This window comes from Triticum urartu, chromosome 3 (assembly GCF_003073215.2).
Source record: "Triticum urartu cultivar G1812 chromosome 3, Tu2.1, whole genome shotgun sequence".
Taxonomy (NCBI): domain Eukaryota; kingdom Viridiplantae; phylum Streptophyta; class Magnoliopsida; order Poales; family Poaceae; genus Triticum; species Triticum urartu.
In genome coordinates this window covers 713,415,858-713,487,946 of record NC_053024.1, presented here as the reverse complement: position 1 = coordinate 713,487,946, position 72,089 = coordinate 713,415,858, and positions in this window count along the sequence as shown.

The window sequence follows — 72,089 nt, the reverse complement described above, 5'->3', positions numbered from 1 at the left end:
CTTGGTCTACAAATGTAAACATGTATTATGATTAGCGGTTATAGTTTTTTTTTTTGCAACAAAGTGGTCATAGTTTTACTACTACTATACAAGTTTGGTGTCCCACAAAAAGGAAAATTAGTAGAGTACAAGTTTGCTACCATTGCAAAGTGAGTTTTAATAGAATTCCAACGACATCAATTTTGCATCACCTAGTCATGTATTGCTTGCTGAACAATTTTTTGTTGTCAAAAACAAACTAATTTTGCTCAAACTAATTTTTTGTATCACCTAGTGCACTTATATTTCTGGACGATGGGAGTGTTAGTTAGATAGGGAGCATAACGAAGGGGTTAAAGAATGGTAAGAGTTGGAGCAAACATAATTTTTTTTTTTTGGAAAAGGTCGAGCAAACATATATAGGGAGTACCAAGTTACAATGCATGTTTATCTGAGCTGGGGGGTTACGATGCATGTGATGACATAAAAGTTAGCTGAGCTGGGTTTCTCCAGCCAGCTAGGTGCATTGAACGCTTCTGCAGTCATCATGCACGGTACGTATACGCAGGCAGGTTGGATAATTCATCAATACTGAGGGCGACGCGTGCACTATAGCATCCTAGGATGTCATAGGTAGTGAGCAAGGAGAACACCGAAGAAGCTTTGTGCGTGTGCGCGACTCAAACTCCATCTCAGGACACGCGCGGACCGAGAAGCAGCCAGCTACGCGCCGCTCTAGCTAGCTCGAGATATGGAAGGGAGCGTGGCGACGACGACGCTCCTGGTGGCGGGGGCTGCGGCGGCGCTCCTCCTGCTCCCGCTGCTGCTGCCCCCACTGCCGCCGCCGCCGTCGCTGCTTCTACTCGTCCCCGTGGCGCTCATGCTCGCGCTGCTCGCCCTCGCCTTCCTCGTCCCCAACCGCGACGTCGCGGCCGCCCGCGGAGCGCCGTGGTCTGACCACTTCCCGCGCTGAATTGACGGTAGCGCGTTGTGGTCGTCGTTCGCGGTTGCAGCAAGGGAAGGGGCCGGCGCCATTGAGGAGATCGATCGACGCGCAGTGCGCACGCGCCCTTCACCGTGCAAGCTGCAGTAAGTAAGTTTGTGCATCAGATCCATTTACTGGAGGGCATGCAGAAATACTGAGGGGTCGATGTGCATCTGCAAGGTAGGAGAATTGACCGTGTATTATTTTGAGCGAGATGAAGATCCATTTAGTGGGGGGCATGCAGATATTCTTCTTCTTGCATGCATAAATGCCTTCGTCGATAGTATTGCTATATACTCCATTTACTGGAGTATTTGCATATGCTGTAAGAATACGATCAATGATCGTTGAAACCTCGATGAACCAGGTCAGAGTGCCCCTTTTTTTCATTCTATTTTCCTTTTCAGAGGAGCCTTGTGCCCTCTTCTTGGTTGTGAAGGCAAGTGACTAGTGACATTGCGAACTATACAATGCAATGTTACTAGCAATTTACGACCCATTTTCGCTCATTATAATCAAGTTACTATTCAGGCATTGCACAATTCGTAGCTGCTGGACTTGATGGTTCGCTTTATATATAAAGCCAGGTGAAAGCCTTTTAAATATATAAAAAACTTATATTTTATAGTAAGCTGTTTGGTCGATCATTTCAATTTCACTGGATACAGTTTCACTAACTCACTATGCATTGGGGGAGGCCATAGAGAGGTCCGTTCGGCTGCAAGCACCAAGCAGTCATGCACTTCTGTCCAATTCAGCATCTCCAGCGCCCCTCCCCACCCCCCAGAATGCCCCTGGGACCACTTTTTGGGCGCCGACGGTTAAAATTCTTCCCAATCATCATCCCAAAGCCTCAGTTTTCGTTGAATCCGGCCAAAATTAAAGCCGGCGTTCTCAGGCCAAACCCAGCACACCGGGGGACACTTGGGGGGAGGAGAGAGAGAAGATTTGCATGTTGTTTGGCCCACAGTCAGCCTCCCACTCCCTCTCTTCACTGTTTTTCTCCGGGCTCCACCCACATGCATGCTCTTACTTTTCCTTCCCTACCAAATCCTACGCCGCACAGGAACGCCTCGCCTGGCACGCCACCGCCCTCGCCGCGCGCCATCCGACCCAGCCGCTCCTCTTCTCGCCCCTCTTGTCCTCCGCCGCCGCTCCTCTTCTCACCTGGCACACCGCCGCCCTCGCCGCCCGGACCGGCTGGTCCTCCTTGCTATCCTTCCACCATCGCCGCGCCATGGGCAACTCCCTCACCTGCTTGCGCCGGCGGGGCGGTCGGTGTGGGCGGCACCACCACGTCGCGTCGCGCCGGCCATGCTGCCCTCTGACCCGGCCTGGGCTCGGCCACTCCTTCTGCTACGTGCGCCCCGAGCTACCCCCAGCCCCCTCGACGCAGCACTCCTCACCGGCTCCCTCGATGCCGCGCTCCTCTCCGGCCCGCTCCCCGGCACCATTGCCTCCGGGCGGATGGTCGGCGGTGGCGCTGCTCGCCTGCACCGACCGCTTCCAGGGCCACCCGGATCTGGGCTCGCCCGGCACCGTGATGGGTTGCAGTGAGCACAGGGGAAGGCCGGCGAGGACCGCGCCCACTTCGTCGTGTCAGAGGACCACGGCTGGGTGTTCGTCGACATCTACGACGGCTTCAACGGTCCCGACACCATCGACTTCCTCGTCTTCAACCTCTATGCCGCCATGCACTGCGAACTCCACGGCCTGCTCTGGGGGGTCGGTTGGAAATTTTTTTCATCCCCAATGCAAATATTCCTCCGGGGCAACCCAGAAGGCCGAAAAAACGCCTCCTGAGAGGCACAACGGCTGGAGATGCTCTTATAGGTACAGTGGCCAAGTTCAGGCTCATCAAACCGCGGACTTCAGGCCAAAACGGGGATACCGTCCTAGGTTAGTTGAGACTTTTGAATCCTAGACCCAAATTCTGGACTGGTGCTTTGTTGTTTCTTGCCTAGTGGCTACTACGTACTCTGAATCAAAGCTACGAAAACCAAGGCCCCTTTGCCGATTGCCTTAATCTATCCAACATGTTGGCACTAAATTAGCTGGTGCACCCTATACAGATGCATGCATCGAGCCTGGCAACGACAAGATTGGCCCAGCAACTAGCCCCCCATGCACACAAAGACCTCAATAAATATAGCCGGGGTCTTTTCTTTTTGCCAAAAAAAGCCTAGTAAGCAAGACACCTCAGCTCTTGGTCCTACCTTGTGACCTGTTTGTTTGCAAAATGAAGCTATGTCACCGACTTTAAAGCATTTTAAGAAATCTGTGACTGAATTATTCATCTTTGGTGAGTTTTGTGACTGATGGTGTGTTTATCTTGTTATGCACAAAAGCTAGGTGAATCCTATTTGCAAAAAGAAAATGTTCATACACTAATATCAGAAAAATTAACAGGCAAAAACTAAAAAAGAAAGAAAAAGAAAACGGCTAAAAACAAATATAAGAACTGGACATTCTTGTTTTTTAGAATCACTAGACATTATTGTGGAATGGTTGTTCCAAAACCAGCATTGAAACATCCCAAAATCGCTGAAGAAAAAACGATGGCTATCCGCTACTGGGCTACAGCCTGCTTCCCATCGCCAGAGGCAAGCGCTATATCTTCCTCGCAATCGGTGAGATATAGCACTAACAATCAAATAGGCCATCTTCCTTTGGATCGAAAGCCCACGTGTTATCCAACGTCGGACCTGTATGGGAAAGAAGAGTGAACGGATAAAATTAAATGCGCCCGAGACGCAATAACTATTGGCGGGCAAATGCAGAGGGGGCAACCGGCTCGCGAACCCACTTCGGCAATGCTGCACGCCATCACCACAATGATTTTCCTTGCCCCTCTACCGTTGGTTATGATGTTCAATATTCAAATAGCGGAGATTCACGAAGAAGTATTGCGCTATTTACCAGTGAGTGGTATTATTGAACTGATCTTTTGGTGGGAAATGTTCTTCATTTTAGATAATGAAACCATTCCATTACTACCAACCCAAAAAAATACGACCTCTCTGAGATATATAGTTTATGCCGGAAAGGTACGAAGTTGGACTTATTTGGAAACATTGGGCAATTTACATTATACCTACTATTCCGTCTGGTTTTTGGTTTCTAGTCTGATTTTATTAGTTGCTATGATTGGGTCTTTGTCCCAACGAACTAATTAGATTTTATTACAGACTAAAAAAATGTAATTTCAAGTTTAAAAATTTCAAAAATCTAAATATTTACGTGAATTTATTTTTCATATTTGTTTTTGAAAATGTCAAGAATTTTACTAAACTTAAAAAATTGAAAAAATATTTACAATTTTCATATACTATTGGTATATTTTTGAAAATGCTCACAAATTAAAAAAATTAATTTACTTCAAAAAGTGGCCTTGAAATAAAAAAACTCTCATGAATTTTCAAAACAGATCCTCAATTAAATAACAATTCTGGAATTATAAAAATGTATAAACATTTTGAAAAATGTTCATCTGTTTTAGAAAAAGTTCAAGAATTTTTGACAAATGAAATAAATATATTTTTCCAACTTTTAAAAAGTCCATGTATGAACAAAGTTCTGGAATTTAGAATGTTTGTGAAATTTAAAAAGTCTAAAAATCCACATAGGAAAATGGAAAAATAATAAAAGGAGAATAAATTAGAAGAAGATAATAGAAACAAAAACACGTACGGAAAAGAAGGAAACCTACGGATGAATGGGGAAACAAGAAAGGCATCATCGGGATAAGACATGTGCTAGAGTCTAGGAATTACCTAAAAAGCAGACCTAAGCGTATCTCCAATCACAAACATCAAATTTTGCTCTGTTCGTGGACTCCAGATATGTACGCTCTTCTCGCCCATTTGTTTTCTTCATCGGAGGTTTCTCCCAATTTATCCCTACATTATCCTGACACATGCTTATGATTATTGTGGATGGAGGGAGAAGAAAGTGAAAAAAATAAAAGAGACAAAGTGGTATGGTTTGACTTTTTTTTTTGAGACAAACTCGCCCGCTTTATTCATTGTTCATAATGTTTACAGGAAGAAAATCCAGGTCTCCTGGTTGGCCCAACCACACATGACGGCCATATCCTAATGACAAAGCATATTTAGCGAGATTGTGAGCCTCGAAATTCGAGCTCCTATACTCATGAACTACTTTACATGAAATAAAAGAATCCACACGATGTAAGATTTCATGCACGATAGCTCCATATCCAGCTCCTGAGTTTCTCTGGACATCACCAACCACCATCTTGCAATCCGATGCAATCTGAACCGTTTGAGCATAAAGATCCTCAGGCAAAGCTTGGGCCTCACGTATGGCAATCGCTTCCATAGTGCTCACATCTGTAATGAACTTGAGTTTTAGGGCTGAGGCCCCCAAAAAGCTACCATCATGATCACGGCATACCACCCCCACAGCACCACAGTCCTCTTCCCTGGACACTGCTGCATCCGCATTCAGTTTCACATGTCCTTCAGGCGGAGCCACCCACACAGTTGGTCTGACAATGCATCGTTGCTTCGAAGCTCCTCCGTCTCTCGTTTCAACCATCTCCAACTCCCTCAAGTAGCGGTTTATAAACGAGCTAGTTGAGAAAGGACTGTCAAATATATCTTCATGTATTGCTCTTCTTCTTGATCGCCAGACCGCCCACAGGGTCACCACCAACCGTGTGAATTCCGTGTGTGACAACGAATCATGCATAGTGAAGATCCAGTTCTTTGCATCAAAGGACAAGTTGTCAAGCATTACCTCCACTATTTCCTCTGAGCAAAGTGACCATACACTTCTAGCCATTACACAATCTATTAATGCATGCTTGCAATCATCTTGCGCCGAACAGAACGCACACACACTTGAAGTTGCCATATTCCGGTGGTGTAAAACACCAGCTGTTGGGATCGACTCATGGCATAACCTCCATAAGAACACTTTAAGTTTTGAGGGGACCTTGATGTGCCACAAGGCAGTCCAAGCTGCCTCTTCTATTGCCTCATTTGAGTGTCCTCCCACCGGCTGCAGCAACGCCTCCCCTTGTAATTTTAGTTTCAACAGTAATTTATACACTGACCTTACTGAAAAAACTCCTCGTTCATCTTCTCCCCAAGCCCAATAATCATCAACTTTTGTAGTGCAGAGTGGTATTTTTAGTATTATGTTGGCGTCCACCGGCAGAAAAACAGTACGCACCTTCTCTTCTATCCACCTTGCCTCAGTTGCATCAATTAGCTCTGCCACATGTAGCGGTTTGTCAACAACCAAGCTCGCCATAGGTCTCATTAGGCCCGAACGTGGTAGCCAATTATGATCCCATATGTTGGTTTCTTCCCCAGTTCCAATCCTCCGTATCAGACCTTGTTCAAGTGCTCCTCTCCCCTCAATGATAGCTCTCCATATCTGAGATGGTTTGCCCCCCAATTCTGCCTCAAGAAAAGACGTAGTTGCAAAATACTTTGCTTGTAGGATTCTGGCACTTAAGGTGTTGGGTGACTGAATTAAGCGCCATGCTTGCCTTGCTAAAAGTGAGAGGTTAAAGAGATCAATATCTCTAAAACCAAGTCCTCCCAAAAACTTAGGTTTTGTGCATATGTCCCACGAAATCCAGCAAGGTTTCCTCTTCCCTCTCTTACTTCCCCACCAAAATTGTCTGATCATTGATGTAATGCTTCCACAAATGCCTCGCGGTAACCTAAAGCAAGACATTGAATAGACAGGTATCGCCTGAGCCACCGCCTTGATAAGCACCTCCTTACCGGCATATGATAGTAGCTTTTCCATCCATCCTTTGATTTTCTCCCATACCCTGTACCTTAGATATTTGAAAGTACCATTCTTTGCATGGCCCACATCCATTGGCATCCCAAGATACCGATCGCTTAACTGCTCATCATGAACTTGTAAGGTGTTTTTAACCCCCATCCCTCGTTGCCTGTGGACAGCCTTTACTAAAAAAGATCAAAGATTTCTCATTATTCACTCTTTGCCCAGATGCCCTGCAATATGTTTCCAACAGATTTGACACCACCTCTGCCCCTTCTATACTCGCCTTGAACAACAGCAGGCTATCATCAGCGAAGAGTAAGTGGTTGACAACCGAAGCTGTCGGGGCCACCTGGACTCCGGAAAAAGCTGACGACTGAGGAACTGATTTCAGTAGGCACGAAAGGCCCTCCCCTGTTATCAAGAAAAGATAAGGGGAGATAGGGTCTCCCTGTCGAATCCCTTTGCTGGGTTTAAACTCCTCCAACTTTTCTCCATTGAAGAGAACAGAAAAGGATACTGATTTGATCATACTCATTACCACCTTGATCCATTGCTGAGCAAAACCGAGCCTCTCCATCATTGCCTGGAGATAATCCCACTCGAGCCTATCATAGGCTTTCATCATATCCAACTTGAGAGCACAGTGACTATTTTTCTTTGACTTACTCCCCTTTATAAAATGCAAGCACTCATATGCCGTGATAATATTGTCTGTTATGAGCCTTCCAGGAACAAATGCAGACTGTTCCTCTGAGATTATCTCCGGCAAAATTTGCTTTAATCTGTTTGCAATCACCTTCGAAGCAATTTTATACAAAACATTGCACAAACTGATAGGTCTGAACTGACTAAGTAAAGATGGGCTCAATACCTTTGGGATAAGTACCAAAAAGGTGTCATTGATACATTCCGCATCTTCCTCCCCTCGGACTATCCTAAGAACTGCCTTTGTCACCTCATTCCCACACACATCCCAATGGCGCTGATAGAAGTGAGCTGGGAATCCATCCGGGCCCGGAGATTTTGTTGGGAACATCTGAAAAAGAGCCTCCTTGACTTCATCTTCCGAATATTCTGCACATAGAATGCCATTCATCTCTGAAGTGACATTCCGCGGCACATGCATGAGAACCGCCTCCATGTCCGACACCCCCTCGGATGTGTATAAATTAGTGCAGAAGGTTGTGACCATCTCTTTTAGTTCCTCCGGGTCATCCACCTGAACCCCCAAAGAATTCGTCAGAGCTTTAATCATATTTTTCTGCCTCCTCATACTAGCCCTCATGTGGAAAAAAATTGTGTTCTTGTCTCCCGCCGCCAGCCACTCAATCCTTGACCGCTGCCTCCACAACAGTTCTTCTCTGTGGTATCATTCCACCAGTTTATCATTCACCTTTTTCTCTGCATGACCCGATCTAGATCATCCAGGGGCATTCCGCAGCTCTTCGAGTTTCTTCTTCAACTCTTTTATTTCACGGCGCACAGACCCAAAAGTCCTCATGTCCCATTTTCTCAAATTACTTGACAAGTTAGCCAACTTGTTCTTCAGATCTGCCACTCTTCCTTCCTCCGTCGGTGCCGCCCACGAGGCACTAATTGTGCCCTTTAGATCTTCATGTGTATCCCATGCCACCTCATAGTGGAAGATCTTCTCTTTAACTTGGTGATGGTCCTGCTCCAAGTTTAACACAAGCTGTATCGGGCCATGATCTGAAGTAGCTGACGTAAGATGGTTAACACCCGTGAGTGGAAAAAGAGAACACCACTCGGTTGAACCAAGAGCCCGATCCAATCTAACTCTAGTATAAGAACCCCCCCGAAACCTTCTTCTCAAAAGTCCAGAACCTCCCCTTATACCCCAAATCCAAAAGCATGCAAGTATCAACCATATCTCTGAATCCTTGGATCTGAGCATTGCTTCTCTCTCCAACCCCCTCATGTTCTTCTGGACGTAAGATTTCATTAAAGTCCCCTAAACATAGCCATGGGAGGGGGCTTAAACTTGCTATATTTTTCAAAGTCTCCCAGGTCTGGTGTCTCAAGTTTGTTTGAGCTTCACCGTATACCACTGTAAGTCTCCACGGGTCACAGCCCGAGTTCATCACCTCACAATCCACGTGATAATCCGAGTAACCTGAAATACCAATGTTTATTGAATTATTCCAAAACAACCCAATTCCTCCACTTCCGCCTACACTGCTGATAGCAAAACCATTATCAAAACCAACTGAAGAAGCTAAATTTTCTACCCTAACTTTATCAATTTGAGTCTCCACAATACATAGAACGATAGGGGCAAAATTCTTCACGATCTCGCGAAGCTCGCGAACTGTCGAGGCTTTGCCCGCACCCCGACAATTCCAACATATGATACTCATTGCTCCCGGCGGTACTCCTCACGGGAGCCCGCCGATAGATCTTGGTATGCCTCGTTGCCCTCTACCGTGTTGTTCTCTTTTGTTTCATGATCCCCTTGCAGAGTACCATCCAACTTCCTCCCCTGCACATCTCCTTTCTTCGGCCTTTTCACCTCTTTTCTAGGAGACACATACACCGGAGGCAAAGGAGGCACTCTAGACGGTTTCTCCCTCACCACCACCGCCGTGGCCATGCCCGACAAAACACCTTCTCCTGCTACCGTGCCCATGTCAAGGAGGTTAGCTGCTGTGTTATCAGACGACTGCCTCTTGAGCGAGGCCCCCCGATCCATCCTCTTCCATTGACATCTTGCTGACCCTACCCCCCGAAGCACTGATTTCAGAGCCAGTGTTCCCTGGCATGGTGGTTTTGTTTCTGCCAACATCCTGGTTCTGGGCCTGCGGCTGATTATAAACATGTTGCTGCTGGTTTGGCGTGTTCATTCCATTCCCATCTTGCGCCTTCTCCACCAAATCATCTGCGGTTTCATGGGTCTGCGGTGGTCTTGCATTAAACCTCCAGCTTTGGCTCGGATTATACTGTTCTCTTCCTCTGCCTCGACCTCCCATCGCATAACCTCCTCTTCCCCTCTGAGATTGAGCATACCCTCTTCCTGCTGATCGGACTCTCACATTATCTGCAAATAAGAAAGCACCCCATTCAAAGGCAGATTCGTCATGAACCCCGTTTCCACACTCATCATGCCAGTGACCAAATTCTCCACAATTATAACAGAATATAGGAAGCTTCTCGTACTTGACTTGATATTTCACCCTCTCATCGCCTTTCTTTCCCGTGACAAACCTCTTAATCTTGGCGTTCACATCTATCTTCACCCTGACTCTCACAAATTCGCCGAAGAATCCAGCCGACAACTTTAGTTGCACCTCCATCACCTCACCGATCCTCGAAGCCAAGCCTCTCACCGTCGGCTCAATAAGAAACTTGTCGGGTAAGTAATGGATCTGAGCCCACACCTCGATCTTGTCCAGCTTAAACGAATCAGGGTTTCTGAAACCATCGTATTCCTCCAAAATCACAGCCTGATCCCTAAACATCCATGGACCATCTAGCATAGCTTTCTTCCAATCTGCAAGGCACCCAAACTACGCTGTGAATAGGTTCTCCCTGATCTTCCTCCAGACTACCGCCTTGGCCGGGTTCCAGGCCGCCCTCATGTCGCCATAGAGTGCATTAGGGCTAAAAGTTCTTGATGTGTGCACCCTAGCGATCACCAGCCATTGCGCCGGTTCCATTAGGTCCGGGAGTTCCTCTTCCCACACAAAGTCATCCTCTTCCTCCTCCTGTAGGGTAAGACGAGCAAGCATATCCTCCGCTGTCTCCTTCCCCTTCTCCCCCTGAGATCCACTGCCCTCCTCCATAGCCGCGATCCAATCCTGCAAAACCCTAATTCTCCTCGCAAAGCTATCAGAACTCCTCGTCCAACGGCTGGGTAAGGTCGCGGGGATCCCCCTTCGTCAGCCCGAGTCGAAGAGATTCAATCGCGCCCGCGAGCAGCTCCGAAGATAGTATTCCGGCGAGGAAATCGCCGGAAGACTGCGAAACCCTAGTTTTTTTGCTAGGGGAAGACACTTCGGCAAATTCTACGTGAACTGCCTGGATTGGATTGGATTGGATTTGGTTGGTATGGTTTGACTGGACCTGATGGGGCGGACACATGTTGAGCCTCCACACATATGGGCTGAGTTTGAAAAAGTGTCTGGACATATGGAACATGTTTTGAAGTCCATCTTGGACAGTTTTTTTGTCTAAACAGTGCGTTCGAACATACGGGAAAGGTTTGGAGGCCTCTTAGGGCATTTTCATTGCGGACCCCTATATGTTCGGATCAGATGGTCTGGACATGTTTAGGCCACCAATGATATCCTTCCTTTTTTGCAAACAGGTCCAGGTGTGGGAAATCTTCTAGTCCGCCACCAAATCGGGGGAGCTCTAAGGGAGTCTCGATTGTCCAGAGATACCGCCAAATTATCATGGGACCAATCTAACCCCATCATAAACTCACTTTTTCCTCTCTGTCTCTATTGGACAAGGAGGCGGCTAACCAAGGGAGATTGTTGGATGGCTGACGCTCAACAAGCTTTTCATGGACATATCGAGAAGTGTGCGCAGACATTTAAGAGTGTCCATTTTAGGGTTACCATTGGAGATGCCTTTAGAGCTCATCTCTACACGAGGAGGGGGGGGGGGTAAGTGAGGCGTGGTACAACCTATTTTTAGAAATGGTAGGCATGGTACGCCTAAGCTGTTCTCTCACATTTTTGTTGTGGCCTAATAATAATGTGCAAAATAGTGGAGTGATCGCCCGGAAAATGCCAACGAAGGCCGAACTCCGGTGAGCTCGTTTTCAAATTTTATTTTTTCAGAGCGCGAAAAATTCCAAATTTATTTTTGTGAACACACATGCACATGTATACTACGTATATGAAAAATTTCACAGCATTATACGTTTACATGTGGCATACAGAAAAAAGACAAATACACATTTTTAAATGGGCCTTTTATTTTTGTTATTGGGCCGGAAATTTGTTATTTTTGTACAGTCTACAAATCACAACATTTTTCGATGAAATTTTACACGTTCTTGCGGAATACATATATGTTTCCATGGAATTTTTTTCAGAATTTTTTGAAACTTTAAAATACGCTTTTTGATTTTTTGAAAATACCGAGCTCACTAGAGCTCGGCCTCCAAAAATCCGCACTCAGTGATCGCCCAACAATCTAGGCTCTTTTTTGTATATAGGACGTCACTTTGGGACACCTACACGTGTATGTTACGTAACTTCAGTAGTAGGTATACACATACCCACCACATAGTTGGGTATACACATACACATACCCGTACATCTACTTTTTTTGAAAGGCACGCGCATATATACATAATTTCCTTAGTTGGTATATGCATACCCACGTATGTACATAATTTTGTTAGGGGTATATGCATACCCGCATATGTACATAATTTCTTCGGTAGGTATATGCATACCTGCGTATGTATATAATTTTTTTGCAGGGGTATGCATATACTTTCGTTAGTAGGTATATACATACCCACGTATGTACATAATTTCATTAGTAGGTATATACATATCAACTATGTATATAATTTCTTTATTACCTAAAACCTAGAATAAATCATTGGATATATGCGTACCCGTGTATGTACAAAATTTCATTGGTGGGTATATATACCATGGGTATGTTTATATTATTTGGAGTCAGCGCACAATTTGTTGATATAAATTATAAAAATATTTTGTCATGGATACCTCACGAAGGTATCAACTTTTATGTATACTCCCTCCGTCCGTTGAAGAGTGTACATCTAGAAATTTTAGGACAAATTATGGAGTTGAGTAAAAAATGCATTGGAAAGGTGCAAGCCATCATCTCTCCCCTATTTAATTACCCAACCCCAATGAGCTAAGAGCAACTCTAGCAGACCCCGCATCCCACCCCGACCCGCAAAATAACCGCCAAAATGCGGGCCAGGGCGGAATAACCTACCCGATCAGACCCCGCATCCCGCCCCGACCCGCAACACTTTTAAGGGGTGCGGTAAAATATCGGCCTCAACCCGCTTACTCGCGGGTTTCCCCCTTGCCACTGCGGTGCCCTACATATAAGTGGAAGCGGTTGGTGGGGGCGGGTGCATTTCAGCCCGCGCTTTCCCCACCAAGCACGTCTCCTCTCCCCCCTCACGCCGCCGCCCAAGATTCCGGCGAAAGCAGCCGACAGGAGCACGCCGAAACGCCGCCACGCGCACGAGGCCTCCCCTCCCTCCCCCTTGCGTCGGCGGGCTGCCGGATTTGCGGATCTGCGGCACTTCATCGCGGGCCGCCGGATTTGGCTTTTCCGGCCGCTGGTTGCTGCGCCAAGCGATGGAGTGGTCGGGGAGCCTCTCCTGCTGCACTGGCAAGGGCGCATCACCGCATGCAGGTACGGGTTCGTCCGCCCGCCGCCGTCGATGGTTTGCGGGCATGGATTCGTCCGACCGTCCACCAGGCTCGACGCTCGCGCAACGTCTCTTTGGGTTGCTGATGCCGCTCATACAGTGCGATGACTGCACGCGGACTGTGTTGCTGCTAACTTTGGGCACGCCGAAGCACTCTGGATGGGTGTTCTTCAAATTTGAAAACGACGGGGTAAGTGCACTTGCGGTAGCTCATTTGATAGCTCATTCTTTAGTTCAATTGCGGTAGCTCATTTTGAACTTGCTCATTCTTTTGTGTAGGACGATGGATGCTCATTTGGTTTTGGGAAGGCCAATACATTGATTTATTGATAGAAAGAAAATTAATAGATGTTGGTGCACTCCTTAGTACAATCGAAGGCACTTGCGGTAGCTCATTTGATAGCTCATTCTTTAGTTCAATTGCGGTAGCTCATTTCGAACTTGCTCATTCTTTTGTGTAGGACGATGGATGCTCATTTTGGTTTTGGGAAGGCCAATACATTGATTTATTGATAGAAAGAAAATTAATAGACGTTGGTGCACTCCTTAGTACAATCGAAGGCAATGATGTGGCTGCATGTGCAACTAGAGGGGAAGCAACGTCTACTTCTTTCGAACCAAAGATGGAGAAAGAAGAATGCAAAATCAAGAATCCGCAGATAAACAATGAATGCATGAAGAAGATATTAGTCCAACTTGTGGGAGCAGTTATGAAAGTTGGAAATCTTCTGAAATGCATACCGGTGGTTCTTGTTTTCTTTGGTCTTGCTATTCTCGCAAAGATTTGGTGATGTCTTTTGTATCCAATGTTATTGAAAAAGCAAAGAAATGCATTGTGCTAGATCAAATTAAGGTGCAAATTTAAGTTTTGCGGGCCGGGAGGAGCTGCGCCAGATCAGACGCCGCAAAGCCAACCCGTAAAAAAGCATATTCCGGGAATATCCTTTTTACGGGTCCATTATGCGGGGTCTGCAACTGCGGCCGTCCGCGTCGGCCCGCAAAGGCGTTTTTCCGCGAACTGCTACACGTTCTGCGGGGCGGGAGGATGCGGGGTCTGCTAGAGTTGCTCTAAGTGCATGTAGAAATTAAGAAGACCATGTGTAGATTACTATTGGTCTTGATTACCATGTGATAAGACAGAAGTATTTTTTTCTACTTTAAAGTGCATTGCAAAGATAGACGAAGTACACTTTTTTGTGAACAAACTTTGAAGCTAGATGTACACTGTTTACCGAACGGGGGGAGTACATGTAATTATCTGTACATAGAAAATCCACAAGCCGACAAGTCACATTGTGCGTACATAGTATACCTCGATATAAAGAGAATGCATGTAATCATGTATATCTCTTTCCTTTTTATTCTGTCATTCTCACTCCACCAATTAATGTGTGTTTTAATTCTATTCAAATCAATAAATGCAAATGGGTGGACATGCGAGCTATTAAATGCTAGATGCCTGGGCACCTAGGTGCACTCGATATGGGACACCTAGGTGCCTGGGTACCTTGCTTAAAAAATTGCTGAATGACACTAAGATGTGTGCACGTGTAATTAGTATTAGCACTAATTCATAAATGCATTAGATTTTTATTAGGAAAGAATTATTGCTAATTATTGCTTGATATGGACATGTAATACCCATCCAAATTAAGTCCATGCATGTCTCATATGTCACGTAGTGGGTATTTTTCTGTGTATAATGGAGGTTGTATTTTTTATGTGCTTTGCTTTACAAGTATCTAATACCTTGAATAAATCACTAGGTATGTACATACATAACCCAAAATATCTTAAATATGTTTTTGTACTCGAAATATGTTGGGTATATATTAGATACCCATACGTCACGTAGTCAGGCATATACGTAGCCATATTTTACTTTCGGTACACACGTCAACCGGTTATGTACAATATTTTTCAACCTTTTTTTGCACAGCCGGGTATACAAGCATGCAGACACCTTGGGTATTTCCACTTGAAGTACATTATTTGATTAGTAATATATTTTTTATATTTTTCACATAACGGGGTATATATATCGATCGGGTATGTGCAATATTTTCCTACACTTTTTCATATACCCGACAATATATGTCGAGCGGGTGTTATAATATTTTTTTCAGTAGATATTGTATAACCGTATTGGATAGTTAGAAAACAAAAATAAAATGTAATTAGTCAAAAAAAATAAATTATTGTGTATATACATATCCGCGTACATACATACTTTCGTTAGTAAGTATATGATACCCATTTTAGATAATTAGGAAACAAAAAATGTAATAGTTAAAAAAATAAATTATTGAATATATACATACATGAGTATGTATATAATTTCGTTGGTAGATATTAGATGCCCGTATTAGATAGTTAGAAAACAAAAATACGTGTATTATATACTTGCAACAATTCAACAAAATAAACACTAATACAATTTATTGTATGGAAAATTTTGCATGCCTAATAGTTAGACCCAAAAATAAAACGTAAGTATGCAAGGTCTTGCATGAAGAATAGTTAGGAAACAACTTAAATATATCACAGTTTCCAAAACGATTAAGGTGCCCACGCACCTAGGTGCGCTGCATATATATAGGGTCACGCTATTCGTTACCCTGGGTGAGGAATAATTATTCTTCACCCCATCTCTATTTTGACGTCAATGCATCGTATTTTTAGGTTTCCTAAATTTTGTCTTATTTCATACGTAAAAAGAGAATGTAAGAAAATATATATTCATCGTAAAAAATATTTTATGTTACATAAAGTTATTAACATAAAAATATACATAAAATGCGATATTTCTGATGTTATAACCTATTTTTTTGTTTCCTTATACCAATTTTTACGTAGTGAATCAATATGAATGTAACTATTTGTATTCCAAACGTAATTTACTTATAGAGCGATCATAAGATTACCTCGGGTGAATAATAACTTATTCTGCAATGTGGGTGATGAATAGTATATATATAGTGTTACTATTCATCACCCAGGGTGCAGAATACGTTATTATACATCCGAGGTAATCTTACGATCACTTTATAAATAAATTACATTTGAAATACAAATAGTTGCATTCATATTGATTTACTGCATAAAATTTGGCATAACAAAAAAATATAGGTCAAAAATGGTATTTTATGTACATTTGACACTATATTTTTATATTTGTAATTTTATGTAACATAAAATATTTTTTACAACGATTATAGGTTTTCTTACATTTACTTTTTATGTCTAAAATAAGAAAAAATACGAAACGTAAAATTATGATGCATAGATGTTAAAATAGAGGTGGATGAAGAATAATTATTCCTCACCCAGGGTGACGAATATATATATTAACCCAGGGTGAAGAATTATTTATTCTTCACCCCGGTAGATATACCGAGCCAGACCATGCCTCCAGCCAAGGCACCGTTTTGCGATTGGGGAAAAGCTGGCCCACTGTCCTTCGCTGGAAAATTATATTGAGCTTGAAGTAACTTTACGTTTCAAGCGTTGACTCGAACACACCCCCACCTACCCATCCTTTTCTAAACTGCCGCAAACAATTCTTGTTTTTTTAAAGAAGAAGAGTTGCGAACCGTATCGGAAGTATCGGCGGCGCACGACGGCGCCATGGGTAGGTGGGGTAGCTGCCTAGGTCTTGGGTGGCGCCGTGGTTGGTGATGGCGTTGAAGTTTTAGCCCGTGCTGCTCGATGGAAGTGGTGGCCTCGGCGGTGTGGTGAACTCTCTAGGTTCCTCGAGGCAGTGCTGCGGGGCTGCACCGCTTTGCGCCGGCAATAGCGGTCTACGACGGCGTCACGGTGAGCTCTCGACACTCTGATGCATTGCAAGATTTATGCCCCTGTATTTCTCCTCCCTTTTCTCCCAATCTAGAATTATATTTTCCCTATGGAACTTAGGCGTATTGACTTGCCAGATGTGGCGTCTGCTATGGTGCTAGGTTTTGGCCTTTCTGAGATTCGGCGCAGGTTGTTGCATCTGTACATGAAGTTTTACTCGTTTCAATATGGTCGCGCAAATTTTAGTACGGGCCTTCACCGGATTTGATGTTGGGGACAAATCAAGAGTTTCTCTTTAGATCTAGCCTACAGATGGTCCCAGTCCTCCTACTAAGCTCCTACTTTCAATAAATAGTTTACATTCAGCGGTTCGTGTCTGATGAATCCTCCGTTTAGAATCCCCATATGTTGCATGTTCTAATATATAGCCATGTTTCTTCTTTATTATGAATAACTCCATATTTTTCCTTGGAGCTCCACTATTTTGATTTTTAAATGAATTGGACTGTCCCCTGCTACTGAAAAGTACCATGTCCGGCCATTTAAACTTAGAATCGAATCGGGGTGCTGCTACTGTATTAGGTTGACCATCCAATCATTGTGAATCTACTCTGTTGCACAAGAAGGCATAGTAAGAAACCGGGAAGGGTGGCAACCCAATAAGAAGCACAAATCATTTAAGCCCGTGTAACCGTGATCCCAATGCGCAATATCATTGCCTTGCTGATAGTGAGTATAATGTTTTGTTAGTTCAGTTAGTCGAAACACTGCCATTGGGGCTGATCATACCTTGAATTAATCAAAATTTGAACCTTTTGGTTACCTCATATTGCTAAAGGACACAAATGTGACTTTTCTTAAACTTTAATCGTCGTCATAAAATTATGGATATTCACTTTGACCGGAAGTTGTTGAGGGTATCTGTGGAAGGCTTCTAAACTTTTCTCTAGGTGCAGTCCAGAACACAAGTGAAACATGGTAGCAACTACAAAAAAATTTAGGATGCAGGATCACGTTTTCTATTTCCAATTCATGGTGCATTCGTAGCTCTTTGTCAACTCTATGAAAGCACTACATACACCTGCAGTACACTGAACTTTTTCAGGTTTGGTTATCATTTTTTTTACATTGTGCTTCAGTCGAGTAATGAATGGTGAAGTACCTATTTATTGCTACTTTTGATCTGTTCATACACACTGGACAGAATGATATAGCTGGGCATGCTCCTATTCTCTTTATTCAGAATGACATCCAATGAACTTGAGGTTACACTGGCATTTGTGTGATTAACAGCTACTCCTTGGATGATTGCGTGTTTCAGAATGAAGATGCATGATTATGTGCTTCAGAATGAAGATGCATGATTATGTGTTTCAGGAGCTGCTAGTCGTACCATAGAAGCAATGAATGAACCTCTTCTCGCTATTTTCATTTCAAGTGCAATAATCTGCTGGAGGTGTTTTCCATTCAGACAAGTGAAGTTTTGCACCCTGCAAGTGTGCATATGTATTCTGGAAGAAGAAAAGCATACCCAGTAAGATGCAATCCTTGCCATTTTACTGAGCAAGTTCATTCATATTATTTTTAGGTCCTCCTTGACAATGTATTTGATCAATTGTCTAAAAAAATCCTAGATTGTGAGAGTAAAATAAAGTACGTTCAGAATACTGTTCTTGATTCAGTAAAAACAATTACCTAGTTTAACCCTAGCTATTGTGTTAAAGAACATACACTGACAATAAGGATTGAACTTCTCATAATGGTAATGATGAGTGTGCAAGGACTATTAAGGTCATATAGGTCTAATTAAAATTATAACAGAAAGGAGAGGCGGAAGTTGAGCTCCGCTCTTTTTCTGTCCGGGAGAGAAGTCTTTTTCTCCTTAAAACATGCACTTCTTATTGGTTTTATAGGAAAAAAATATCTGGCTCTATTGATTGTAGGTTTTTTAGTAGTGCACTACTAGTACCATGCCATACCATTGGTTTGGACTGATCAAAGGCAAGTTAAAGGTCAGTTAGATTAATGCCGCTACTGTACTCGCACATCTTATATGTCATTTAGATTTGTACACACTTCGAAAAAGTGTGACTTCTGTAGGCAAACTCTTCCATCTGACGTTGTTGTTCAACAGGTCGTAGAGAACAGAGTAGTCAGGCTTCGACCAAATGTCCAACACCTCCAGAAATTTGATTGGTGCCTTTCAAAAAGAACCTTGATTGGTTATTTTACATGCCTAAACTCTATTCTGGAAAGTAGTACATGTAATCATTAGTTCTATGAGAGTATGGAGATTGAATTTGCTATATTGCAGTCTGGAGCATACTTCTTTCCATGTGCATATAGGCTTTATGTGATTAATCACCCTATCACAAGTTCTTCTAGTATTTGGATGAATCCTCTAATTAAGATAATTCTAATTTAAGTAAATATCATCAATCCACCGAATGGGAGAAGCTTTATATTTAGTTGGATCAAAACATTTTCTTTGAATCTACTTGCCTTAATCTACTATCTTGTTACAGTAACATTCTGACCTATATCTAAGAATTTTGTAGCTCCTTTATTTCAACAGTAATGATTCACTAAGCTCCTATCTTACCACATGTTCCGTTTTATTCTCCGCATTTTAGATATAGCACCCCCTATTCACCAAGATCCTAGCACCCTGTGTTTTTTTGGTATAGCACCAAGCCATTCTTCTCCGCAAAAAATAATTGAATTGTTGGTCTGAAACCAAAATATTTTTGAAAGAAACTGAATTGTACTACTACTATCTGCTCATTTTCTACAATCTACACTACTACAGCAGGTGGTACATGCCAGAGAACATATTGTTTACAAATTGAATCACGTGCTGTTATTTTCGTTCATAGCATTCATGATTTGAGTCTCTGTAAGGTCTCTGAAAGACTAAAAGAGAACATATGTTTGATAAATGATGTGTAATGCCGGAACAGTTGCACACTTTCTTCCTATACTAATCAGTTTTTACATTGTAGGTAGCTCACCTATAAGTACCCTGACAATAGTAGACTGATATTAATACATTTGAAAATATGGAAAAACACAAAGATCTTTGACAGCATAGTTATGCTGAGAGGAGTTTCAATCTAGGAGAGCTGCAGGCGGGTTGTCTTCTTTCTGAATCATATTTTTGTTGCTTTCTATGCTGAGAGGAGTTTCAATCTAGGAGAATTGCAGGCGGGTTGCCTTCTTTCTGAATCATATTTTTGTTGCTTTCTCCCTACTCGGACTGTATTGAAGTTCTCTCTGGAGTGTTGTGTAATCAGCTCTAAGGTCATGAGTAGAGTTCCAGTTCTGTTTTTCTCAAGAGCCGACCCTGTAAATACTAGCTCTATGTTTCTTAGAGATTATCTATAAATTATTCCCTCTATTTCAATATAGTTCGGCGATAGGCCCTTCGAGGTAAAACTACTCCATATATATATTAAAGAAGTCAATGTGAGTTTATCGTTGGAAATTTCAGTCACTAGTCGAGGAAGAAATTTTTGAATAATCGAGGATGCAATTCCATAAATGGTACCTCCAAATAAATTTCCAAATGAGAATTTACTACATCAAATCCATGGCGCCTAATGAATAGGTCTAGATAAAAATAGAGGTAAAGGAGAGAGTATACATCACTATCTCGTTGTTTTTCTTGAAGTAGAAAATATCTTTTTAAAGAAGACGATCAGATGCAGATAGAAAGGGTCTTGCGATGCATGGAGCTCGTGCAGGTAGAGGTAGTATAGTCCGCGCGGTAAATTTACCACGCAAACCTGTTGTTTCTTTCGGCAGTGGTTCAGTCTCCGAACACTGCATGTGCGTAACTTATTTTGCATGCGTGAGGAAAATTTACCTCACAAGCCTTGTTTTTTATGTCAGTGCTCCATAGTACATTTCTTTCTCCCTGTTGTAATCTTACATTGGGTGTTTTTATTTCTTACGTTTTTAAGTTCTGGCCGTGGGGTGACTGGGGTGAGGAATAAGAATTCCTCACCCAGTGTGACGAATATCGCGACCCATAGTGATACTATTCATTACCCAGGATGCAGAATAAATTATTCTTCACCCGAGGTAATCATATGATCACTTCATAATTAAATTACATTTGAATTCATATAGTTAGATTCCTATTGATTCACTACATAAAATTTGGCATAAGAAAAATAAAAATATAGGTCATAAGACAACAAAATTTACAGTTTATGTATATTTTAAACTATATTTTTACGTTTGTAATTTTACATCACATAAAATATTTTTATAGCGATTATATATTTTATTATGGCCTATTTTTACATCGGAAATAAGATAAAACTTACGAAACATAAAATTACGGTGTATTGACGGTAAAATAGAGGGCGGTGAAGAATACCTATTCCTCACACAGGGTGACGAATAGTCAATCCCGTTACTATTCATCACCCAGGGGTGCAGCTAAGTTATTCTTCACCCGAGGTAAACTTACGATCATTTCATAAATATAAATTACATTTGAAATACAAATAGTTACATTCATATTGATTTACTGCATAAAATTTGGCATAACAAAAAAAATATAGGCCAAAAATTATATTTTATATACATTTTACACTATGTTTTTACAATCGTAATTTTACGTACCATAAAATATTTTGCACAACAATTATAGGTTTTCTAACATTCTCTTTTATGTCTAAAATAAGACAATAATTACGAAAAGTAAAAATTACGGTGCATAGATGTTAAAATAGAGGTGTGTGAAGAACAACTATTCCTTACCAGGGTGACGAATAGCGCGACCCTATATATATAATAGGACACCCATATGCGACACCTAGGTGCCTGGGCACCTTGCCTAGAAACCCTTGGATGGCACTAAGATGTGTGCGCGTGTAATTGATATGTCTCCAACGTATATATAATTTTTGATTGTTCCATGCTATTATATATTATGTTTTGGATGTTTAATGGGCTTATTTATACACTTTTGTATTATTTTTGAGACTAACCTATTAACCGGAGGCCCGACCCAAATTGTTTTTTTTTGCCTATTTCGGTGTTTTGTAGAAAAAGAATATCAAACGGAGTCCAAACGGAATGAAACCTTCGGGGGCATGATTTTTGGAACAAACGTGATCCAGAGGACTTGGAGTGGACGTCAAGCAATCAACGAGGAGGCCACGAGGTAGGGGGGCGCGCCTACCCCCTGGCCGCGCCCTCCACCCTCGTGGGCCCCTCGTGGCTCCACCGACCTACTTCTTCCTCCTATATATACCTACGTACCCTGAAAATATCAGAGGGCACCACGAAAACCTAATTCCACCGCCGCAACCTTCTGTACCCGTGAGATCCCATCTTGGGACCTTTTCTGGCGCTCCGCCGGAGGGGGCATTGATCACAGAGGGCTTCTACATCAACACCATAGCCCCTCCGATGATGTGTGAGTAGTTTACTTCAGACCTTCGGGTCCATAGTTATTAGCTAGATGGCTTCTTCTCTCTCTTTGGATCTCAATACAAAGTTCTCCTTGATTCTCTTGGAGATCTATTTGATGTAATCTTTTTTTGCGGTGTGTTTGTCGAGATCTGATGAATTGTGGGTTTATGATCAAGACTATCTATGAACAATATTTGAATCTTCTCTGAATTCTTTTGTGTATGATTGGTTATCTTTGCAAGTCTCTTCGAATTATCATTTTGGTTTGGCCTACTAGATTGATCTTTCTTGCAATGGGAGAAGTGATTAGTTTTGGGTTCAATCTTGCTCGATCCCAGTGAAAGTAGGGGAAACAACACGTATTGTATTATTTCCATCGAGGATAAAAAGATGGGTTTATATCATATTGCATAAGTTTATCCCTCTACATCATGTCATCTTGCTTAAAGCGTTACTCCGTTCTTATGAACTTAATACTCTAAATGCATGCTGGGTAGCGGTCGATGTGTCGAGTAATAGTAGTAGATGCAGGCAGCAGTCGGTCTACTTGTCACGGATGTGATGCCTATATGCATGATCATACCTAGATATTCTCATAATCATTCGTTTTTCTATCAATTGGTCGACAGTAATTTGTTCACCCACCGTAATACTTATGCTATCTTGAGAGAAGCCACTAGACAAGTTTCCAATATATTTTATTTTGCAATCTTTACTTTCAAATCTATATCATAAAAATACCAAAAATATTTATCTTATTATTATTATGTCTATCAGATCTCACTCTTGCAAGTGGCTGTGAAGAGATTGACAACCCATTTATCGTGTTGATTGCGAGTTTCTTATTTGTTTGTGTAGGTACGAGGTGACTCGCGCGTGATCTCCTACTGGATTGATACCTTGGTTCTCAAAAACTGAGGGAAATACTTACGCTGCTTTGCTGCATCACCCTTTCCTCTTCAAGGAAAAAACCAATGCATGCTTAAGAGGTAGCAGTAATTAGTATTAGCATTAATTGACAATTACTATTAGGAAAGAACTATTGCTAATTATTTCTTGATATGAACACTTAATACCCACCAAAATTAAGCCCATGCATGTCTCATACGTCACATAGTCAGGTATTTTTTTGCATATAATGGATGCCACATATTTTATGTGTTCTCCTTTATTTTTAATCGACTATCTAATACCTTGAATAAATCACTAGGTATATACATACATAACCCAAAATATCTTAGATATGTTTTTGTACTTGAAAGTTGAAACATATTGGGTATAAATTAGATACCCATACGTCACACCGTTAGGTATATACGTAGCCACATATTACTTTAGGTACATACGTCGACTGGTTATGTACAGAATTTTCCAAGCATCTTCACACAGCTGGGTATACAAGTGTGCAGACACCTTGGGTATTTCCACTTGAAGTATATTATTGGATGTATACTATTTTCCTACTTTGTTCACATAGCCGGGTATATACGTCGATCGGGTATGTACAATATTTTCCTACCCTTTTTATATAGCTGATTTTATACGTCGATCGGGTATTACAATATGTTTGTCAGTAGGTATTGTATAACCATTTTGAATAGTTAAGAAAGAAAAATAAAATATAATTAGTCAAAAAATAAATTATTGTGTATATACATACCCACGTATGTACATTATTTCTTTAATAAGTAAATGATACGCATTTTAGATAATTAGAAAACAAAAAATGTAATAATTTAAGAAACAAATTATTGAATATATACATACATATGTATATAATTCCGTTGGTAGGTATTAGATAGTTAGGAAACAAAAATACGCATATTATATACCTGCAACAATCCAAACAATATAAACATTAATACGTTTAATTGTATAGCAAATCTTGCATGCCTAATAGTTAGAACCAAAAATAGAACATAAGCATGGAAAGTCTTGCATGAAAAATAGTTAGGAAACAAATTAAATATATCGTAGTTTCCAAAATGATCAAGGTGCCCAGGCACCTAGGTGCCCCATCTATTTTAGTTATATATATGAGAAATAGGTGTAGCTACACCCGGTAATAGGATGCATTTTCTCTATATAAGTTATTCTTCACCCGAGGTAATCTTACGATAATTTCATAATTAAATTACATTTCGAATTCAAATAGTTACATTTCTATTGATTCACTACGTAAAATTTGACATAAGAAAATAAAAATATAGGTCATAAGACAAGAAAAATTATATTTTATGTGTATTTTAGACTATGTTTTTACGTTTGTAATTTTACATAACATAAAATATTTTTTACGGAGATTATATATTTTCTTACGGTTCCTTTTTGCGTCGGAAATAAGACAAAACTTACGAAACTTAAAATTACGGTGCATTGATGGTAAAATAAAGGGGGTGAAGAATAACTATTCCTCACACAGGGTGACGAATAGCGCGACCCTATATATATATATGCTCGCACCTAGGTGTCCCACAAGTAAAATGTTCATCATGCATTCTTAAAATAATCGCTGAATATTAGAAACATGTTCATCATGTTTTTGTGGGGTATTAAAACAAAGGCTATCACATATATAAAAAAATGTTCATCACATATTCAAAAATATGTTTGTCATATGTTTTAAAAATGGCAATATCATATTCAACAAATAGTTTCCATGTATTTAATTTTTTTCATCGCATATTCAAATATTCACATTTTTATATCATATTATGAAGGCTGCCTATTATGAAAATGTTGAATTAATCTTCACTTGTTACACAATATTCATTGGAAAATATGAAAAAGAAACTTAGGAAGAGAATGAAACATAAAAACTGGTGGAAAAGGAAAATAAATGAAAAAAAACAATAGAAAATCCAAAATAAAAAATAAATGAAATTAGCGCACATCGCTCATGGGCTGGCCCAAGAGCAGCACAATGTTTGCATGTTTGCCCCAGTATTCCGTGCTATCAACACGAATAGGGTTTGGCCATGTTTGGATATGCCTGACCCTTTTTCTATTTGTAGTAGTAAAATTACCCATGTTCTTCTACAGAACAGTACAATATATTATTAATGCATATTCCGATTTAAATTGTTTCGTGTTATTTTTAGGACATCTTTGTCTTCTCTTCCTATCTCTATCATGTCTATCCACCATCACTTGACTCGGATCCACTTCATGTCTATCCACAGTAGAATGCAGTTTGTCATCACGTTCAGAATATCTCCATCCCGGTATCACTGTATGCACATCCTACTTCATGGCGCTTGCCTTCTCCGCACCCACTTTATTAACTTCGCTTCACAAACATAAATATTTTTTGGCACCATAAATATCACTTGGTGACGATTAGTATACATTTGTTGCACCAGTTTTATGGGAACATATAATACAAGGACAAGAGGGTTATATAAGAACAATAAGATTCATGCCGCCCCATTAGGCACTCCATAGATGTTCAGTGGCGATAAGAGGCTACACCATACCCATAGGCTCCACCTATATAGCTCTAACAATCGCACTTCACTACCATTGACGGCTCTAATAATCAAAGGGACGGCTTATGGCCATCTTACAAGCAACAACCCTAAAGGGGCAACATAGTAGGAATGGAAATAAAGTGCTCCGACAGCTGCGAGAGCCCACGGACGGGAGCACCAAGCATGCACAGACTACAATAGATAAAGAAAACGATCAAGTTCATGTTTTGTTTGCTTTGCAATTTTTCCTAGTCACATGAAGGATGAAGTTCAGGTTCTTCGTGGCTGCTCATGAGCTCATCATCCTTGGATTCCCGTACTTTGCAATCTCTTTTGCCAGGGGGTATCCTTCAGGGCTGAGTGCATGAAATTACTTTCCACTTGACGAAGAGTATAAGCTCACCTCTTGGAACATGAGTTTCAATCTCCTTATCCCACGCTTTACTCACGAAATCACCGATAGTGGTAAACTGTTGGGCCTCACAGATCATGACGACAAACGTGGCCAAGGCCGTCTGGAGGTCCGTATCGGAGGTAGAACCGTGCAGCTTGTACCCTGCTAGGATAGACGTCGCTCTCAAGGCTGGGTGCCTTCTGACATCCACCCTATCTAGGTCTTTGTGGCCTCTACCACCGGTGAGAGAGTTGTAATCGTCGTTGAAGTTAAGTGAGATGTTCCTGCGGTGCAGATTCCTATTCTTGAACGCATACCACGAACCTTCATTGGTCCTGAAGCCGATGAGGTACAAGTTGTCTGCCCGAGTAAATTACATAAAACCACCACTTTGAGGGCTAGGTTTGCGAAAACACTAGGATACAGATTCTCTGCAGAAAGCACCAAGTCTTGCGTAATTCTTTTGCAAAAACCATTGATCGGCGGATCGGGCCGCATTAAATGAGTTTATGACAGGTGGGGCCCGTTTTTCACCTACGTGGCACTCCAGGCCGTCCCGGCAGCCGTTAAACGGCTTGAGACGGTGCCGTTCGGTCTCGTCTTTAGTCATCCCTGCATCTCTCTCTATTCCCCCATTCTTCCCCCCTCACTCCCGCCGCCATCGCCCCCTTGCCCCTCGCACTGCAGAGATGCGTAGTCCGGTGAAAGGTGGCATTGCTGGTGGCGGCGCTCCGCCCAGCAGCGCAACACGCATCATAGGTAGTGGAGGAGGACCCGCAATGGATCCAGGCGAGCTTTGCGGGAGCTCAAACCTTAGCAAGCCGACGAAGGAAGAGGAGGAGGAGGACCCACAGTATTCGATGGAATACCGGGCGGCGAGAGCATTCGCCGCGACAGTGAAGGCCAATCCGACGGGAAGGCAGCACATCAGGCCATCCTACGGCGGCGTATAGTGAGATCCACTTGTCTTTGCTCTTCCCCTTCCCGTTCTCCATTCCATTGCGTTGCTAGGGTTAGGGTTCATATTGCTCTCTCCTATCAGATGGAGTACAAGTGTCAGATGCTGTGATTTGTTTGTCCTATGCCCTAGGGTTGACATTACTTAGATTAGGCCAGATGTTGTGATTTGTTTGTCCTATGCCCTAGGGTTGACATTACTTAGATTAGTTTAGAAATTAGCTGATTTAGTTGATTTTAGAAATGAGCTAATTTAGTTGATTTAAGGTGTTGTGTTATTCAATTTTTGGGGGTACACTGTTAATTGGATGAAGTTAGACATATGGTTAGGTTCACTGTTAATTGTGTTCTCCTGTTATCTGCTTTATAAGTGACAAAGCATTGTATTGGTGCACTGACATGAGCTGTTTCATTAGTTTTATTCAGTTTTAATTAAGCACTTATAATATAATGCTATGCATTTTTAATTATTTGCAGTCTGGATGATGAGGTTTTGGAATTGAGGATGCATTTCGATGATAGAGACAATATTGAGAGATATATGATGATTTCGGACATAACATTTTATAACCTAGTAGCGCTGATAGAAACAGAAGGTTATGAATTTAAAGATTACATGTACTATGCCAGGGATCCTGGGCTAGGGATAGAAGGAATGGAAGAAATAGATGATGATGACAAGCTTGAGGAAATTCTAGACAACATAGCATTGCAAAATCAGAAGATATTGAATGTGATAGTTGTTAGAGCCAGTTCTTGCAATGTTGCAAATATAAACACCAACTCCAATGTTATTGAGCAGCAAATCCCTCTAGAAGAAATTGGAGAGCCCAAACTGTATCAGATAGATGATGGAGTGCTATTCAGTGCACCAAATGTGCATGTAGCAGAAGCAAGTCTAGAAGCAACAGAAGTGGAGCCAATGCCCATACAGTTTCAAACACATCACAACACAAACAATTTGGAGGTGCAACTTGATTTAGGTTATGTACAAGTGGAAGAAGATCCTGTAAACAATCTAGAGGAGCAAATGGAAATTGAAAAGGTTATGGAGGAGACAAGGAGGAAGGAAATTGAAATGTTTAGGAAGAATAAGAAAAATAAAGAGAAGGATACTTCTTTGAAGAGAAAAGCTGTAGTGATTGATAATGAGGAGGACAATGATGATGATCATTTGGTAGAATATGGTGATATCCTTGCTAGGCTTGAGGAGATGAAAAGACAGAGGGATGATCCACTCCTTCATTTTGAAGGGGACACAGATGTTGAGGAAATGTATGAGACAAAGGAGGAGGAGGATGCACTATATGAGCCTGAAGGTGAAGAAGAGGATGCCAAGGAGGAAGAGGACAAGAGGAGCAGGTAGGGCAAGATGGACAGAAGAAGAAAAGGGAGAAGAAACACAGGAAAGGCCCAACAAGCAGATCACATGCAAGTGTAGAAGAGTTGTTTGAGGAGGACTGGATACCATCATCTGATGAAGACAGGAAACCAATGGACTTGGGTGTGGAAGATGATGATGGTGCAGAGGCATTGGCATATGTTTTGCCCAATGGCAAGAAAAGAAAGCTAAGAAGATGAAGAAAAGGATATGGTATGATGAGGAGAGAGCTCACCCAGATGAGCAATTTGTGAAGCATCTTTACTTCATTGATGTGTACCAGTTCAAACATGCACTTCAAACAATACACATTTCATAGAATAGGAACTATGAGTACCATAGAAATTGCAGTGACAGGGTTATAGCACAATGCATAGATGAGACATGCCCTTTTTATTTAGCAGCTTCTCAGATTGCAAATGAGAAAACATTTACCATAAGGAAGCGGTATCTGGTGCACACTTGCCCTTCTGTGTTAGAGAACACCAAAGTTACTGCTAAGTGGGTTGCAAAATTTTGTGAGGAAGCAATCAGAAATGACCCATGCACAACAATCGCAACTATTATTAACACTTCAAAGAGCAAGTATGGAGTGGAAATATCAACCCACATGGCATACAGAGCTAAGAAGGCAGCAAAGAATATTGTGTTAGGAGATCAGAAGGCCCAATACAGCAGGATTAGGGATTATTTGCAGGTCGTGCTAGATACTAATCCAGGTACAAGGTGTATAGTGACAACAAGATATCTGAGGGAGCATCCAAGCAAAAACCCTAGGTTTCATGCATTATCTTTTGCCTAAATGGATGCCTCGGCGTCGATAAAAAGCCAAAGACCCCTAATTGACCCTACTTGATGCCTCGACGTTGACAATAAGCCAAATAACCCTAATTGACCCTACTTGATGCCTCGGCGTTGATAAAAGGCCAAAAGCCCCTCACTTGCCCTACCTGATGCCTTGGCGTTGATAAAAATCCATAGACTCCTAATTGACCCTACTTGATGCCTCGGCGTCGGTAAAAAGCCAAAGACCCCTAATTGACCCTACTTGATGCCTCGGCGTCGATAATAAGCCAAAAAAAATCCTCACTTTCCCTACTTGATGCCTCGGCGTCGACAAAAAGCCAAAAACCCTAATTGACAAGTAGAATGGCCTTGATCCCTTGCTTATCCATTTATGATGGCCTTGATCCCTTCCAGCTTCACATTGCTCTCTTCAACTGTCTTCTTGAGCTCATCAATGTGGATCTACAAATTCTTCCTCTCTTCACCTAGCTTCAACTTCATGTTCCTAATGACACTAGCTTGAGCAGCTGCTAGATTCTTAACAGTGTCATACTTCTCCTGCAACTTGGTGGTTTCAGCATCTTTCCTTTCTATCACCGCCCTCTGCTCCTGGGCATCCATAAGTGCATTTACATCTTCAACCAACTTCTCACAGCTGGCCTGGAGTTTCTTTTTCTATTGTGTCAGGTCATGAACAACAAATGAATGCATTAGAATGTCCTCATTCCTGTCTCTCTTACTCTGTTCATACATAAAACATAACTTAGATAGTGCATTCTCAAGGGTACTGGGCCAAGATGGATCAATCCATTCTACTAGTCCACAATTTTTACCTTCCTGAAAAAAACAATATCAACATAAAGAATCACATAACAGTGACTTGCTTACAATGATGGGCTAGATTACTTTAAACTAAAATTTAGATCATGCAAGCTCAAGCTCAAGATAGAATATTTAAACATGTCCTAAAGTAAACATCCTAAAATAAACAATGATTTGCTCTAAAGTAAACAACTACTAAGTAAACAATGATGGTGTGCTAACGCATGCATCTTCTGTCTTAAAATAAGCTAACATGGCAGAGTTAATAAAATGACCTAACTAAACAATGTTGCCAGATCTAGACTAAACAATGTTGCCAGAGTAAACAATTAATGAATCCACTTTCCAAACTTCACAATATAATACAATGGCTACTGCCACATTACATGTCCATGGCAAACAAATGACAGATCTATTAAGTTAATCCACAACTTCCAATTAGTTAAGTTGGAACCATACCTTCTCTGCAAAACAAAGAAACCTCCTGCCAGTGTGAATCCCTTCGAAAGCAACACGCCTCTCTGCTGCCTTCCCGTGTCCATGGCACAAAACATACATATCTGTCTCAGGGCCCTCGAAATCCGAGTCTTTGGTGCTAGCAGGAACCTGGAGTGCAAAGGAATGACAGAGATATGGTCCATAATTTGAAAAGAAGCTCATTCGAGAAATCCCCAAATATCAAAACGTAACCCTAACTCTGAGAACGAGTGAACTGACTTTAATGGTGCCGTCGTCGGAAGCTGAGCTCTTGTACTCCATGGTGTGCCCGCTGCTATCCAACCATCACTCCACGACACCATGGCGCTGCGGCGGCGGGGCAGCGCGACGGTGACGATGCGGCGACCAAGAACAGAGCGAGAGCGAGAAGAGAGCGAAAGATGAGCGAGTGAGGAGCGAGAGAGCAGAGTGGATAAGGAGTAACAGTTCGCTCTTTTGACTGCTAGGACCCAACGACGCCGTCTCACACCGTCTAACGGCTGCCGGGACGGCCTGGAGTGCCACGTAGGCGAAAAATGGGCCCCACCTATAATAAACTCACTTAACGCGGCCCGATCCGCCGATCAGTGGTTTTTGCAAAAGAATTACGCAAGACATGGTGCTTTCTGCAGAGAATCTGTATCCCAGTGTTTTTCACAAACCTAGCCCTCAAAGTGATGGTTTTATGCAATTTACTCTATCTGCCCTGATGGCAAGGGTGGACGTCTCTCCCTGGCGAGCCCCCTTGAGGACCACGTGGATCCAGGTGTCCGGCTCCCAGTTAATCTGCTGCACACCGAGCACGAGAGTCCCTTTGATGGTCCACCGGTTCCTCCTCGTGTCGACCAGCCTCTGTTGCAGCTCGTTCATGAAGGCCGTGTAACCTTTGCCTGAAGCAGCCACGTTCAGTCTGAGCGGCACGTAATTTGCCTCGGTCTTGATGAGAAACAAATGATAATAACTTCTTGCTGTTACATTCTGTAAAAGTGCATGCTCTAGAAAATATAACTAAAAGTCCGATCTTACATTCCTATAGAAATTTATGAAAGATGGGGACCAAAATCGTAAGAGAGGTTTGCTGTTTGTTATATATCATACATAGAGTAGTACACACTTCTTTCTTGTTAATTTCTGTACGTAGTGACTGTGATCTTTCCTCGCTATATACTTCTTACATATCATAAGTAGCTAGCAAGCAGATATTCAACTCACTACTCTCTGATTTTTGACCATGGAGCCCCAACGCCAAAAGGTATTTCTGCTCTATGAGATGATAGATACGAAGTTGCACTACTATAGTTGGCTTACACGTTGAAGACGAACGACGGCGCTGTCAGGCCCGATCCCAGAGCTTCCGGTCTCCCGTTCGGCTTCCATCCGGCCCTGGAATCAATAAGATCGACCAAGGGGAACAGTTATCCAACGTATCTCAAAATGAAGAATGAAAGAAACGAATAAACGACATCACTTACTGTTACGGCCCAAGTACCACCCTGTCAAGACGAGGCCTCAACGCCCACATGGCCGGAACGGGCCCCTCGTGTTCGGAGGCCCAGCAGCCGCTTCCCAGCCCATGTTTGGGACACCCGGAGCAAGGTTAATTAGGGCTTGGGTTTTCCGGAGAGGGGCATGGAAGAACTAGTATCTGGCGGCGGCTCTCATTCCCCTGTCCTCTCTCTCTGATCTTCCTCGATTCCCCAATTCTTGTATCTTGGATCCTGTACCAGCCACCTAAATCGCTATTAGATCGACCTGGACTGTAACAAGTGGTATCAGAGCCTCTTTCCCACCCCGATCCGTTGCCGTTTCTCCCTCAGATCTGGCGGGTCGGTTCCCATCGATCATCCAAACTAGACGAGGCAAGGCTGCGACGATGGAGGAGCACACCAAGGCGTTGGCGGATCTGACGGCGGCCATCTCGGCTCTAACGACCAAGATCGACGAGATCCACCCGGTGGTCCTCGACCTGCAAGGGTGGAAGCCTACGATCGAACAGTCCGTGGAGGAGTTGCGGGCCAAGGTGGGTGATCTGCGCTCGCATCTGGCGCAGGCGGCGCCGGGGAAGGCGCCCGCGACGCTGGAAGTGGAGGCACCAAGGAGGGAGGCGCCACCGGTGCGATTAGGGGATCTTCCTCCCCTGCTTCCTATGGCGGCGTCAGCATCATGCCAGACGGCGGATGTGGAGTCGGCAAGGAACGGAGGGCCGCCAATCCGCTTGACGGATCTGCCTCCTCTGCTTCCCCTGACGGCAGCAGCTCCGTGCCAAGCGGCGGACGAGCCGTTCTCGGCTCGTGGTGACGGCAGGCAGGGGCAAGTCGGCCATGGCTTCTCAACACTTCACCGGGGGAAGTCACCGGGTGAGCACACCCTGGGGGCGCCTCCGGTCACCGGTGCGTTCGATTCTCATCATCTCGGGGAGAGTTCGTTTGCGGGGGATCGAAATTTTTCTCGCCTACCTTTTCCTCCGCGTTTTGATTTCCCCACTTTCGATGGCAGTCAGCCTCGGCCATGGCAGCTAAAGTGCGAAGCCTATTTCCGGGTCTGCATGCTCTCTCCCGAAACTTGGGTGAGTTGTGCCGCCATGTACTTCACGGATGGGGCTCTTTCCTGGCTTCAAGCCACACAAGCACATCTTCTGTACTCTCGTTGGGATGATTTCGCCGCTGCTGTTTGTTTGCAATTTGGTCGGGAGGAATTTCAGGTCCTTTTGCGTCAGTTCAATGGTCTCAAACAGACTGGGTCAGTGACTGAATATGCGGACAAATTCACACAGTTCATGCATAATCTCACTGCCCATCACACCTCTTGGGAGCCCGTTTTCTTTATTACTCATTTTGTGGATGGTCTTCTTAAGGAAATCAGAGCTGCTGTCTTGTTGCATCGACCCCAAACACTCGATACTGCCGTGGATTTGGCTTGTTTGCAGGAAGAGGTGTTGGAGGCTATGAAAAGAGACGATCGGCGGGCCCCTAGTGGCTCCCATTCCCGGGCCATTCCGCGCACGGCCCTCCCCCTGCCACCTTCTCCACCACCTCGACAGGCGGCGGGGAGCAGCTCGGATGCGCGTGCTGAGGACCGCCGCGCCACAGAGGCGGCTCGAGCACCGGCAAGCGACGACCGGATGTCTACGCTGCGAGCTTACCGACGGGCCAAGGGGCTCTGTCTCACCTGTGGTGAACGGTGGGCCCGTGATCATCGTTGCGGGCCTACGGTCCAGCTTCACGTTGTCGAGGAAATGCTCGAGATGTTGCACACGCCGGCGACAGACACTGAGGAAGAACAACTGGAGGCGCCATCGGCAGATTGTTGCATGCTATCTAGAGAGGCGGTGGAGGGTGCTGACTCGCCCTCAACTATGCGCCTCCATGGCTGGGTGTAGAACAGAGAGGTTTTTATGTTGATCGACTCCGACTCGTCTCACAGTTTTGTAAGTTCGGCCCTGGCGGAGTGGTTGCAAGGGGTTTAGGCAGCCCGTCACCCTTTCTCTCTTCGGGTGGCCAATGGAGAGCAGATGCGCAGTGATCAGGAGGTTTCGGGCTGCCAGTGGCGGTCTCATGGGGTGGAATTCCACACCACCTTCAAGGTTTTGCCGTTGGGATGCTACGACGCCATTCTAGGCATCGATTGGTTAGCAACACATAGCCCGATGCAAGTCCACTGGTTGGAAAAGACGATGAGCTTCGAGTACCAGGGCAAGCGAGTGCATCTGCAGGGAGCTCGGCCTGATACCTCCTCCTGTCAGATGATATCCAAGGATGAGCTTAACTTCATGATACAGAACTCTGCCGTCGCTCGAGTGGTGCAACTTTGTGCGCTCCAGGAACAGGCCAAGGAACCACCATTGCCAGCTGAAGTGAGCGAGTTGATTGAGTAGTATGAAGTGCTTTTTGAAGAACCAAGGGGACTTCCACCACATCGGGTGTTCGATCATGCTATTCTGTTGGTGCTAGGAGCGAAGCCGGTCAATCTGAGACCATACCGACACAGCCCAGCGCAGAAAGATGAGGTGGAGAAGCAAGTCGCCGACATGCTTGCCCAAGGGATCATTCAGCCAAGCGTCAGCCCGTTTGCCTCACCGGTGTTATTGGTGCAGAAGAAGGATTTGACATGGAGGTTTTGTGTGGATTATCGCCATCTCAATGCGATCACTGTCAAGAATCGCTACCCCCTTCCCATCATTGACGAGCTGCTGGACGAGTTGGCGGGGTCTTGTTTCTTTACCAGCTTGGACTTGAGGGTAGGATATCACCAGATCCGTATGAGGCCGGGGGATGAATACAAGACAGCCTTCAAGACGCATCATGGACATTTTGAGTTCAATGTCATGCCATATGGAGTCACAGGGGGGCCAGCACATTTCAAGGGGGCATGAACATCATCCTGTCCCCTTTGTTGCGCAAAGGAGTGCTTGTGTTCATTGATGATATACCTGTCCACAGCTCAGACTTGATCACTAATGTTTGGTTGTTGCGCCAAGTCTTCAGCCTGTTGAAGGAACACCACCTCAAAATCAACCGCAACAAGTGCTCTTTTGTTCGACCCAGTTTGCTCTACCTTGGGCATGTAATCAGCAAGGAGGGGGTTCGCACTGATGCAAAGAACATCGCGGCACTCCAGTCTTGGCCGCCCCCGACCACAGTGAAAGAAGTGCGTGGATTTTTGGGTTTGGCAGGGTATTATCGGAAGTTCGTCCGTGGTTTCTCCCTCATTTGCCGGCCGCTGACGGACCTGCTGAAGAAAGGTACGGTTTTCTGCTGGACTGACGAGGAAGAAGGCTCGTTCCGGGCACTTCAGAAAGCTCTGATCTCAGCCCCTATGTTGGCCTTGCCCGACTTCAAGAAACCATTCCACTTGGAGACCGATGCTTCTGCACACGGAATTGGCGCGGTCCTCTCCCAGAACAAGCACCCAGTTGGGTTCCTGAGCATGTCACTCGGGCCGCGCAACAGCGCCCTATCCACTTATGAGAAAGAGGGGCTCGCGATCCTGATGGCCGTTGATCACTGGCGCCCGTACCTACAGAGCGACGAGTTCACAATCCACACCGACCAACGAAGCCTCATCCATCTTGAAGATCAGCGGTTGGCGACTCCTTGGCAACAAAAGATCATGGCCAAACTTCTAGGCCTTCGCTATCGCATCATCTACAAGAAGGGCACTGACAACCGAGCAGCCGACGCGCTCTCGCGCCGCCCAGGCCCGCCTCAAGGTGATCTGGCAGCGATCACCTCTGCTGTGCCCGCCTGGCTGGAGGATGTACAGGCAGGTACCAAGGTGATGCGGAAGCGCAGAAAATTCTCACCAGGCTTGCAACTTCACCAGAAGGAATTGATGGTTTCCTGTTGGACAATGGTGTCATCAAGCACCGAGGCCGGGTCTGGCTTGGGGGCAACGTGGCCACCCAGAGGCATGTTTTGGAAGCGCTACACACCGGTGCCATCGGTGGACATTCAGGATTCAACGCTACATATCGTCGTGTGAGGCGTCTCTTTACATGGCCCGGTCTTAAACACCGTGTGAAGCTGTTCGTGGAGGCATGCCAGACTTGCAAGCAGGCCAAGCCGGAGCGTGTGCATTACCCAGGTCTCCTGGAGCCATTGCCGGTGCCCACACAAGCATGGCAAACGATCTCGATGGACTTCGTGGAGGGGTTGCCGCACTCATCCAACCACAACTCCATCTCGGTGGTGGTGGACAAATTCTCACGGTACGCGCATTTCATTCCGCTCCGGCATCCTTTCACCGCTTTCCAAATGGCGCAGGCTTTTGTCTCTCATGTATACAAACTCCACGGCCTCCCGGAGTCGATCATCTCCGACCGGGACCCCATCTTCACAAGTGTGCTGTGGAAGGAGCTTTTTCGGCTGACGCACACTCAACTCCACATGAGCACGGCTCGTCATCCCCAGACGGACGGGCAAACGGAACGGGTCAACTTGTGCTTGGAGACTTTCCTGCGCTGCTTCGTCCATGCTTGTCCCACCAAATGGTACGCATGGCTCCCTCTAGCTGAATTCTGGTACAACACGTCCCCGCACTCAGCTCTTGGCACTACTCCTTTCGAGGTGCTCTACGGCCACGCCCCGCGTCATTTCGGCATCGTCGACCCTGTGGCTTGCGCTTCTCCGGACTTGGCGGAGTGGCTCCAAGATCGCGCCCAGATGACGGCCCTCATTCGTCAACATCTGCTGCGGGCTCGCCAAAACATGAAGGACTCCGCGGACAAACGTCGTTCCCACAGAGTCTTCGAGGTGGGCGATTGGGTTTTCCTCAAGCTGCAACCCTACGTCCAGCGATCGGTGGCGACGCGCAGCAATCAGAAGCTCGCTTTCCGCTACTTCAGCCCCTACAAGGTGCTTCATCGCGTGGGTGCGGTGGCGTACAAGTTGCAGATGCCCGAAGATAGCACCGTCCACCCCGTCTTCCATGTCTCCCGGCTGTGGCAAGCACTGCCGCCCATGGAACAGGCGCTTCAACAACTGCCAAGGACGGCATCCCCGACGCCCGTGCCAGAAGAAATCCTGGAGGACCGCATCATCCAGCGGGGTGGCGCATCCGTTCCCCAGGTGCGTGTTCGTTGGACCGATCAGCCACCTGAGTTAGCCACCTGGGAGGACAGGACAGAGCTTCAACACCATTTCCCGAGCGCGCCAGCTTGGGGACAAGCTATATCTCAAGGAGGAGGGAGTGTTACGGCCCAAGTACCACCCTATCAAGACGAGGCCTCAACGCTCACTGGGCCGGAACGGGCCCCTCGCGTTCGGAGGCCCAGCAGCCGCTTCCCAGCCCATGTTTGGGACACCCGGAGCAAGGTTAAGTAGGGCTTGGGTTTTCCGGAGAGGGGCATGGAAGAACTAGTATCTGGCGGCGGCTCTCATTCCCCTGTCCTCTCTCTCTGATCTTCCTCGATTCCCCAATTCTTGTATCTTGGATCCTGTACCAGCCACCTAAATCGCTATTAGATCGACTTGGCCGTAACACTTACACATTGCCGTCCTTAGCCTTGACGACGAACGGGAGGAACAGTAGCAGTGCAGCAACCACGGCCACCTTCTTCATCAGCATCGTGCAAGGTGCTAGATCGATGCGCCCCTTTGACTGGGTGGTTTGCTTGGTTGCATCCTGGCTAGGGAGGGTTGGGGGTATTTATAGCCATGTTCTCAGTACCTGTCCAGCTAGCCTCCACACACACACACACACACACACACACACACATGCACGCACGCACGCACGAACAAATGAAAGGACAGGAAAAAGTTGCCACAACTGACGAAAATAGGATACCCGTAGGGGTGCAGAGATGGTTAGACTTCTGTCGATCATGGTTTTTCGGGCCAAAGCGATGAAATAAAGACAAAGTACAGGCTCATCAAGTGGGTTATTATTTGTAGACCGAAGGACCAGAATGGGCTCGGGATTGATATTTTAGAGGTAAAAAATAAAGTTTTGCTCACCAAATGTTTGTATAGGCTTTCGGTTGAGACCGTAGGTATGTGGGGTTCAAATCCTACGTAACAAATACCTCCAATCTAAGACCTTGTCCCAGGTATCCGTAAGACCAAGTGATTCACCTTTTTGGCAGGGGCTAATCAGAACGAAAACAACGTTCTTTCATAGGACTAAATTCATCATTTAAAGCGGTAATTCAACTAGATTCTATGAGTATACATGGTTAGGGTGATGCCTTTAGCCACAGAATATCCATCTCTTTATAATATTGTACAATTAATGTAAGGACGCTTATGTTGCTACAACATTGCACTCGGTTCCTCTAATTATCTATTTCAGACGTCCTTAGTCGGAGACCGATGGGATGCGTGCCTTCATCTAGTGCGAAGGTTGATGGATATACATGTATCGAATGAGCCAGATGCATTTCACTGGAAACTATCTGTTAGTGGAGTGTTCTCGATGAAATCTATGTATTTAGACCTCAATGACTTTGGTCCAATTTCGAAATCATTGCATATTTGAAAGGTTAAAGTGCTTTTAAGAATCAAAATCTTCATGTGGTTTGTTCACAAGGAGATGATTCTGACTAAGGATAAATTGGCACGATGAGGATGGGAGGGTAGTAAACGATATTGTTTTTGTGATCAGGACGAAAGGATTCAACACCTTTTTCTCGATTGTCCTCTCGCCAAACTATTATGGCGTTCGATTCATATACCCTTTAATGTCAGCCCTCCAGATAGTATTAACGCGGAAACTAGTTGCATCCCAGCATCAATATAAACACAGGAACGAGGGGGGAGGCGATAAGCTGTTTTAGAAAGGGAGGAGAGTTTTGATTCCCTGCATGGACATAAAGTGGGAATCGGCCGATCGTAGTGCACTTGTCTGGATTTCCATGTCCTCATAGGTTCCATGAGCAAACAATTAATCAGGGAGATGCAATTAATTCACGGAAAAACACATGACCAAGCTTGAGAAGAAATAAACTGCGCATGCTTTGATTGAATAATCAAAGGACGGCTTAAGGCCATCATTACAAGCAACAGCCCTGAAGGGGCAACATTGAAAAGGAAATAATCAAAGGGACGGCTTAAGGCCATCATTACAAGCAACAGCCCTGAAGGGGCAACATAGTAGGAAAGGAAATTAAGCGCTCCGACAGCTGTGAGAGCCCACGGACGGGAGCACTAAGCATGCGCAGACTACTACAGCAGATGAAGCAGAAGGTTCACGTTCACTTTTAGATTGGTTTGCAATTTTTCGGTTCAACTTGAAGGATGACTTTCAGGTTTGCTGCGGCATTCGATGGGCTGGTCATCCTCGGATTCCCGTAGTATGCAATTATGTGAGCCTCGGGGATATCGTTCCAATACACTCTTCGATACACTCCTCTGTCCCAGCCAAGCAACGCGCAGGAAATGTCTTTCCAGTGGACGACGAGTTCAACCTCATATTTTGGGATTCGACCACGATATCCATGCTCCCATACCTCAGTGACGGTGTCACTGATACTGGTAAACCGCTGGGCCTCACAGATCATGAGGACAAACGTGAGCAACGCCTTCCTGATATCCTGCTCAGTGATGGTGATGGGGCCGCCCTGCATGTACCATATTAGGTTTTTCGCTGCTTCCAAGGCTGGCAGCCGGCCGACGTCCACACTGCCCAGGTCTCTGTAGCCTCGGCCGCCGGTGAGAGATTTGTAACTGTCGTTGAAGGTGAGCGGGATGGACCCGGGGAGAAGAGGACGAACCCACCAAAACGTGTTCTTGAACACGTACCACGGACCTCCATTCAGCTGGAATCCGACAAGGTACAAGTTGTCTGCCCTGATGGCAAGGGTGGGCATCACGCCGCCCCACTTGAGGTCCACGTAGATCCAGGTGTCCGGCGGCTGCCATTTAAGCCTTTGCACGCCCAGCACCGGACGCTCCTTGATGGTCCACCCGTTGGCCGTGGCCTTCAGTCTCCTGTGCAGCTCCGTCATGAAGGCTGTGTAACCTCCTCGTGCAGCCACGTCCAGTGTGAGCCTCACGGGCTCGTTTATCTCGGACCTGAGCAACCGATGAATAAAATCAACAGCGCTTAAATGACAGAAAATTACGTCTTCTTGTTACATTTTCATAGAAATTACACGACCGAGACCAAATCATACGTAGCCCAGGTTTGCTGTGCAAAGCTTCGAGTCAGTAAGTACTGAAACAGAGTAAATTACATAGAAATACCATAATTGAGCCATTAGAAGCAGATTGGTATCAAAATTGGTAATTTTTACGTGTCAATATCAAAATTGAGGCGAGCCGTTGCAAAAAAGACTAAAAGTGCGTTTTATACGTATTGACAGAAAAGCTGACCGGTTGGGCCCGCCCGTCAGGCGCCACGCTGGCCAGTGCGCGCGTGCCCGCGCGCTGACTAGGACGAGCCCGGGTCGAGCCGTTTAGGTCTCGCTGGTGCGACCGAGCCGCCGGCGAGGGTGCGAGGGCAGAGCGGGGTCGGGGTCTGGCTCGGTCGCATGTCCGCATGGTGCCGACCGACGCGGGGCACGCGTCTGTGCAAAGCCGAATGTAAGTGCAAAGCAAACGCCGCCCAATTCCACAGGCATATGCATGCTTGCTTGCGCCAAGGTCCCACGTACGTACGTACGTACGTGCGTGCGTGATCGTTCATGCAGCAGCTGAAGACGATCCAAGCCGTCCTCCATTGGTCGGTGCCGCGTGATTCATGACTGGCAACGGCAAACGAAGCTAGCTAGCAGTACTTTGTCATCCGAATTCCAACTCCATGCATTCAGCACACAGAAGGGGGTTTCCAGCGGGACGCGCCAGGTTTTCCAGAGTACCATGCAGTTGAGAGCTACAATGACCAGTCTCTTCACAATCAAAATCGTGCACTACAGTTTGCAGTACTGGTCCATCTGAAGGCTGATAAATCAATCTACTCATGTATGATCGACACCTTTTCTTATATAGTTATATATGCTACATATGATTGATGTTAAGAAATAGGATACTCTCTTGGTATTTTCTTTTTGTGAGCAAAACTTCCAATCTATTCATTAACTGTCAAGATAGTATAAAGAACACCAGAAGTACAAAATACATCTAGGTCCGTAGACCACTAGCGACGACTACAAGCGCTTGAGCGAGCCGAAGACGCGCCGCCGTCATCGTCCCTCATCGGAGCCGTGCAAACCTTATTGTAGTAGATAGTTAGGAAGTCATCCCTAAAAAAAAGATAGTTAGGAAGTCGTCATGCTAAGGATCTATAGGACCAGTGCATCAGGATAGCAACTGCCGCTGATGATGAGATGTGTAGATCAGAAGGTTACTCCCGCAGAGAAAGAGAAATGTCGGTGTGCATGCAGTTATTACCAGGCACATGCAGCCAGCAGCACTACCTCGTTTTAGTCGAAGATTCCCCTGCAAGCACTCCAGCTGCATGGTTGTCCACAAATGTCCGTCGCCGCCACATTTTAGCTGCGTTCACATGTACTCCTATATCTTGTTTAGACACGGATGAAATATCAATTTTCCGACGTAAAGCTTAAGAGCAGCTCTAGGCCTCTAGCATATGCGTCATATATGTCTGATCTTCATAATAACCGCTAGTATGACGGACAATACATAAAAAAATCTAGCACAATATGCATCCGGATTGTCATAATATATGGAGCGCGCAACAAAACCGAGCTCGTAGGCCCCATATTTGGAAGTGGTGGACGACTTGCCTGTTGTGTGGCACGAGTAAAATTTCATCTTATTCCTCCTCACGCCACAACCGGGTTTGAAGCATACCACCGCCCTGTACGGAAAGCAGAGACATAGAAAACCACCCGCAATGGGGGTGACGTGAACGCTAAATACACGCCATTAGTGGGGCGCAACCACTCCATCAGAATCCCATAACGGCCCATCGGATGCCCACCATGCAACAACATCTCCTGCTGCGCCAACCCTGTCCCTTGCCATAAAATCCCGACGGTAAGGCATCCCGATCACCCTAGCCGTCGCCTCCTCCCCTCTTAGTGACAATGCAACCGCACTAGGACGCAGCCTATTTGTGTTGAACGTCCTCTCGGACAACAACCTACCGTCGTAAATGTTGCATGACGATAGTGCCACGTCTCGCATGTCTCAGGAAGCTCCCATGATGGCAAGCGCATAGAATCTGGCGCCTTGGGTGTGGCATTGCTACTTGTGAGTTGCGTTGGGATTTTCCTCGAAGAGGAATGGTGAAGCAAAATAGTAGCTGATAAGTATTTCCTTCAGTGGGAACTAAGGTTATGAAACAAATGGAAGATTCACACAAAGCCTAGTGAACAGTACCTACACACAAGAGTGAATGCTTGCACCCAACGCGGGCCAGAGGGTTGTCAATCCCCTTGAGCTCGTTATTTGCAAGGATCAAATATGGTAGTGGTAGAAATATAAATTGCAAAACAAAATAAAAGTTAATAAATTACAGCAAGATATTTTTCATTTTGTTAATATGATAAAAATAGACCCGGGGGTCATAGTTTTCACTAGAGGCTTCTCTCTCAAACATAGCATACAGTGTGTAGACAAATTACTGTTGGACAATTGATAGAAAAGCGCATATTTACGATGTTATTCATGGCAATGATCATGCATATATTTATTACATCCGTGACAAGTGGACCAAAACGATTCTGCATCTACTACTATCACTCCATCAATAGACCGCTATCCAGCATGCATCCATGATATTAAATTTATGACAAACAAGGTAATGCTTTAAGGAAGACCGAAGATGACATAATATAGACAGAATAAACCCAAGCAATGTGAATGAACCTTGTTGTTTTATCATTAATCGCAACAACACAATACATGCCTCGCTACCCCTACTGTCATTGGGTGAGGACACCGCAAGATTGAACCATGACAAAGCACCTCTCTCACTGAAGATAAATCAATCTAGTTGGCCAAACCAAAAAGATATATTAGAGAGAATTACAAAGCTATAACAATTATGCATAATAAAGTTCATAAAAGACTCGACTACTTTCAATGAATAATCTGATCATAAACACAAAATTCATCGGATCCCAACAAAAACACCGCAAAAAAAATTACATCGAATCGATCTTCATAAATATGATGGAGAACTCTGTATTGAAGATCAAAGAGAAAGAAGAAGTCATCTAGCTACTAGTTATGGACGTGTAGGTCTGTAGTGAACTACTCACACATCATCGGAAGGCAGCAAGGTTGATGTAAAAGCCCTTCGTGATCGATCCTCCCTCCGGTAGGATAACGAAAAATCCTCCTGATGGGATCGTGGAAGAACAGAGCTTTGCGGCGGTGGAGAAATTGTTTCGAGTTACCCTCTAGTGTTTTTGAAATATTTGGGAACTTACGGAGTTGAGATTAGGTCAAACGGAGTTGCGTCTGATCCACGAGCACAGGGTGCCCCCCCCCCCCCCCCCGGGGCGCGCCGGGTTAGCTCGTGGCTCACCTGTCGATCGTCTGGCCTCTTCCCGAACCTTCTCGGGTCCCTTTTGTTCCAGAAAAAATCACCGTGGAGTTTCATCGTGTTTGGACTTTGTTTGATATTGATTTTCTGAAAAGCCAAAAACAAGCAAAAAACAACAACTTGCATTAGACACTGAGTTAATAGGTTAGTCCCTAGAAATGATATAAGATTGCATATAAAGCATCTAAGATTGGTAATATAATGACATGAAACAATCGAAAATTATAGATACGTTGAAGACATATCAACATCCCCAAGCTTAATTTCTACTTGTCCTCAAGTAGGTAAATGATAAAAACATGTTTAATGCACGATGTAGCAGACCATCGCGCGCTTCATGTTGGGCTACAAATACGTGTCCCTCTTGGCGAGCCATAAGTACCGCATAGCTATTTTCTATGCGTGAATGCTGAGCACAATTGGTTATGAAGCATTAATGTAGCTACAACACTGGTTATCTTGTGTACGTGTGTGTGTTAAAAAAAATCTTGTATATATGCAACGTATTGCAAGTAATTTTTCTTTTGCTTTTACCTTTCTATTTTTCTTTTTCTTTCATTTTCTTCTCTTTTCTTTTGCATTTTCCTTTTTTCCTTTCTTTTTTATGAAAGTGCCCATCGCATATTTAAAAATATGATAATCATGTATCTGACAAATGTTATATGTATATAATGTTTTTTCCTGATGTATACGAAATGTATAATGTGTATAAAAAATTTACATCAGAACAAGTATTTGAAGATAAAATGTTAATAATGTAACTGATTTTTTAAACATGTATAACAGAATGTCTCACATAAATGTAGAACGTGTATTAAAAAAAATACTACACATATTCAAAGAAATGTTTAAAATATGTATTTGAAAAAAAGTTAATCATATATTTGGAAAACATTAACATGTATAAAAATGTTTCATATGTATAATAAAGATGTGCAATGTGTATGGAAAAAAGTAGACACCGAACACATATGTTCTAGAACAATGTTAATCTTGTATTTGAAAATGTTAATCTTGTATAAAAATGTTTCATATGTACATGAGAAATGAACAATGTGGATGAAGAAAAGTAGACATCAAAAAACATATTTGAAAAAAGGTCAATCATATATTTAGATATTTTTGTAAATATGTAGATAAATGGTTCGTTATGTATACGCCAAATGTACAATGTGTATAAAAAATGGTGTACACCAGTCTAAATTTTTTTTAACGGTTACTCCTGTATTTAAAAGAAGTTAAATGTTTATATGAAACATTTCTATTGTATAAAAAAGTGTACTACATGTAGGAAAAATAGACATAATTGACAAAAGGAAAAGGAAAAGCAGAATTTCTTTTCAAAGTAAACTATAAAGAAAAACATTGAAAATAAAAAGAAACAAAAAACCAAGGAAAGCCCTAGAAAAATGACGAGAACCATAAATAAACAAAGACAGAAAATCCAATAAAAACAGAAGAAAGCCATAAAAGAAAAACACAGGAAAGTTGGTAATGCTTAAAACAATGAAAACTAGATGAAAATTGTGAAGGAATCACACAAAAAAGATAGAAAAGAAAAAACCATTGAAAACTAATGAAAACCGTATGCGAAGACACCAAGAAGAAAGAAAAATAAATAAAATGCAAAGAAAATTGTAAAGAAAACACATAGAAAAGGAAAAAAACCGTGAAAATCCGTAAAGAAAATCACAAGAAAATAAAGTAAAAAAACCATGAAAATCGGACCAAAAAATCAACAAACAATAAAGAAGAAGAAATAACATCGAACAATGATAGATCAAGCGAGCAAGCATCACCTGGTTTGCTAGCCATGATACAGAGAGAAGAAACTGGTCGGACCAGTAACAACTTCAAGGGAAAAAACTTGAGGAGAGAGTGGCATAGGGCTCACTATAAGCAAAATATAGGGGAACAACTAACTAAGGGGTACCCCTTGTTTGGTAGCATGTATCGACCTAGCCTAGTTGTTCTCCGCTCATACATGCTGAATGTAGATATGCTGAGTCCATGCAGTTGCTGTTGTTTGGCAGCGATGTATGCGCTGAGACATGCTGAGCTGAGACTTGTTTGGCAGCCTGCATGTGTTCATGCATGCTGAATATTTTCGAATTCCGAATATTTTTTCGAATGGTGAAGAAAATTGAAAAAACATTAATAGAAAATTAAACATGTCTTGAAATCCTGAACTTTTATTGAAAATGTGAACAAAATTTGAAATTCTACTTTTTTGAAAATTCAAATAAAAGTTGAAATTCTGAACATTTTTGGAAAATATGAATATTTTAGAAAAAATTACCCAAAAATTGAAATTCTGCACATTTTCTTTAAAATTAAACATTTTGTGAAATTCTAAACATTTTTGTTTTTTTTGAAATTCTGAACATTTTTAAAAGTTTTAAAAAATTTAAATTCCCAATATTTCTTGAAAATTTAAACAAAATTTCAAATTCTAAACATTTTTTGAAAAAATAAACATTTTTTAAATTCTAAATATTTTTAAATTTTCAAAAAAAATTATAATTCTAAACTTTTTTGAAAATTTAAACATAGCTGGACATGGTCTGGTGGGTGGGGACGACGGTCAGGGGCAGCATGGCTGCCTCCATGCACCCTGTGTGGGGTGCATGAGATGGGCATGGCTGAGGGCTCTTTTTGCATCGCATGGGCATAGCCCAGGTGAGCCCATGCACCCTACCAAACAAGCAAAGGCGAGTCGGATTATGAACTTTTGCCCTCATGCACCCTCCATGCACCCTACCAAACACACCCGGGGCACTTTTGGTGGGCTGAGAGGATGCCACTTGGCATGCCCTCTGCGGCCACCATGTGTCATATGCTGGACGCTGCATCAAAAATTTTGAACACATTTTTGAGGTTTAGATCATTTTTCCAGTTTTCTTTTGCTTTTTGGTTGTCCCTTGGTTTTCCTTAGATTTTGGAGATTTGTTTTTGTTGCAAAAAAATCATTTTTTGTGCCAAAAAAGCGCGTGGTTTTGCTTCCACGAGATGCACATATTTGCCCATCGGAATGAGGAAAATACATGTTTTTTCTTCCGCGAGAGGCACATATTTGCTTCTTGTGGAGGCATATGTTTGCTTCACAGAGGCCTCTCGGAAAAGGAGAAAACATGTTTCTTTGCTTCAAGGAGCGGCACATAGTTGCTTTTTATTGAGGCACATATTTGCTTCCGTAAGAGGCATAGTTGTGCCTCCCGGAACGGTAGAAAAAATAAATCTCTTTTCTTTCTTTTTTTGCTTCTTCTGGAGGAACATGTTTGCTTCTACGAGTTGTGCCTCTTGGAAAAATAAAAACATGTTTTTTCTTCACGAAAGACACATATTTACTTCTTGTGGAGGCACATATCTGCTTCTTCCGCGAGAAGCACAACGGTGCCTCTTGGAAAGGGAAAATGTGAAGAAAAAAATGTGTTTCCATCTACGGTTCTTTTCTATCATTTTTTCCGCGAGGAGTCCAATGATGAAAATAATTCAGGATTTGGACGCACGGTTCAGGAGATAAGCCATTTTGAAAATGAATCTACGAAAAAAGTGAAAACTCTCAGATTGCCACTTGTCAGCCTCTGGGAGGTGGGAGTGACATTTGCAAGGTACCCCTTAACTAATGATTTCGATGATATAGTTGCTACGATAAATGGGAGAGGATGAAAAATAATTGAGATAAAGATGAAAAAAAAGTAAAAACTCAGAGAAGGCCTAGCCATCTGACCACTCAGCGGACGTGAAGAAAGAGCCCATATGCGGAAACGGCTCAAAAGATCTATGGTACGACCGTCCCATTTTTATTCCAAGATTTGGAGTAGAATCGATTCTCAACAAGAATTCTGACATTTTCCTACAAATCATCCATGTAGATTCAGGTGTAGTCCACGGTCCGCTGGTTTGTGCTGGTCGTATCAAAGGTTCGGTTCATTGCATCAGGATAAAGTAACAGCTTTTGAGAGGGCCTGACTGGCACTACAAAGTCTGCATGGATAATATATAGATGATGTTATTGTAACGAGGACCAGCAAGGACCAGCAAGCTAGGCGTCATAGTAGTATATGTTATTGTTACCCGGCTGGGGATGTCAGATGTGTGTGTGTGTGTGTTGATGATCCTTTGAAAAGCTAGGCCACTTGCAGCTCTTGTTGGGCTGGCAATCCAGGGTGAACACCTGCAGCTGGTCGGTCAGGTGAAGTGAATCTGGCCTCATGCACGCCTCTCTCCTTACTTGTATATTAATTTGTATACGTGTGAAACTACCCCATCGGTCTAGAAACGTAAAGCACAAACGTATTATGACTAACGGTTATAGTTTTACCACTACCAATATAAGTTTGGCATCCCACAAAAAGGAAATTAGTACTAGTACAAGTTTGGTGTCATTGCAAGTGAGTTTTAATAGAATTCCAACTACATCAATTTTGTATCACCTAGTCCACGTATTGCTTGCCGCACAATTTTTTGTTGTTCAAAACAAACTGATTTTGAGAAAGAGTTGGAGCAAACATGTCAACTAGTACTAATAATTGTACTCCCTTCGTGTGGGTGCATAGGGCATCAAAGGAACTAGGTCACAACCTAGGTGCATGGAGATTGGACAGAGGATATTAAACTAAAATTCAATGGGAATAATCATATTATGCCCGCCTAGAAAATTGGGAGGAGCCAACTACTACATTGATTTTTTAGACTAGCCAAAATTGATATGTTACTCCCTCCGTCTCAAAATTCTTGTTTTAGATTCGTCTAGATACGGATGTACCTAATACTAAAACATGACTTGATACATCCGTATTTAAACAAATTTAAGACAAGAATTTTGGGACGGAGGGAGTACTAGTTTATGTTAATACTACCTCTATAGTGGGGAGTAACATATGTGTGGTAACATATAACACTTTATTTATTAAGCTATAAACTCATCTTGTCTTAATATGTGTGATGTTACTCATATTATTAGTAACTAGGTATGTTAGTATACTACGATGTCATAGGTTAGCGAGGAAAGAGAACACCGAAGAAGCTTTGTGCGTCTCAAACTCCATTTCAGGACACGCGCGGACCAAGAAGCAGCCAGCTACGCGCGGCTCTAGCTAGCTCGCTTTGTCAAGCTCACAACACATGTCATACAGATAGCGAGGGAGCTGGCTCGAGATATGGAAAGGAGCGTGGCGACGACGACGCTTCTCGTGGCGGGGGCGGCGACGGCGCTCCTCCTGCTCCCGCTGCTGTTGCCCCAGCTTCCGCCGCCGCCGTCGCTGCTTCTGCTCGTCCCCGTGGCGCTCATGCTAGCGCTGCTCGCCCTCGCCTTCCTCGTCCCCAACCGCGACGTCGCCGCCGCCCGCGGAGGGGGAGCGCCTTGGTCTGACCACTTCCCGCGCTGAATTGACGGTGGCGCGTTGTGGTCGTCGTTCGCGGATGCAGCGAGGGAAGGGGGCCGGCGCCATTGAGGAATCGATCGACGCGCAGTGCGCGCGCGCGGCGCGGCCTTGACCGTTTAAGCTGCAGTAAGTAAGCTTGTGCATCAGATCCTCGATCGCGTTGATTATCGATGTGCATCTTCTCTGCAAGGAAGGAGTATTATTTTGAGCGAGATGAAGATCTTTTCTGAACTGCATGCAGATATTGTTCTTCTTGCATGCATATAGTATTGCCATTTGCATATGCTGTAAGAATACGATCAATGATCGTTGAAAACTAGATGAACCAGGCCTGGTGCCCTTTTTTTTTACATTTTATTTTCCTTTTGAGAGGAGCCTTGTGCCTTCTTGCTTGTGAAGGCAAGCGACTAGTGACTTCGCGAACTATACAATGCAATTTTACAGGCAATTTACGCCCCTTTTTCGCTCATTATGATCAAGTTACTATTCAGGTTCATCGTACAACTCGTATTTGACCGTCCGTTTGATCGACTAAGTCATTATGCATTGGGAGAGGCCATAGAGAGGTCCCTGCGGCTGCTAAGCATGCACTTGTGTCCATTCCATCATTGTTAATAGGTACAGTGGCCAAGTGCAGGCTCATCAAACCGCGGGCCCCAGCCAGAACGTCCTAGGTTAGTTGAGACTTTTGAATCCTCGACCTAAATTCTGGACTGGTGCTTTGTTGTTTCTTGCCTAGTGGCTACGTACTCTGAACCAAAACCACCAAAACCAAGACCCTTTGGGCGTGTGCCTTAATCTATCCAACATGTTGGCACTAAATTAGCTGGTGCATCATATACAGATGCCTGCATCGAGTCTGGCAACGACAAGATTGGCCTAGCTAGTGCAACTAGCCTCCCATGCACACAAAGACCTCAAAAAAAAAAAGCCACGGTCTTTTCTTTTTGCCAAAAAATAAGCCTCGTATGCAGGACACCTCAGCTCTTGGTCCTACCTTGTGACCTGTTTGCTTGCAAAATGAAGCTATGTGGCCACTTTAAAGCATTTTAAGAGATATGTGACTGAATTATTCATCTTTGGAATGTTGTGTGACCGATGGTGTGTTTATCTTGTTATGCACAAAATCTAGGTGAATCCTATCTATATTTATATCTATATCTATATCTAATAATAAAGGACGGAAGATTTCATAGTTCTCCATACACTAGTAGAAAACAGGGCTATGGTCCAGGCCGCATCAGCCCATTAGTCCCGGTTCAGTCTAGAACCGGGACCAATGCCGAACCGGGACCAATGTGGGCATTGGTCCCGGTTCGTGAGCCCAGGGGGCCGGCCGGGCCACGTGGGCCATTGGTCCCGGTTCGTCTGGACCTTTTGGTCCCGGTTGGTGGGATGAACCGGGACCAATGGGCCTCCCTCCTGGCCCACCACCATTGGTCCCGGTTGGTAGCTTGAACCGGGACCAAAGGCTCCCCTTTAGTCCCGGTTCATGTCACCAACCGGGACCAATGAGGTGACTATATATACCCCTCGCTCGCGAGCAGAGCACCCCAGTGCTCTGTTTTTCTCTGGCCGAGGGGGAGAGGGCTTTGTGGTGCTCTAGCTCACCTCCTATGCACATGAGGTGTTCGATGGAATGCCCGAGCCACACTACTTAAGCTTTCTCCTCTCGAAGCTCGACCTCCAAGCTTCATTTTCCTCGAGATTTGTCTAGATTTAGCGGTCCGTCACGCCCCGTCCCCGTCTTCACCGCCGTCGATCACCCGCGCCGATCTCATCACCGACACCACCGTGGTGAGCCTCTTGTTCTTATCTTCTTTCTGAAAGGAAAAATATTCTTACTTGTATGTTTAGATAGATACTTGTATCATTTTCTTACATTTTTTATTGCATCTTATATAGTGCGATGGTTTTGGTATCCGCCCCCGTCGGCCCTCGTCCTGTCTATGATTCGGATTTGGTATGTATATTATCTTTATAACTATTGGTTCATTTATTGTTTATGAAAATTATGCCGACCAACGTGACATAGATTTTATTTATCTAGGATGTATGTGAATCGGAAATGCCAACCGACCTTGTCGAGAGGTTAAATTTAGTTGAAGAAGAAAACAATTTGTTGAAGGAAAAAATAAAAAAAATTTAGGAGGAGAAGATGATATTGGAGTTGCATGTTGCGGATGTCGTCGATGATCACAAGATCAAGATGGATGCAATGCGCTTGAATATTAGAAAGATTAGAAAATATGCCATTCATACCGAGGCTTGGTATCATTATGCCGTTGGATCAATTGTTACCTTGGTTGCGATTATGATCGCATTTGTTTTCGCATTGAAATGTTTTACATAGTTTCAATGTATGGTTTAATTAATTAGATGCTCTGGAGAGCTATATGTTATTAGATGAGAACTATGTATGCACTTTGGTTTTAATGTGATGATGAACTTCTATTAATTTGGACACTTAATTATATATAATGCACGCAGATGAACCGGCAATGGATGTACGGTGACAGACACACCCGTGAGTACATTAAGGGCGTGCATGAGTTTCTCGATGCGGCTGAGGCAAACAAGCAGAATGGTTTTATGTGTTGTCCATGCACTGAATGTGGGAATACGAGGTCTTACTCTAACCGGAAAATCCTTCACTCCCACCTGCTTTACAAGGGTTTCATGCCACACTATAATGTTTGGACGAGGCACGGAGAAATAGGGGTTATGATGGAAGACGGCGAAGAAGAAGAGTACGATGACAACTATGTGCCCCCTGAATACGGTGATGCTGCAACGGGGGGAGCTGGTGAAGATCAAGAGGAACCAGACGATGTGCCCAATGATGCTGCCACGGGTGAAGTTGCTGAAGATCAAGAGGAACCAGACAATGTGCCCGATGATGATGATCTCCGCCGGGTCATTGTCGATGCAAGGACGCAATGCATTAGTCAAAAGGAGAAGCTGAAGTTCGATCGCATGTTAGAGGGTCACAAAAAAGGGTTATACCCCAATTGCGAAGATGGCAACACAAAGCTCGGTACCGTACTGGAATTGCTGCAGTGGAAGGCAGAGAATGCCGTGGCTGACAAAGGATTTGAGAAGCTACTGAAAATATTGAAGAAGAAGCTTCCAAAGGATAACGAATTGCCCGACAGTACATACGCAGCAAAGAAGGTCGTATGCCCTCTAGAATTGGAGGTGGAGAAGATACATGCATGCCCTAATGACTGCATCCTCTACCGCGGTGCATACAAGGATCTGAACGCATGCCCGGTATGTGGTGCGTTGCGGTATAAGATCAGAAGAGATGACCCTGGTGATGTTGACGGCGAGCCCCTTAGGAAGAGGGTTCCTGCAAAGGTGATGTGGTATGCTCCTATAATACCACGGTTGAAACGTCTGTTCAGAAACGAAGAGCATGCCAAGTTGATGCGATGGCACAGTGAGAACCGAAAGAAAGATGGGAAGTTGAGAGCACCCGCTGACGGGTCGCAGTGGAGAAAAATCGAGAGAAAGTACTGGGATGAGTTTGCCAAGGACCCAAGGAATGTATGGTTTTCTTTAAGCGCGGATGGCATTAATCCTTTCGGGGAGCAGAGCAGCAATCACAGCACTTGGCCCGTGACTCTATGTATGTATAACCTTCCTCCTTGGATGTGCATGAAGCGGAAGTTCATTATGATGCCAGTTCTCATCCAAGGCCCTAAGCAACCCGGCAACGAAATTGATGTGTACCTAAGGCCATTAGTTGAAGAACTTTTACAACTGTGGAATGGAAACGGTGTACGTACGTGGGATGAGCACAGACAGGAGGGATTTAACCTTAAGGCGTTGTTGTTCGTGACCATCAACGATTGGCCCGCTCTCAGTAACCTTTCAGGACAGACAAACAAAGGATACCACGCATGCACGCCTGTTTAGATGACACTGAAAGTATATACCTGGACAAATGCTGGAAGAATGTGTACCTGGGCCATCGTCGATTTCTTCCGACCAACCATCAATGTCGAAAGAAAGGCAAGCATTTCAAAGGCGAGGCAGATCACCGGAAGAAGCCCGCCATGCGCACCGGTGATCACGTGCTTGCTATGGTCAATGATTTACACTACGTAATCTTTGGAAAGGGTCCCGGTGGATTAGCTGTTCTGAATGACGCTGAGGGACACGCACCCATGTGGAAGAAGAAATCTATATTTTGGGACCTACCCTACTGGAAAGACCTAGAGGTCCGCTCCTCAATCGACGTGATGCACGTGACGAAGAACCTTTGCGTGAACCTGCTAGGCTTCTTGGGCGTGTATGGGAAGACAAAAGATACACCTGAGGCACGGGAGGACCTGCAACATTTGCACGAAAAAGACGGCATGCCTCCGAAGCAGTATAAAGGTCCTGCCAGCTACGCTCTTACGAAAGAAGAGAAAGAAATCTTCTTTGAATGCCTGCTCAGTATGAAGGTCACAACTGGCTTCTCGTCGAATATAAAGGGAATAATAAATATGCCAGAGAAAAAGTTTCAGAACCTAAAGTCTCATGACTGCCACGTGATTATGACGCAACTGCTTCCGGTTGCATTGAGGGGGCTTCTACCGGAAAACGTCCGATTAGCCATTGTGAAGCTATGTGCATTCCTCAATGCAATCTCTCAGAAGGTGATCGATCCAGAAATCGTACCAAGGCTAAGGAGTGATGTGGCGCAATGTCTTGTCAGTTTTGAGCTGGTGTTCCCACCATCCTTCTTCAATATCATGACGCACGTCCTAGTTCATCTAGTCGACGAGATTGTCATCCTGGGGCCCGTATTTCTACACAATATGTTCCCCTTTGAGAGGTTCATGGGAGTCCTAAAGAAATATGTCCGTAACCACGCTAGGCCAGAAGGAAGCATCTCCATGGGCCATCAAACAGAGGATGTTATCGGGTTTTGTGTTGACTTCATTCCTGGCCTTAACAAGATAGGTCTCCCTAAATCGCGGTACGAGGGGAGACTGACTGGAAAAGGCACTCTTGGAAGAGACTCAATAATATGCAGGGACGGATATTCTTGGTCTCAAGCACACTACACAGTTCTACAGAACTCTACCTTGGTGACCCCGTATGTCGATGATAACAAGAACAGTCTGCGCTCCAAACACCCGGAGCAATGCGACGACTGGATTACATGTGAACACATCAGGACTTTCAGCAGTTGGTTGGAAACACGTCTCAGAGGTGACAACACTGTCTGTGATGAGTTGTACTTGTTGTCCAGGGGACCATCTTTGACTGTATTGACTTACAAAGGATACGAGATAAATGGGAATACATTTTACACGATCGCCCAAGATCAAAAGAGCACCAACCAAAACAGCGGTGTCCGCTTTGATGCAGCAACCAAGAGCGGAAAGGACACATATTATGGTTACATAGTGGACATATGGGAACTTGACTACGGACCTGATTTTAAGGTCCCTTTGTTTAAGTGCAAATGGGTCAATCTGTTAGGCGGCGGGGTACAGGTAGACCCACAGTACGGAATGACAACAGTGGATCTGAAAAATCTTGGGTACACTGACGAACCGTTCGTCCTAGCCAATGATGTGGCACAGGTTATCTATGTGAAGGACATGTCTACCAAAACCGAGAAAAAGAAAAGATAAGGAAGCGAATACATCATACGATGAGCCAAAGCGCCACATAGTTCTTTCAGGAAAAAGGGACATCCTGGGAGTGGACGGCAAGACAGACATGTCTGAAGATTATGAAAAGTTTCATGAAATTCTTCCCTTCAATGTCAAGGCTGACCCAAACATCCTGATAAACAATGAAGATTATCCATGGTTATGGCGCAATAAGCAAATGACACAAGCGAAGAAAAAGTGAAGACTTTCTCCCGCAATAAGCAAATGCTATGTGGGTGAAATTATGATACCATCCCAACTTTCAACTTTTTCAGAGTTCATTTGAAATGCTTTCATGTCTTATGGTTCGAAACTTTGATACTTCGAAAGTGATTGTCCATTTTGTACACGAAGTGCATCAAGTTTTTGTCGTAACCCTCTCTACTTTTTGGAACATGCTATGTGGGTGAAATGATGATACCATGCCAACTTTCAACCTTTTCAGAGTTCATTTTGAAATGCTTTCCAATTTCAGAGTCATTTAGCTCAAAGAATGATTTAATAGCAAACAGAATGAACTACAAAACTTTTATGAAAATAAAAACAATCAATTAAAATATTATGTTATGATCAACTAAAATAAAACTATAATATTCTTCAATAGCAAAAAGAATATAATTTTTGTGACCTAAAATCAAACTATAAGTATTTAATTGTAAGTATAAATAAAAAATAAATAGCAAAGAAGAAAAGAAATTCTATTTTTATAGTAAAGTTATTCATAAACTAGTGATTCACACAAATTTTATAAAATTCCAATTTAAACTATTCAAAATTTTAAAACTAATGGCACTAACAGAAAGTTTATAATTTTTGTGACCTAAAAGTAAAAGGAAATCACTAAAAAACTATAAGTATTTAGTTGTAAGTATAAATAAAAAATAAATATAAAAAAAATTCTATTTTTATAGTAAAGTTATTCATAAACTAGTGATTCACACAAATTTTTAAAAATTCAAATTTAAACTATTCAAAATTTAAAACTAATGGCACTAACAGAAAGTTTATAATTTTTGTGACCTAAAAGCAAAAAGAAATCACTAAAAAACTATAAGTATTTAGTTTTAAGTAGAAATAAAAAAATAAAAAACCAAAAAAATGTAGAAATAAAAAAGAAAAAACCAAAAAAAATGCCACCTACTGGGCCTCCACGGCCTGAATACGACTAGAAACCCTACATGGGCCAGGATTCAGGCCCACAGAGGCCCAATAGGCCCACAGGCAGTAGCAAGTTTAGGCCCGAAAGCCTGCATTAGAGAGGAGCTCGAATGGGGAGGCACAACAGCGCTTATAAGCAAGTGCCGGCGCCCTTCAGCTAGCGATGTGGGACTAAACTTTTGGGCGCGGGCAGCACAAGGGCATTGGTCCCGGTTGGTGGCACCAACCGGGACTAAAGGGGGGCATTGGTCACGGTTGGTTTCATGAACCGGGACCAATGCTCTGGCTATATAAGCCAACACTTGTGAAATTCTCGATTCAGTTCGATCGATCTCCTCGTCCTCTCCTCCGACGACGCCGCCAGGCTGCTCCTCGTCCTCGTCGCCGCCGAGCCCTCCGTGAGCCCGCGCCATCCTCGTCGCCGGCATCCCTGAGCCCGCCGCCCTCGTCCCCGTCGCCGCGTGCCTCCCCGAGCCCGCCTCCTTGTCCCCGGCCGTCACCGCGTGCCGCCCGGCCCGAGGCTGCCGTCCCCGTCACCGCGTGCCGCCCCGAGCCCGCCGTCCTCGTCGCCGGACTCCAGCCGTCGCCGCCCCCCTCAAAGTGAGCCCCCCTCTCGAGTGCCACTCTTGCGCCCGAGCGCCCTTGCTCCGCCCCTGCTCCATGGTCGCCGCCGGCCCGATGCATTCAAGAGTAGAAGGAGAGGAGAAGTAGAGGAGAGGAGAAGTGGAGCAGCAGCAACGCGCTGTCCACTTTTCTGAATTTTTTGGAATTCTGAATTTTTTTGTCCATATAGAAGGTGTTTGATGAAATGCTAGATGGCTTTGGGCATTTTTGGAATTTAAAAAAAATTGTGGTGAGGTACTGATGCAAGACAAAGGCGATGGCAAAATTTCAGAATTTTTGGAGAGGTTTAGAATAGGTTTTCAACAAGTTATTTGAATCCGATTCAAATTTCATTTGAATGAAATTTGAAAATTTTGAACTATGGATCAGAATATGCTAAATATGTCAAAAATGTTTTTTATATGATGTTTTTTTTCATATATGTATTCATTTTTTTATTTAGGTTGTTAATTAGTAGATATCGATTTTAGGTTAGTGTAGAGGAAAAAGTAAAATAAGGAAAAGGAAGAAAAGAGGAAGAAGGAAGAAGAAGAAGAAGAAAAGGAAGGAGTGGAAAAAGGAAAATAAGAAGAGGAACTTCTTTTTTTTTCTTCGATCTTCTCCTCTATTTTGTTCATGGATATATGCTAAAGAAAACGAGGGGGGTGATAGATGATGATGAGGGGTCGAGAGTGGGACGAGAGGTCGAGAGGTGTCGAGGGGAGAAAAAATATGTTATCAGGGACGAGGGTCATCGAGGGGTCGAGAGAGGGACGAGGGGTCGAGAGAACTAAATAAGAAGAAGAAGAAGAGGAGAGGAAGACGAGGAGAAATAAATAAGAAGAAGAAAAAAGAATAAAAAGAAGAGGAGAAGAAGAAAGGAATTGTGAGCTCGTCGTTCTTCTCCTCTTTCTTCTTCTCCTCTTTCTTCTTCTTCTTCTTCTTCTTCTTCTTCTTCTTATTGTTCTTAATTTTTATTGGGAACGAGGGTGTCGAGGATCGCCGAGGGGTCGAGGGTCGGGAACTAGGGTAGAGGGTCGAGGGTCGTTAAGGGGTCAAGGGTCGAGGGTTTCAGGGTTGAGGGTTCGAGGGTTCTATAGGGTCGAGGGTCGAGGGTTCCAGGGTCGTCGAGGGGTCGAGGGTTCCAGGGTCGTCGAGGGTTCGAGGGGTCGAGGATCGTCGAGGGGTCGAGAGAGGTTTCCTAGTGTCAAAGTATGGAAGAAATCCATGCCTTCATCATTAGCCGGAAGTAACCAGGGCATGTTGGTACGAAGTTCTGCAAAGTTGTTCTGGAATGGAGTCCCGGATAGAATAATCCGCCTTTTGGTACGAATTCAGCAAAGGCCTTCCAAATAGTGATATTCGGAAGGCTCTTGCTGAACTTTGTACCAAAAAGCGAATTATCCTATCTGGGACTCCGTTCCAGAACAACTTTGAAGAGCTTCGTACCATCTTCACATCTTACTTTCGCCTAATGATGAAGACATGGTTTTGTTGAATCCTTTGACACTACGCAACCTCCCGACCCCTCGGTGATCCTCTCGAACATGAGAGGAAGAAGAGGATCGTCGAGGGGTCGAGGGTTGTGACGCCCGGATAATTAAGCTACAGTGATCCCCCGCTAATGATGCCACGTCACCTCGGTTACTGTTGATAAACCCTAGATAATTCAAAACCGAAACAAATTCAAAATTTAATTACAGGAAAACAATAAAAGTTTTCAAACATTAAAATAAAAATGTTCGGTTTGTACTAAATATTACATAGATAATTATGGTGTAGAAGATACAGCTTTATAAAATGCATAAATATTTTAAATTGAATTAAAACAGAAAGGAAAAGAAATAAAAGAAAAAAAAGAAAAAACAAAAGAGAAAACTAAACTAACAAAAAAAAAAGGAGAAAGCCCCCCCCCCCCCCCGCTGGGCCAAGTGGCCCAGCTGGCCTCAGCCGCCCGAACGGGCCGCCCCCCCCCCCCCCGGCCCAGCCGGCCCCCCCACACACCCCCCCATAACCCTCACCCTGGTCAACCGAAAACCCTAGCCGCCACCCACTCGTCCCCCACTCCCCTCGCTCCTTCCCCCCCCCCACGAACGGATCTGGATCGGGGGCAACCGACGCCCCCGACCCCTCCCGCTGCCGTTGCGCGCCATGGCCCCGCCGCCATCGCCGCCCAGACCCCGTCGCTCGCCTCCCCGTCCTCACCCCCTTCTCGATCCAGAACGGGATCGGGGCACGACCCCGCCGCCACCTTGCCGACGATGCAACCCCACCATCGCCGATGCCCGCTTCCTCACCCTCCGCCCCGTGTGGATCCGGTCGGGGCAGCCGACGCCGCCGTCGCTCTGCTCCTCGCCCCTCGCCGGCCGCTGCTTCCTCGTCACCGTCGCCACCGCCGCCTCGAGCACACTTTTGCACATCTACAGGGCCGGTGAGCCCCCCCGTCCGTTTCCACTCGAACCCTCCTGCTCCGCCGTGGCCGTGACCTGTGCCCCCCTTCCCCCGTGCTCGTCTGCTCTCGCCGCCCCCGCGCGCCCTCGCCTCCTCTGCGCCTGCTGCCGCTCCGAGGTCGCCGCCTCCACCCCGCAGTCACGCGCTGCCCGCGCTCCGGGCCGCACTCGCACCGCACACGCGCGTCCCGCGCCTTGCGCCCGCCTCCATCACGTCCCGCTCACCCCCTGCTGCAAGCCCCCCTCCACCTCGCGCGCGCTCGCGTCCTGCGCGCGTGACCGCCCAGGCCCGGCTCTCCGCGCCGCTGCTCCCCGCTGCCCCCACCGTCTGCCCTGCGCCGCCGCCCCTGCACATGGCCTCACCGCACCCGGGCAAGCCTCCCTGGCCGCGGACCCGTGCTCCCCACCGCGACAGCTCCTCCCCAGCAAGTGCGCGCCCGTGCTGACCATGCCCGCGGCCACCCCTCTCCGTCAACGCCTCGCCGTGACCGGCGTCTCCCCTGGCAGGTGCCGTGGCCGCCGGCGCCCCATAGCGCCCCTGCGCCCGCGCGCCCATTCGCCCGCAAGCCCCCTGCCTATGACACAGGGGGCCCACCATGAGAACGTTTTGCAAAAAAAAAGAATTAAATAAATAAAAAGTAAATATAAATAAATAAACATAAATAAATAAATAGATAATGATTAAATTAACTAATTCATTAATTAAATAATTAATTAATTAAGTTAATTAATACTGTTTAATTAATCTAATTAACTAGTTAGTTTAATTAAACATTAATTAGATTAGTTAAACCCTAATTAGACTAAACAGTGTATGACCAGTGGGACCCACCGTCAGATTGACCCAGTCAACACCTCTGTTGACTGCTGACATCATGCTGATGTCATGCTGACGTCAGCATGCACTATTCTGGATAATGTTGAATTAAATTAATTAAATAAATTCTAAAAATGATTTAAAACTTTAGAAAATCATATCTTTTAATCCGTAACTCGGATTAAATTATTTTCAACATGAAAGTTGCTCAGAACGATGAGACGAATTCGGATACGCAGCCCGTTCGTCCGCCACGCGTCCCTAGCATAGTGAACCTGCAACATTTCACCTCCGGTTCATCTGTCCGAAAACGCGGAACCCCGGGGATACTTTCCCGGATGTTTCCCCCCTTCGCCGATATCACCTATCCCTGCGTTAGGTCACTCCTAGCAACGTATTGCCGCGTCTTGCTTTGTGTTACATTTGATTGCTCTGTTATTTATTTTGTTCCCCCTCCATTACTTCTTTCCGGTAGACTACGAGACTGACGCTGCTGCTGGTATCCCGATCGACTACGGTGTTGACGACCCCTCCTTGTCTGAGCAACCAGGCAAGCCCCCCCTTGATCACCAGATATCGCCTACTCTTCTCTATACTGCTTGCATTAGAGTAGTGTAGTATGTTACTGCTTTCCATTATTCCTATCCTGATGCATAGCCTATCCTTGCTACTACTGTTGATACCATTACCTGCTATCCTACTGCTTAGTATAGGATGCTAGTGTTCCATCAGTGGCCTTACACTCTTGTCCGTTTGCCATGCTATACTACTGGGCCGTGATCACTTCGGGAGGTGATCACGGGCATATACAATATACTTTACACAGTTACCTTACCTGTGATACTGTTCGGAGATGGGGGCTGAAGGGGCAGGTGGCTCCATCCCGGTAGAGGTGGGCCTGGGTTCCCGACGGCCCCCGACTGTTACTTTGAGGTGGAGCGACAGGGCAGGTTGAGACCACCTAGGAGAGAGGTGGGCCTGGCCCTGGTCGGCGTTCGCGGATACTTAACACGCTTAACGAGATCTGGGTATTTGATCTGAGTTTGGCCATTTGGTCTATACGCACTAACCATCTACGCGGGAGTAGTTATGGGTATCCCGGCGTCGTGGTATCAGCCGAAGCCTTCGTGACGTCAGCGACTGAGTGGCGCGCGCCGGATTGGACTGGAAGGCCACTAGGCTAGGTTTGCTTTCGGCCGCGTTCGCAACGTGCAGGTGTGCTAAGGGCGATGGGCCCAGACCCCTGGGCGCTTAGGTTTAGACCGGCGTGCTGACCTCTCTGTTGGTCTAGGTGGGGCTGCGACGTGTTGATCTTCCGAGGCCGGGCATGACCCAGGAAAGTGTGTCCGGCCAAATGGGATCGAGCGTGTTGGGGTATGTGGTGCACCCCTGCAGGGAAGTTTATCTATTCGAATAGCCGTGATCTTCGGTAACAGGACAACTTGGAGTTGTACCTTGACCTTATGACAACTAGAACCGGATACTTAATAAAACACACCCTTCCAAGTGCCAGATACAACCGGTGGTCGCTCTCTCTCAGGGATACGAGGAGGGGATCGCCGGGTAGGATTATTGCTATGTGATGTTACTTGGAGGACTTCAACCTACCCTCTTCTACCTGTTGTAAGACGAAGGTGACCAGAAGTGTAGTCTTCGATAAGACTAGCTATCCCCCTCTTATTCTGGCTTTCTGCAGTTCAGTCTATCGATATGGCCCTTTACACATTTACCCATGCATATGTAGTGTAGCTTCTTGCTTGCGAGTACTTTGGATGAGTACTCACGGTTGCTTTCTCCTTCTTTCCCTCTATCCCTTCTACCTGGTTGTCGCAACCAGATGTTGGAGCCCAGGAGCCAGACGCCACCGTCGACGACGACCCCTACTACACCGGAGGTGCCTACTACTACGTGCTGCCCGCTGACGACGACCAGGAGTAGTTTAGGAGGATCCCAGGCAGGAGGCCCGCGCCTCTTTCGATCTGTATCCCAGTTTGTGCTAGCCTTCTTAAGGCAAACTTGTTTAACTTATGTCTGTACTCAGATATTGTTGTTTCCGCTGACTCGTCTATGATCGAGCTCTTGTATTCGAGCCCTCGAGGCCCCTGGCTTGTAATATGATGCTTGTATGACTTATTTTATTTGTAGAGTTGTGTTGTGATATCTTCCCGTGAGTCCCTGATCTTGATCGTACACGTTTGCGTGTATGATTAGTGTACGATTAAATCGGGGGCGCCACAAGGGTTCCAGGATCGTCGAGGGTTCGAGGGGTCGAGGATCGCCGAGGGGTCGAGAGAGGTTTCCTAGTGTCAAAGTATTGAAGAAATCCATGCCTTCATCATTAGCCGGAAGTAACCAGGGCATGTTGGTACGAAGTTCTGCAAAGTTGTTCTGGAATGGAGTCCCGGATAGAATAATCCGCCTTTTGGTACAAATTCAGCAAAGGCCTTCCAAATAGCGATATTCGGAAGGCTCTTTCTGAACTTTGTACCAAAAAGCGAATTATCCTATCTGGGACTCCGTTCCAGAACAACTTTGAAGAGCTTCGTACCATCATGCACATGTTACTTTCGCCTAATGATGAAGACATGGTTTGCTTGAATCCTTTGACACTAGGCAACCTCCCGACCCCTCGGCGATCCTCTCGAACATGAGAGGAAGAAGAGGATAAAAAAAGAAGAGGAAGAAGAAAAAAAAAGAGGAGAAGAAAGAATAGAGGAGTTCTTCTCCTCTATTCTTTGTTCTCCTCTTTTTTTCTTCTTCTTCCTCTTTTTTTTTATCGGGAACGAGGGTCGTCGAGGGACATAGATGTAGTGTCGTCGTTGTCGATATATACCCCCTCCCGATAGCTTACTATGATTAGGTAGCTAGTTCTACGTTTGGCACTAATATATCCATCTGTCATGTTTGAATAATAATTGCCATGTTGTAAATATTTGTAGAAACTATGGACACCGCCCTAGACGAAGAAACAAAAGAAGCGTTGTTGAGGGAGATAATCGCAGAAGGAAGTGATGTCGTCTCGTACTTTCTCAACGAAACCGATGGTCTGGAAGGAGAGGGTGAACAAGCTGGCTACGGTGACCTAATGCCGGTGCAAGAAGAAGAACATGAGGACGGCTTCGGTGACCCAATGCCGGTGCAAGAAGGAGACCGTGATGACGGCTCCGGTGACCGAACCGAGTCCGGCCAGGTATATATATATATATTAGTTAAGCCTATGCTGACCGATTGATGCATTCATTGTTTTGGTATGTACACATATTAATTAAGTCTTTGTTCTTTTTTCTAGCCCTCCGGATCGAGCACAACTTCGGTAAAGAGACGAGGCCCGAAGAAAAAGTTGAGCTCGGATGAAAAGCTTGAGATCACAGCAATCGCGCCCGACGGCCAACCTATTGAACCCCTCCGGACAAAGAGCGCATTTGTTGCTCAGTGCGGGGTTCTGGTTAGGGACAAGATCCCGATAAGCATCCAGCAATGGTTTAAGCCGGCTACAGAAGACCCTGAGGTGTCTTATGTCAATGATATGCAGAAAAATGATCTTTGGACTGAGCTGAAGTCAAATTTCACCCTACCGCCAGAGGATAATCCAGAGAACCCAATTAAAGAGAAATTAATCAAGTCTTTTGCTCTGAAGAGGATGGCAGAACTATTCAGGAGGTGGAAGAAAGAGCTGAATAATAAGTTTGTTGAAAATAATGAGACACCAGAATTCAAGGGCAGATATGAGAAGATCAGAGATCACTGGCCCGCATTTGTGGCCCACAAGACATCGGAAAAGAGTAAGAAGATGTCGGCGACAAACAAGCAAAATGCTGCGAAGAAGAAGCTTCACCATCACACGGGGTCAGGTGGCTACCTCGTAGCCCGGCCTAAGTGGTCCAAGAGTGAGAATGATCTGGTTCTTAAAGGGATCGAACCAGAGACAAATAACTGGCCAGACCGTTGCCGGACTTGGTTCTTCGGGGCTGGCGGAACCTTGGACCCTGAAACAGGGAAGTGCATTTGGACGAACGAACAAATGGACATACCAGTCAGTAAGCTTAAGCAGTATATCGAAGCAGCGCAGGAAGGGACGTTCTTTCCAGACAGAGAGAACAACGAGCTCACAATGGCCCTCGGGAATCTTGAGCACCCTGGACGGACACGAGGCACGCCAGGCTCCGTTCCGTGGAAGGTTGGGTTCCCGGACGCAGGCGGTTACAAATCCCATGAGAGGAGGAAAAAAGTGCAGCAGACCCAAATGCAGGCGCTGCAAGCAAGGGTAGACGCGATAGAGGAACGAGAAGCAAATCGCAGCAAACGTACTGCCGAAGCCTCCCCCAAAGCTACCCTGCCATCTCAGCGCAGAAGCAGCGTGGCTTCCACCGAGCTGCTTCAGCCGGAGCATGCCTTGACGGCTCCTGCCAGCTATCTCGTGGATGCTATCACGGAGTCTCAAAATTGCCACCTTATGACGCAATGGATGAATTTGAAGGTCAAGGCGGCTGTTGGCTCTGTTTATCCTACTGAGCCCGGCGCAACTTTTCACTGCCGGTCGATTCCAGAAGGATATGCTAGGTGATGGTGGATGAGATAACGGAGGGATTTGAGGACCTCCAGCTTGACGACCCTACCGGTGAAGGGGAGACTCGGCTGGGGTCTGCTTTGAAGACTCCATGCCTATGGCGGAAGGAGCTCATCAACCTTCCGAACTGGACGCCTCCGCCTCCTCCTCCTCCTCCGGCGAGTCAGGGCACTCCGCCTCCTCCTCCGGTGAGTGACGATCAGGGCCCTCGGCCGGCTCCTTCTCCGGCGCGTGGCGGCACTCCGCCTCCTTCTCCGCCTGCGCCGACGCGCCCGAGCAGCCAGCCTCCTCCTTCTCCGCCTCGTCGGCAAGGGCGGAAGAGACCTGCCGCCGCTCCAGCTGCTCCAGCGCGTCGTAGTCCTTCTCCTCCGCCTCTTAAGCAAGTAAAGAAGACAACCGCTCCGTCTGCTTGGTCGGCGTCTAGCAGTACAACCAGAGGCGGTAGGACATACAGATTCGGTCCTTCTCTGAAGACTCCAGAGAAGTTACCATACGAGAGGACCCAGGAGGAGAACGCTGAGATCGCGCGAGAAGAAGTGAGGAAATTCTTTGAAGGGGTGAAAGCAAAGAAACATCCACCTCCGGAGGAGAAGGTAGATCGGGTGAAAGTGAAGTGCACTCTGGCTGCCCTGACAAAACCACCGAAGTCTGATCTGTCGAAAGGAAACTATGACCGCATTATTGGAAAGGAATTTGCCGAAGCGGAGCGGTCGGGAAGTACTGTCAGTGATCAAAGGCTGAAAGAACGACGAGCTGGGAAACAAATTGCCCAGCTCGGCAAACAAGCGAAGCAATCGTGCCCCCCGCTCAAGGTGCCTAGCCACAACGTCGCTAATGATCCGAGGATGGTGCCCGGTTATAGCAATCTTGCAGATTACCTGCCCGACGAAGTACATTATGAACCCATGGAGATGCAGATACAAAGATACGAGTACGGGAAGCCTCTCGTCAAAGATGAAAGATCTCTATCAACGATGATGCGAAGATTGCATGATTGGTACTTGAAAATCTGCAGAGACTCTGGGGGGAGGAGTACTTTGTATTTGAAAGTTAAAAAGGAGCATGACCTCGTTGGAATTGATCTGTTGCCTGTTCCATTTGAGGAGTTCTATCAGTTTTTCAATCAATTGGCCCTCGATAAAGCAACGGTCACCTGTTGCTGTCTGTAAGTACTACTACTTCTGTCATTAAGTCTCTCCATATAGCTCAGCTCTTTCATTGCATGTATTTATAATCATCCTCACTATATTATGCAGATTGAAGATCGTCGAATTGAAGAAAAGACAAGTCGGTGATATTGGGTTCATTAACACATATCTCATAGATGCAAGTCAGGTTAAATTTCATGCCGCAGAAACCGAGGCCAGCATGCTACAATCGTTGATAATAAATCAAGACAAAGATATAATACTCTTTCCTTACAACTTCAAGTGAGTGTTACTGTCTTGTGCGTATTCGGTTTCCCTTATATATTAGTCAAGGTTATAGTAATGTAATTGATGAGTTATGCATGCGTGTGTAGTTTCCACTATATTCTCCTACATATTAAGCTTGAGCAGGGACTAGTAACCGTCTTGGACTCAAGACGAAAAGATCCCAAGGACTATGCAGACATGACTCAAATACTCGAGAAGTAAGTTAAATCGATCATTATCCACCATATCAGCAACTTTGTTCATTTCCTGATATATCAAGTAATTATTTTCTTTGTCCGGCAGGGTTTGGAGAAAATTCACCAGAAAAGCTCCGGGACTGCCGAAGGAGCTGCAATTTAGACACCCGAAAGTAAGTACTAGCTATAGTAGCATTCTAAGCGCATCTACTAGTCATTCAAGCGCTAGTTTCATCAATACCATTTGGCATTCTTGCTTATCAGTTTGATTAACCTCTATTTCTTGTAAAATGGTTGTGGCAGGAACAAGGGAATGATTTTTGTGGATACTATGTTTGCGAGTCCATCCGCCACACGACCTGTGAGCGGGGCTACACTGACGAACAATATGAAGTACGTAAATAACAACATTCACAATTTTATTTTATTACCATCATTTGTGTTGAGTTTCATTCATTCATATATATATGTATTGACCCCCTTCTTTAAATTAGATGTTTCGGAAGCGGGATGTCCTAGCACCAGCTCGCATGCGAGGAATTCAAGAGGAATTGGCGGCATTCTTTCTTGACCACGTGATCCCTGAAGACGGAGAATTCTATGTTGACCCTGAGTCCGTATGATTATATTTATAAGAGATAATTACTGTATATATGTAGCCGGTAGTGTCAGATAGATATACGAGAACTTGTTGTTCGACCAATCTCTCGGAGAAAGAGAGGTGGTCGATATCACTTCTCTCTGTATGCATATATGTTCATCACGATCTTCTGTTTCCTTCGTTTGCTTACTAGCTAGCCAGCGTGTCTAGTCCTCTCTATACGTATGTATAATACGTAGCATCGACCAAGCACGGACATAAGAGAGGACACTTCTCTCTATTAATTATAGCTAGCTAACACAATATATGAAACACCTAAATTAACCCCCCAAAACCCCCAACCCCCCCCCCCCCCCCCTTCAAAAAAAAACCCCAGCCACAGAAATGCTGACGCGTGGATGTCTATTGGTCCCGGTTGGTGCCACCAACCGGGATCAAAGGGTCTCCTGACTGGGCTCTGCGCACTTCCCACGTGGAGGCCCATCAGTCCCGGTTCTGGATTGAACCGGGACTAAAGGGTCGGGGCATTAGTACCGACACTTTAGTCCCGGTTCAGAAACCGGGACTAAAGGCCCTTACGAACCGGGACTGTAGGCCCTTTTTCTACCAGTGATAGGCCATCCCTTTATATCCGTTGATTTTGTGTTAATACTAAAGATAGACGGTTGAGATTTAAAAATAGATCTACATAACATTACTTCAAATATAAGGCACGTACACAACCCGGCAGGTAATCGTCTATGAAGATTCCTTTTTTAACAGCTTATGGGAGTCAGACCTGCACACAAGCACACACACACAAAAACACACAATATTATTTTTGCACAGATACATATAGATTTCTTTGGTTAAATAATACACTGATTTGTAGCCAGCGCAAAATATACTATATCTTGGCCCAAAAAGAATAGTAGAAATGCCAATTTTTATAGACGTATTTACCTTTTTCTGTACACCACACATGAAAACATATTTTAATGACACTTCATATATACGAGTGATAAATTTTATATGTAGAATCACACTTTTATTCTGATCTTTTGTGGAAGAAAAAATCATAAAAAGATAAAATAAAAAAGGAGCGCCCTAGATCCTGACTGCAAACCACATTATCGTGATTCTCTTCAACATTTTTGTACTCATAATCCATGTAGTTTGTCGTATATCAATTTTTGATTACTACTTGTCCATGGTTCACGGTTTGTAGTAATTGTATCTACGGTTTGATTCATTTCTTCAGTTGAAGTGACAACATTTGAGAGGGCCTCACTGGCACATATTAGGTTGGAGCCTAGTGCAGATTTCTGAGACAGGGCTCCAGTGAACCTGGTATTTAGAAAAATCCGAAAATACTATTTAAAAATTTCAGAAAATGATTTTTTGAATAGATACATATATATGTATTTCATCAAATAAAATATTGATTTCTAGCCGATCAAAAAATACTACATCCTCACCCAAAAAGAACAGTATAAATGCCCATTTTTATAGACGTATTTGCCTTTTTTTTCTAAACACCACACATGAAACCATATTTTAATGAAACTTCATACGTATGAGCTATACTTTGTATATGTATAATCAAACTTTTTTCAGAATTTTTTGTTAAATGAAAATAAAATATTTGGCAAAAAAATAAAAATAAAGAGCTACCTGGAACCCGGCTCCAAAGCACATTATAGTCATTCTCTTCAACATATTTTTACTCGTCATCCATGTAGAGCGTAGGACATTAATTTAAGATTACAACTTGTCCACGGTACACGCATAAAATGACAACTTTTGTGGGGGCCTCTGCACCAACTTCCATAAAAGCTCCGTGGTGTCCATCCGATGCACCAACCTCGATTTAACACACATCCTCCATAGTATTCCGGCATCAAGGGCGTCCTTCCCAATCAAATATTTGGGTCTTCTGCTCTCAGTGCGCCAGCTGAGGAAAGTTGACTTTCAATACCTAGAGGACAAGGCGGCCGGGAAATTGGTCACCTGGGATGGGAAAAACATCACCACCATTGGGCGCACGGCCCTTGTTCGTTCGGTCATCACCTCCCAGGCTGTGTACTCCATTACACCCCTCATTGTCCCACAAGGCTCCCTCAACAATCTCAACAAGATCGAGCAGGCTTTTCTATGGTTTGGCTCGGACAAAACTACCAGTGCGAAATGCAAAGTCAACTGGGACATAGTATGCCGACCTACAAGCTATGGAGGCCTGGGTGTCCTCAATACCGACAAGTTTGCTCGTGCCTTGAGGCTGAGATGGCTTTGGCTTGAATGGAAAGAGCCGAGCAAACTGTGGGGAGGACTGGGTAACCCTTGCACCGCGGAGGACCAGGATTTCTTCTATGCCTCCAGTACTATCATCATGGGTAATGGAGCCAAAACGCCTTTTGGGATTCGCCTTAGTTGCTTGGTCGCAAGCCCAAGGAAATTGCACCACTCATTTTTGAGGCCTCGAGGAGAAAGATCTAGAAGGTGCGGGAGGCTCTCAAGGGGAATGCCTGGATGCTCAAGATCAGACAAGACACCGTCATCACCGGCCACCACGTCCGTGAATTTTTTACCCTTTGGATGCTCATTCATGATTTCCAGCTCAGCGATCACTCCGAGGACGATATTATATGGAAACACTCTACAAATGGTTTATACTTAGCGTCAACCGTGTACAAGGCGCAGTTCCTTGGTTTGACTCTATCCCCCATGAACTTCATGGTGTGGAAGGTGTGGGAGCCCCCGAAAGTCAAATTCTTCACTTGGCTGGCCGTGCAAGATCGGATTTGGACCGCCGACCGGCTTGAGCGGCGTGGTTGGCCTTTGCCCCCTCTGCAAGCGAGAACAGGAGACGGACATCCATCTCTTCGTCAAGTGCCGCTTCACTACTAGGCCCTGGCGTTTGATCATTCATAAATATGGCCTTGTGCATATGGACACTAATGACTGGCACCTTGTGGGATCCCTTTTGGAGTGGTGGGATAGGCGAACCAATTTGAGCAACCCGGAGCGACGCGCCATGGCCTCTCTTACCATGCTTGTGTCGTGGAAAATATGGAATGAGAGGAACGCTAGGGTGTTCCGTCACAAGAATGCATCGCCACCAATCCTCATAAAGCTTATTGCGGACGAGGCCAACCTTTGGGTTACTGTGGGGGCGGAGAAATTAGGGAAAGTTGTATTGCGCGAGTAATTGTGATGCCGTTCTCTCGGCCTTTTGTAACACTCTGTAACTCTATTCTCCTCTTATTTAATTGGTGAGGCAAATCTTTTGCCTCCGTTTCGAAAGAAAAACTTTTGTGGGGGCCTGACTGGCATACATTTGTTCAGAATCGAGTGTAGGGTTTTGGAGACAGAGCTCCAGGGAGCCCAGAATTTCAAAATATTTTAAAAAAGCTATTCATAAGTTTATGAAAACATCAATTTTTGTCCACGGATACATATATATGTCCTTCACATCTCGATCGATAAAGTTTTATTAAATAATACAATTTGATTTGTATCCAACGCACAAAAAGAAAAAATCCTGGCCCAAAAAATAACGTTGGAATGGCCCAGTTTTATACACGTATTTACCTTTTGAGTGTATGCCACACATGAACTTGAAAACACATTATAACAGTTCTCTTCTATATTTGTACGCTTATCATCCATGTAGGGTGTAGTATATTAGTTTTAAGACTACTACTTTTCCACCGCTCGTGATTCGAAACTGCTGTGCACATATTTATGCTAGTCGTACCTTTGATTTATGCTAGTCGTACCTTCAGTTTGGTTCATTGCATCAAGATAAAGTAACATCTTTTGAGAGGGCCTGACGGGCACATATTTTGTTAGAATCGAGTGCAGCTTTTTAGAGACAAAGGCTTTAGTGAGCCCGGTATATTGAAAATTTTGGAAATGCTATTTATAGTTTCAGAAAAGTGGATATTCTTTGCACGGTTACGTTAGATGTCCACCACTTGTTTATAAAGTTTCATTAAATAATACATCAATTTGTAGCCAATGCACACACAAAAAAATTCTGGCCCAAAAACAACAAGTGAAAGGTCCAGTTTTATACACGTATTTTTTGTGTGTAGACCACAATGAAAATATATGTGCATGAAACTTCCTACGTTTGAACTATATATTTATACAAATCAGCACACTGTTTTCAGAATTTTTTGTGAACTGAAAATAAAGTTTTCAGCCAAAAACAATAAAGAGCTCCGTAGAGTTCGGCTCCAAAGCACATTATCGAGTTTCTCTTCAACATCTTTGTACTCATCATCCATGTGGAGCGTAGTATATTAGTTTTAAAGGCTACCACTTGTCTTTGGTTAGTGGTTTTGTGCTAGTCATATCTACGGTTTGGTTCGTTCCATCACGATAAAGTGGCAACTTTTGAGAGGGCCTGACTGACATATACTTGGTTAGAATCAGTGTAGCGTTTTGGAGGTAGGGCTCCAGTAAGCCCGGTATTTCGAAATTGCTATTTATAAGTTTCACATAAATTTGATTTTTTTGATAGATACATATAGATACCCTACACATGTCTGTAAAGTTTCATAAAATAATACATGATTTGTAGCCACTGCGAAAAGACAAAATCCTGGCCCAAAAACAACAATACAAAGCCTCATTTTTACACATGTATTTAACTTATGGACTGTGATATTTGTCAACTGTGTGGCAGATTGCAAAACTACCACATGATCCCCTCCTCTGGAACGAATCGCTCACTGCCATCTTTATTGATTAGATTCAATCTACATGCTAGATGTATCTACTTGAGACGTAATTCAACAAAAAAAAGACAACCAACAATAACTGAATATCCAAAACACCAGCCTCATTTGTTTGGGTTTTAGGACTATGCATTCTAGTTCCATCTTTTTTTCTGCATGTTTCATATCAGTTCACAAACCCGGAAGTTCCCTTCCCTCCTTCTCAGATGCAAATTATCACGGTGTTTGCACTTAAGTTATTAGAAATGAGGGTCATATATTACCATACTATTTACATAGAAATTACCGGGGTATGTTCGTAAACAACGTTTTCCCTTTGTCAAATGTTACCTTGGTGGTTGTACTTAAGTTATCGTGTGAGCTTCGTATACTATCATACTATTTATATAGAAGTTACCCGAGGATATTTTTCAATACACCCCCCCTCCCCCCTCCCCCTAGTAAAAATGTTTCCATGTTGTTTGTACCTAAGTTATGAAGTATGCAGCTTGTATATTATCATACTATTTACATAGAAGTTGTCGGGGGCTATCTTTTCAATAACTTTTTCCCCCTGGTTAAGTTACCGCGGAGTTTGTACTAAATTGTCAGATATGTGGTTTGTATATTACCGTGCTATTTTCACATAAATTACGGGGGTACGGTTTTCAATAACTTTTTCTCCTTTGGACAAAGTTACCACGATGTTTGTACATAAACTATCCACTATGCAGTTCTTGTATTACCGTGTCATTTTCACATAAGTACCGGGGTATGGTTTTTTAACAACTTTTTCCCTTTGGTCAAAGTTACCGCAATGTTTGTACATAAATAATCGGGTACGCATATTATTGTGCTATTTTCACATAAATTGTGGGAATATTTTTCACCAACTTTGTTTTTCTTTGGTCAAAGTTTTTTCTCGAGAGTATGCCAAAGGC